Source organism: Muntiacus reevesi, chromosome 1 (genome assembly GCF_963930625.1).
Source record: "Muntiacus reevesi chromosome 1, mMunRee1.1, whole genome shotgun sequence".
In the NCBI taxonomy this organism is placed as follows: Eukaryota; Metazoa; Chordata; class Mammalia; order Artiodactyla; family Cervidae; genus Muntiacus; species Muntiacus reevesi.
Genome location: NC_089249.1, coordinates 108,209,121 through 108,281,209, shown reverse-complemented (window position 1 = coordinate 108,281,209; position 72,089 = coordinate 108,209,121). Strand labels below are relative to the sequence as shown.

Sequence of the window (72,089 nt, the reverse complement as noted above, 5' to 3'; positions counted from 1 at the left end):
ATGTGGGAAGATCCACAAGAGTAAATACAAAACTGTAAATGAGAGGTCACCAGCATAGGCAGAGAAACTTGAATTTATTAAAAAAAAAATTAAACTACAAGCCGTACATACAAGAACCAACTCATTGGAAAAGGCACCAATGCTGGGAAAGGAGAAGAGGGCAACAGAGGTTAAGATAGTTGCATGACATCATCAACTCCATGGGCATGAGTTTGAGCAAACTCCAGCAGATAGTGAAGGACAGGGAGGCTTGGCATTCTGCAGTTCATGGGGTCACAAAGAGTCAGACACAATCTAGGGACTGAAGAACAACAAGAAGTCACACATACGACAGTGCAAAATACTGACTCTCCATTCACATCTAGGGTTTTCTCCTGTTTCCCACAGAGAGTACATAGATCTAGGAGGAATAGAGAAAGGGAATTTAGCAGATAAGTAAGGTAAGCCTTATTAGCAAGCATTGCTTCCAGTTGACATCAAGGCCCAGTTGACAGCACACTCCAGAGTCTCTGCCTCTGGGTGACTTACCACACCGTTGTAGTTATCTGGCTAATTAAGATCTTTTTTGTAAAGTTCTTCTGTGTATTCTTTCCATCTCTTCTAGATCTCTTCAGTGTCTACTAGATCTCTACTGTTTCTGTCCTTTATTGTGCCCATTTTTGGATGAAATATTCCCTTGATATTTGCAGTTTTCCTAAAGAGATCTCTAGTCTTTCCCCTTCTGCTGTTTTCCTATTTTTACGCACTGCTCATTGAAGAAGGCCTTTTTGTGTCTCCTTGCTATTCTTTGGAACTCTACATTCAGTTGGATGTACCTTTGGAAGGACTGATGCTGAAACTGAAGCTCCAGTACTTTGGTCACCTAATGCATACAGCCAACTCATTGGGAAAGTCACTGATGCTGGGAAAGATTGAGGGCAAGAGAAAAAGGGGGCATTTGAGGATGAGATGGTTGGATGGTATCACCAATGCAATGGGCATGAACTTGGGAAACTCTGGAGATGGTGAGGGACAGGGAGGCCTGGAGTGCTATAGCCCATGAGGTTGCAAAGAGTCGGACATGACTCTGCAACTGAACAACACTAAAGTGAGCCTGGGCATGTCTTATCCAAAGTTCATGAATCTCATTTTATAGATATAGCTTGGTTTCAAGGATATTAGCGAGTTTGTCAGTTACTACACAGATGAATAAGCTGAAATTCAAACAGAGGCCATCAAAGCCCTAAAACTATTTCATTTTGTTTTTCTCTACATTACTCAGCTTTTCCTGACATAATCAGGGAAATGGCTAAGATTGTATGCAGGAAAGAGAATAGTATACAGCTACTAAGCTGTCCCATCTGGACCCTCATGATCTCTCTGAGTAGCCCAAAGGGCTCTCACATCTACATGGTAACATCAGTTTTCTCCTTAGGCCATTTTACCCCGTAACCCTCTCCTTCCAGCCAAGATTGACCAGGCCAGAAATGGCACAGGATGTATTTGGGACAATCAATGACCTTTCTATTTCATCTTTGACCCTACTTGATTTCCTCAGAGGTGATTGGCCCCTGAACCAAACTGAGTGAGAAAAAGAAAGTCAAAGTGACAGGGCTTTATTATATAACTATGAACAGTCAGCTCTATGTCTTAGTAAAAGCCTATCTGTAGATAGAAAATACAGACTAGAAAGAGATTCAGAAGCCCTGGAGTCACAGCTGTGTCCCTGACCTGGACACCACGAGACACTCTATAAGTGTTGTGAATCCCCTCTTTCTGCTTAAGCCAAGCTGGTGGATTTCAGTCAAATAAACATAATTCGACCCAAGATCTTAGTGGATATTATTGGTGAAGTGAGGATAGAATATTGAGAAAAGGAAATCAGCTGATAACCAAAGTGATTTAGAGAAATAGGACAAATGGTGAGATACTGAAAGAGTAACATGGCTTAAGAAGTTATGGTCCAAACACAAAATAAGCATCTTTTTCTACTGGACCTATCGCATGATGAAAGCTTTTCTGAGCAGGTAGAGTCATTAGAAAATGTGGTTCTAAACTATCAGTAGTAGATTATTTGTTGTTGTGCTCATAGAGGGTCTCCTCTGACTTGAGAGGCAGATGGAATAGAGGCTTACCACAGCAGCCAACAACATAAATGGTGAAGGGTAGCAGAATATGCCATCCCAAAATACACAATTTTGGACTAAGTATTATTTTCAGCTGAAGGTAATTTCACAGGGGGCAAGAAAACTCTCTGCCCTCCTCCTACTTGTCTAAAATCAGGATATAATTTTGTAGTTTTCTAATCACTCCTTTGAGATACTCTAAGTGCTCTCATGTGTATGAGCAATGCACATGTTAATAAACATCTGTTTCTTTTTCTCCTGTTGATCTGTTTTATTGTCAATCTAATTCAGAAGACCCCAGTCAGAGAACCTAAAATGGGTAGAGGCAAAGGATTTTGAACCATATAGACAAACTTTGAACCATGGTTGAGAAAAGTATTAAGTAGAATGGAGATGAGGTGAGGCAAGAAATGAATAGATGGATCACAGACTTAAATCTGAAAGCGGGAAGAGATGGGAACTTTTTACTTCATTTTGTTACTATAAACAATTCATGACTATTGGGGTGGATGGAGGATGGCAAGTTGTTGGCTGTTCATCTTTATGAAGTTACGTGCTTCACACTTGCCAATTTTTAATGGAATAATGGCATAAGAGCATGGAGGATATAGTCGCAGTATGAATGCTAAGTCACTTCAGTCATGTCCAGCTCTTTGCGAACCTATGAACTGTAGCCCACCAGGCTCCTCTGTCTGTGGGGATTCGCCAGGCAAGAATAGTGGAGTGTGTTACCACGTCCTTCTCCAGGGGATCTTTCTGACCCAGGGATCAAACCTGCATCTCTTATGTCTCCTGCTTTGGCAGGCAAGTTCTTTACCACTAGTGCCACCTGCGGCTTCCCTGGTGGCTCAGACGGTAAAGTCACAGCGCCTAGGTTTGAATTCCATGTCTGCTACATTTATCTTTGGAACTGTGAGCCAGTTACTACACCACTCAATACCTCAGTTCCTTATTTATAAAAGTGAGTGTACAACTTAATTTAGTTATCATTATGTCATATAACAAACCTCAAACTCATCAGTTTAAAACAAAGAGCATTTATTCTTGTTTCAGTTATATTGAGGCAGGGGGTAGATACTCCCCTTCCACCCCCACATAGGATGGATACTCCAAGACAAAAATAGCATGATAATGGAGGAAAGAACCTGGGCCCTGCCCAGACTGAAGATAAGAGACCACATATTTCTCATTCTCGAAATCAGGAGACCTCCCCAACTACACATGCATAGGCATACTCCTTGGAGGTCAAAAGGGAAGTGATACTAAGTTCCCATAGGCTTCTTCAGTAGAATGTATCTTGACCTGTATGTGGGTGCACATACAGGAGGATCCTCAGATATAACAAATATGGACTTTGAACCTGGCAAATCAAAATGATCTGCAAAAGAAACCTGGAAGAAATGCCCCATATAAGTGATTTAAACTGCCACAAGGATGTGACTCTGTCTCTGAGCCCACCCATGCGCCTATTCACATGTGTTGTATTTTTTTCCCTCCTAATAAATGCTTTACTTATTTCACTACTTTCTGTCTTTGGGAGAATTCTTTATCTGCAAAGCTGAAGAGCCAGGACCTCATCACTGACCAGGGGTCTAGCGGCTAGGATTCAGTGATGTTACCACCATGACCCAACCTCAGCCTCTCTCTGGAAACTGAAGCTCCACTTCAAGCTGTGTAGGCCGAGGCCACCTGAGACCAATATGATTCAATTGGATGGGGCTTTTACGGTCTCAAACCCAGTATTTCTTTTGATTTCAACTGGACCTGTTTGTGACTCGGGCATTTATGCTCTTGAACCAGTGTGCTATGTAGCTTCGCAAGTGTAAACTATATAGCCCGCAATCTTATTTTGATTCTCTCACATATTTTGGATGTGGTCTCTCCCCTTAAGGGCTTCCCAGGTGGCATAGTAGTAAAGAATCCATCTGCCAATGCAAGAGACTCAAGAGATACAGGTTCGATCCCTGGATCAGGAAGATCCCCTGGAGTAGGAAATTGCAACCCACTCCAGTATTCTTGCCTGGAAAATTCCATGGACAGAGGATCTTGGTGGGCTACAGTCCATGGGGTCACAAAGAATCATACATGATTGAGCAGACATGTACACACTCTTCCCTCAAGCAGGCTCACAGGCTCAGGCATGTGGTGGTGACAGGTTTCTAAATACAAAAGCACAGAAAAGTGCAAGGCCTTTGTGTCCTGGACTCAGAAATGCCACGGCATCACTCTTGTTGCATCCTATTAGCCAAAACAAGTCACAAGCTCAACTCAAAAAAGATCTCACTCTTAATGGAAGAATCTGCAATGTCATGTTACAAGGGGTGTGGTTACAGGGAAGGACTGTCTAGTGGGAGAGTATTTAATCTCTCACTTTGGGGATGGCAGTGTCTGCTACATAGTATTATTGTGAGGATTAAATGAGTTCAACACAGTGCTGGGTTGGTTGTCAGAGCTGCATTAAGTTTTCAATTTTATTATTATCCTAATGCCCCAAAGGAACCAAATAGAATAGCACATTATCCACCTTCTTAGCATGGAGAAACAATGTTAAAATCATGTTTTTTAAAATCAGATTTTAAAACTTAAGCCAAAGAATGGAGTGATTCTCATTCAATATTTAAAATTGTAGGAGAAGATGAGGTCTAATCTCCAGTTTTTTCTTTATGGTCTTTGTTTTAAAGGCCATATTTTGTCTGATATGAGTATCAGGACCCCCACTTTCTTGTTATTTCCATTTGCATGAAATATCTTTTTCCATCACACTGGTCAAAATAGCCATCATTTAAAAGTCTACAACTATCAAATGCTAGAGAGGGTGTGGACAAACAGAAACCGTCCTATACTGTTGATGGGAATGTAAATTGGTGCAGCTACAATGAAAACCAATAGTACAGAGGTTCCTCAAAAAACTAAAACTAAAGTTGTTATATGATCCAGCAATTCCACTCTTGAGTATGTATCTAGACAAAATCATAATTCAGAATGATATATGCAACCCTATGTTCACAACAGCATTATCCACAATATGGATAATGACATGGAAAAGACCAAGACATGGAAAAAAGCCAAGACATGGAAAAAACCTAAATGTCCATTGACACATGAATGGATAAAGAAAATGTGATCCATACATACAATGGAATATTACTTGGCCATAAAAAGGATGAAATAATGTCATTTGCAGCAACATGGTTAGACCCCAGAAATTGTCATACTGAAAGAAGTAAGTCAGAAAGAGAAAGACAAATATCGTTGTATCATTCATACATGTAATATAAAAAATGTACCTACCTATGAAATACTCACAGACATAGAGAACAAATTCAAGGTTACCAAGGGCAAGGGGCATGGAAGACGCACAGAATGGGAGTCTGGGATTTGCAAATGCAAGCTCTTATATATTGAAAGGATAAACAAAGTCCTACTGTATAGCACAGGGAACTATACTCAATATTCTGTGATAAATCTGAGGTCATGTATACACTGCTATATTCAAAATGAATAGCCTACAAGGATCTATTGTATAGCACATGGAGTTGTACTCAGTGTGATGTGCCAGCCTAGATGGGAGGGAGTTTTGAGGGAGAATGGATACATGTATGTGTATGACTGAGTTCCTTGGCTGTTCACCTGAAACTACCATATTATTAATCACTATACATCATACAAAAGAAAAAGGTTAAAGTTTGGGAAAAGGAGAAGAGTATAAAAAAATGTATATATAAATATAACTGAATCACTTTACTGTATAGCAGAAATTAACACAATATAAATAGACCATACTTGAATTAAATAGGTTTTCAAAAATCTCCGGTCTTACTTTTGCATTTGGCTTACAGTGACTTTTGTCAGGATATCACAAATGTCCAGACTTCTGTTTACTCAGTTGAAAAGGGAGGGCTTGGACTGAATGATTTTAAGTGTCTCCGAACTGTTAACTGTTGATAAATTCTAGTAAGAATTTTCTCCCCTGTTTTATTCCAGCAACTAATGAGAAAGTCTTCCTTTGGAATCAATGGCTTTTAACAAGAGAGAATGCCAGAGGGAAATGGATTGCTGAGGAAAACCAAGAATTTAAAGTGTATTGTCAAAAATAAATTGACCTAAAACAATTTTCTTGAAGTCAAATTGTTGGAAAGGATAAATTGGTCAAAAATATCATCTGATATAGATTTTTCATCTTAGTAATTTCAATGCAATTGAAGAAGTTTTGTGAGATTTCATGAGCCATTAAGCTTTTTTGTCATTTTTTTCAGAATTTTTTTGGGGAGGGACAAATTTTTCTTTTCTTCCTCATTCTTAATTTATATACAGGCAATTACATCTGTTCTGTTCATTTTTCCAAAAGGTAATTGTTCTAAAATCAATGTTTCAAATCATCAGTTAACATTATTTTGTACTTTTTTGAATCTTGGTGTAATTTTCACAACTTTTAGTCATACTTTTAATAAAAATTTTACTAGCTATGTAATTTTGCTCATTAAAATTGTTAGATTCATTTTTAGCCAGTGATGTTAATTTACTTAACCCTATTTTCTGTTCTGTTTTGGTTGAACATTTCTTGTGCATTTCAGCAAATTTTACAGAGAAGTGTTTTTACTATTCAGTTTTACTGTCAGAATTGAAGCTATAATGAAAAGCAGATACAGTCACAATGTGGCTTCTCACACTAAGCTTAGGTTTAAATTTGTCAACCTAACAATGTATGAAAAAATTCTTGATAGAAGATGACTCTGAACCACTGATATTTTCACTGAAGAAAGGGGTGATGAGAACTTTATGCCAGATTTTCTGACTCAACCAATCCTTACATTATTTTGATAATGGAAAGACTTGATCAAAATGAAAAATGCAGAATGTTCTGAGTAATCATAGTGATTAACAAACTTCAGTAATTTCCAATGACTGCATTCTTCACAACCACCTTTTATCACATCATGTTTTTAATTCTGCAGATTCCTTAGAATATACACTAATCATAAGACTAATTAAAACAGACATTAGTTTGTTTCTGGTGAGTTTGTATGAAACCATAAAAGTATTGCTAAATAAGCAAATGTGAAGCAATGAAAGCCTATCATAAATTGAAAATAAAAGTTCAAAGAACTGGAGAAAAACCACTAAAATTCTGAAAAATGAAAAAATAAAGCATTGATATTCTAAACACTTTCTCCAATGTTTCAACATTGATAATACATAAGCAAAAAATTACAAAAGAAGAGTCATGTTTAATTATTTTTACCAGGTTGGTTTTAGGCAAACTGTTTTCAACCAAATAGACTGCAAGCAAATAGAAGTGGTGATATACAGCAAGACACTGTAAGTCCGGCTAGTGCCAGTACACACGCTACTTTCAGCAAGACAGAATTAGATCTGCATGTTTTGACACAGTCTCTCCCCAGTGCCTCAAATTCTTCTCCTCTGGGTCATAGCCTTTCTCTACTGTTGCGATTTCCCTGCATCTTTCTGATCCTGGGATTCTGATCCCTCACTTCTGCCTTAATTTATATCTACTGAGAGCTAGTTCTCAGCTTTCTGCTTTCATCCTTTTGTATGCTAACTCCTTTTCCTTTTTGAGGGACTAAAATGGGTTAAGATGCTCAGCAAGACTTCTTCTCTTGGTTATTGCTAATAGTCACCCTCTCTCTACATGAGACTGTCGTCTCAAGGGTTTCCTTAGTTCTCTCTTGCTCCTGTAATCAAACAAGGACATAGGGTTCAGTTCAGTTCAGTCACTCAGTTGTGTCTGACTCTTTGCGACCCCATGGACTGCAGCACACCAGGCTTCCCTGCCAATCACCAACTCCTGGGGCTTACTCAAACTCAAGTCCATTGAGTCTGTGATGCCATCCAGCCGTCTCATCCTCCATTGTGCCCATCTCCTCCTGCCCTCAATCTTTCCCAGCATTAGGGTCTTTTCCAATGAGTCAGTTCTTCACTTCAAGTGGCCAAAGCATTGGAGTTTCAGCTTCAGCATCAGTCCTTCCAGTGAATATTCAGGACTTATTTCCTTTAGAATTGATTGGTTTGATCTCCTTGCAGTCCAAGGAACTCTCAAGAGTGCTCCAACACCACAGTTTAAAAGCATCAATTCTGCCATGCTCATCTTTCTTTTTTATTTTCATTTATTTTTATTAGTTGGAAGCTAATTACTTGACAATATTGTAGTGGTTTTTGCCATACATTGACATGACTCAGCCATGAATTTACATGTGTTCCCATCCTGAACCCCACCCCCACCCCCGTCCCCATCTCATCCCTCTGGGTCATCCCAGTGCACCAGCCCAGAGCACTTGTCTCATGCATCCAACCTGGACTGGTGATCTGTTTCACACTTGATAATATACACGTTTCGATACTGTTCTCTCAGATCATCCCACCCTTGCCTTCTCCCATAGAGTCCAAAAGTCTGTTCTATACATCTGTGTCTCTTTTTCGGTCTTGCATATAGGGTTATCATTACCATCTTTCTAAATTCCATATATATGCGTTAGTATACTGTATTGGTGCTTATCTTTCTGGCTTACTTCACTCTGTATAATGGGCTCCAGTTTCATCCATCTCATTAGAACTGATTCAAATGTATTCTTTTTAACAGCTGAGTAATATTCCATTGTGTATATGTACCACAGCTTCCTTATCCATTCGTCTGCTGATGGGCATCTAGGTTGTTTCCATGTCCTGGCTATTATAAACAGTGCTGTGATGAACATTGGGGTACACATGTCTCTTTCAGATCTGGATTCCTCAGTGTGTATGCCCAGGAGTGAGATTGCTGAGTCATATGGCAGTTCTATTTCCAGTTTTTTAAGGAATCTCCACACTGTTCTCCATAGTTGCTGTACTAGTTTGCATTCCCACCAACAGTGTAAGAGGGTTCCCTTTTCTCCACACCCTCTCCAGCATTTATTGCTTGTAGACTTTTGGATAGCAGCCATCCTGACTGGCGTGTAATGGTACCTCATTGTGGTTTTGATTTGCATTTCTCTGATAATAAGTGATGTTGAGCATCTTTTCATGTGTTTGTTAGCCATCTGTATGTCTTTGGTCATCTTTCTGTATAGCCCAACTCTTGCATCCATACATGACTACTGGAAAAACCACAGCTTTGACTAGATGGACCTTTTGTCAGCAAAGTAACTTCTCTGCTTTTTAATATGCTGTCTAGCTCTTCTTCCAAGGAGCAAGTGTCTTTGCCTCCAAGCTATGTTCCCAGCATCTTGTGGGGCTGACATTCTTACACTTTCCCCACAGGGCAAGCCAACCAGCAGGCACATCTATATTAGATGAAACATCTTTCATGATCATACCTTATTGGGCCATGAGTAAGCTCTTGAAAAAACTGAATCAGATTGTTAGAATTTTAAAGACTATCGTAGTCTTTTTAAATGGCTAAAATATGTACTATAAAGTCAGATGCTAAGGAGAAGAGGGCATTTTACATTATGCCAACCGGTAAATCAGAGAAAGCCAGGGTTTTTTATTTATTTATTTTTTTACCACAGAAAGATATCAGATTCCTTATTAAGCTGTGTCCTTTCACCAAGAATTAGTGGAGAATAGTTTGACATTTATTGTTACCCACCAGAGGCCGATTCTCATCCAATTGTATGTGGTATGTGTCCATAACTTAGCAACATTTTCTGGCTTAATAAATCTATGCACAGGTTTGTTACCAGAGAAATTTAATTACCTACAATCATTTATCTCCTCTTTTTAATTGTGACAAAATTCACAGGATAGAAAATTTATCATCTTAACCATTTTGAGTGTACAATTCAGTAGTGTTAAGTACATTCACATTGTTATGGAGCCAATCTCCAGAACTCTTTTCATGTTGCAAAATGGAAACTTCATACGCATTAAACAGTGACTCCCTATCCTTCCCATCCACCAATCCTGGCAACACCATTTTACTTTCTGCCTCTATGAATTTGACTGCTCTAGGTAATTTATATAAGTGGGAGCATTCAGTCTTTATTTGTGACTGGCTTATTTCACTTAGTATAATGTTTTTAAGGTTCATCCATGTTGTACTATGTCAGAATCCCCTTCCATTTTAAGGCTGAATAATATTTCATTGTTTGTTTATACTGATATTATACCACATTTTGTTTATCCTTTTATCTGTCAATAGACACTGAGGTTTCTTCTGGCTATTGTGAATAATGCTACTATGAACTTGGTGTACAAATAGAAAGTAAGTTTTTAAGTAGAGAGAATAAAAAATGCACAAAAAAACTAGAAACAATAGACAAAGAGAGGTTTCTTATACCTTTTCTGTTTCTGGTTCTCATTATCTGTTGAGATCCACATGCATTTCTGTCTTTGGTTATATGAATTACCGCTGTATCCTTACACAGTAAATTTTCCTTTTTAGTTTAAGATGGCTCAGGTTACTTTCTGTTATTGACAGCCAAAAGGTCTTGACTAATATATGAAGACAAGTTCAAGTCATAAAAAAATATCCATTTATTCCATAAATAAGAAACAGGAGAAAATTTCAGGTTCAACAAAGGAATTAAAAACTCCAAGTATCAGTGTGAGTCAAAACATCTGAGAACTTCCAGACCTTTAGCAAACAACTGAGAAATAGACGAAAAGTTTCTAGATGAAACCTAGGATGGAAGGTCAATGAAATTTTAGATTTGATTATTAGTTTTTGTTGTGTCTTTGTTTTAATGTTTTTGCTGTCTCTCTACAGGGCCTGAATGGTCCAAAATGGATGGAATTTTCTGTGAATAGTTTGTCCTTCATGAGCTTCACAGATGAATTAGCCATCAAGGGAAAAATAGATAATGTTATCACTTTATTAAGTTCAAAATATCTCTCCCAAATATTTATTGTATGCCTCAACATTTTTCAGCCTTTTAGTTTCATGCATTTTGAAACTGCTTCTATAAAAGTTAAGATAATAATACATACTGCTAGTGTACATGGCGTCCAATGAGAAGAGAGGCTCTCATCTCACATCTCATAGAAACAGCTGAAACAAAACAAACAGTTCTAACATAGACCCTCCCTTAGTCCTGCCTTGCGGTTTTGATAGCTGCATTAGCTTGGAAATTTCATTGAGCCCAAAAAATGCTGAGTGATGTTCTTTTCCCAAAAAATGGTGGTGAATTTTCTTCTTCAAAAGAAAATTAATTTCTATATTTATTTGTCACAGTTTTCTACCCATTTTCTTCAAAGTAGTTTCAGTATGCAGACCTTGACTCCCAGCCCCCATGAAATTCTTTGTGTTTCTCTCTTCCTTTCCCATCATTCTTCTCATTAATTTTCTCAGGTGACCTGCTTCTTTTTCTCATCGTACTTTGGACATGTATTTTCTTTAGCCTTTCTTTCTTCTCCTTCTCTTTTTAATACTGTCTGGATAGTTTCCTTTTAAAAACTTGATTTCTAAGAGACAGTGCTAACAAAAGTATATATGATGAAGAGGGAAAAGAGATAATTATACATTTCTAAGGGCTCACACTGATATTCTCCCTCTGTGCTGAGGCATAGCAGTCTGAATTTATGCCATGTCTAGAATTTTGTATTGAGAAAGTATAAAGACCCATAGAATATCTTCCTACAAGCCTCCCTGAGAAATCTACACATCAGCATAATTGAGCAGCCAATTCATACATTAGAAGAGAAATTAGCATTTAAGTAATTTAAACAACTAGGAGGACTAGACCCTTGCCAACTTTCGTCAGTTGGACTTTGTCTGACTAAATTTTTATATTAAATCAATGTTGGAAAATATAAGAGTCAAATCTTCTGTTAATTCCCCAAAATACCTACTAAAGAATTATTAAGTTTAAATCTACCTTTGGCTTTATACAGTTTACTTTATTCAACAATAAAATGTTCTCCTTAGTTATATGTGTGTGTGTGTGTGTGTGTGTATTCAAGCTCTCTGAAGACCAGAAAAAAAAAAAAAAAGAAAGTTGTGTAGATTTAAAAAAACAGCAGCCTAAACAAAAGCAAAATAAACAAATGGGACCACATCAAACTAAAAAGTTTCAGCTGAGCAAAGGAAGCCATTAACAAAATGAAAAGGCAATCTACCCAATAGAGTAAAACATTTGCAAACTATGTATTCAACAAAGTGTTAACATTAAAAATATACAAAAAACTCATGCAAATTAATAACACAAAGACAACCCATTTCAAAACGGGCAAAGGACCAAGAGAGGCATTTTTCTAAAGAAGGTATAATAAATGACCAACAAATACCTGCAAAGGTGTTCAACATCACTAACCATCAAGGAAATGCAAATTAAAGTAACAATGACATACCACCTCATACCTGCTAGGAGGTCTGTTACGAAAAGACGAAAGATGACACATGCTGTCAAGGATGTGGAGAAGAGAGCTCTTATACCCTATTGGTACAGCCATTATGTAAAATAATGAGGTTAAATAATGTGGTTCCTCAAGAACTTAAAAACAGTACTGTCATATGATCCAGCAACCCTGCATTTGGGTGTATTTCCAAAGGAAACAAAATATTATCTCAAAGAAATAGCAGTAGTTCCATTATCACTGTAACATTACTTGCAATAGCCAAAATATAGAAACAATCTAAGTGTCCATCTGCCCACAAATAGAAAAAGAAAATGTGATACATATATCAAAACTTCAAGCCCACACAATGGAATACTGCTGCTGCTGTTGCTGCTAAGTCGCTTCAGTCGTGTCCAACTCTGTGCGACCCCATAGACGGCAACCCACCAGGCTCCCCCGTCCCTGGGATTCTCCAGGCAAGAACACTGGAGTGGGTTGCCAGCTCCTTCTCCAATGCATGAAAGTGAAAAGTGCAAGTGAAGTCGCTCAGTCGTGTCCGACTCTTCACAACCCCATGGACTGTAGCCCACCAGGCTCCTCCGTCCACGGGATTTCCCAGACAAGAGTACTGGAGTGGGTTGCCATTGCCTTCTCTAAATGGAATACGAGTCACCTTTAAAAAAGGAAATCTTGTCATTGGACAACTTGAAAGAAGCCGGAGGACATTATGTTAAGTGAAATAAGTCAGATAAAGAAAGATAAATACTGCATGGTTTCACTTATATGTGTAATTAAAAAAAAAAAAAAAAAAAAGTCAAACTCATAGAAACAGAGAATAGAAGAGTAGTTGCCAGAGGCTGGGAAACAGAGGTGGGCGGAAGTGAGGAGAGGTTGATAAAAGGGTACAAAATTTCAGTTATATGATGAGCAAGTTCTAAGGATCTAATGTATAACATGGTAACTATAGTTGAAAATAGCATATTATATAATTAAAATTTGCTGAGAGTAGAACGTAAATGTTCTCACCAAAAAGAAAGAGATATCTGCCTAACAAAAGCAATTTTAATGACTTACAGAAAATATTCCAGTCAATTCTGTGTTTACAGGCAGCTTTCAAGTTGAGCGGTCATTTAATGACAAAAGCATTTGGAAAAAATAAAATAAAGCAAATACCTCTGTAATATAATTGCAGTTATTTTCTAGGGTTTCATTTGTTTCTTTTTAAACAACAGATTGAGATTTGTGAGTAGTACTTTACAGTTTGAAAATCAAGAAGCAAAATTTAATCAGTAAGAAAATTGAAAAATATTTCTTGTGCACCTTCATTAATGATTAGGCATAAGACTATCCTTATAGAGCATAAAGAAGCATATTTCCTGTGACTGATATACTTTATTCTCCTAGAGATCTCCTCTGACTGGATTGTGTGTATATCTAAGGGTACCTGGTTGTGTGTTGGGTGCATGATGCCATTTCTATGCAGTACATCTTCCTGAAGTAACAATTTTATCTGATACTTTGGAGGAAGAGTAAGCTGAGTAATTAAATAGTAAGTAATTGGAAACTTTATATTAAAGCACATATAGAAAAATTATAGTGCAAAATGCTCCCAAAATTTCATGAAAAAGTTTGAGGCTTCAAATACACTTCATCCATGGTTGATGGTGTAATCTATTTCCCCAAAGAGCAGAAGGAAAAAGGAAGCTACTTGAATGGTTTACATCATGTTTACTCTCCTTAGAGCTGCTTTGGGAGAAATGTTTATAGTACCATTTCTCTAGAAGATTCTTTATTTCTCCCATACTTCTGTATCCTGCTTTTTACATAATCTGATTATTGGCAGAGCAGAAAGACGATGGCCAAGTAAGGCTGTTTTCCATGGTTTAAGAACAAGTGCAGTAGCCCATTCTAAATTTTGGCAAGCCCCTTTAGTTCTTTTTGGATAGTTTCTGAGGCTGAAGGCTGGTGAAAATACTTCCAGCTCCATCTCCATCCTGTTGAGTTGGTCCTGAATCCCAACCGTTGTTCCCTAGGGCTGTGGGTAACGCCAGACAATCAGTTCAGCCTGCACCATTAACCTCCGGGGATTAGTAGCTCTCTGTACAACTGAATGTTCCCAGATTAGTCCCTGCGGTGAGCCACCCGCCAGGACTGAGCTCATGACAGGCAAGCTAAGAAGCTAGTAAAAGATTTAAAGCTCAAACTTGGGCTGAGCAATCAGGATCTTTTTCTCCCACAATTTATAGCTACTGTGTCATGACCTAATTTTTCATTCTTGTTTTTTCCTTTAAATCTTATGGCCTGATTTACCTGATAGAATTATTTTTTCACAAAAAATTAATGGAAGTAATTTCAATTTATCCATCATACAATTGGAAAGCATACTGCAATCCAACATATTTTTTCCACTTTCATTAAGTTCCCATTGTGAACACTTGATATGTATTAAAATAGGAATTCCTGTCCTCATGCTTGTAGGGACTAGCCTTTTTTGTATATGATAGAGACACTCTACCATTAATAGGAAAGCCTGCAGGAAGCTCCAGCTCTATGCAGAATTTACCCAAAGAGTACAGATCATAAAACCCAGATTTGACTTGCCGTATTTAGTGTATTGATGTATACAGAGTGGCATAAGGTTATTGCTTTGCATGTTTCAAAGGGGATACATGTTTTGTTATTAAAGAAGTTACACTAAGGAACATATGCATTCTGCTTCTACCTGAAACAACCAAAAATAAACAGGCAAATTATATGATAAAACAGTTTTCAGGACTCTGGATACCAGCCAAGAAAGGGCAGCAAATCCTGAGATGAGAAGCAAGGAAGGTGTTTGATTTCCCCAGCTTACTGTCTGAAGCACTGTAAGTTTACAGCACACAGAAAGAAATCTCAAGAAAAGCCCTTCAACTCTCCAAGTTGGGGAGGTAAACCTGAAAATTTGAGGAGAACAACATGGCTAGATTTTGCCAGATAGAATCCTGGAGAAGACAGCTACACAGAGAGAAAATTTCAGAGACTTCAGAGGGTCCTTCTCAGATATTGAGCAGAGTACTTACTGATCACGTGTGAGAGAAAAACCCCCAAAGCTGGATAGAACCTTCTCAGAGGGATACAGGGACCCATGCTCATGTTCACACTAGAACAGGAATAGTACGTGTTGCCATAACCTAGAGAAGAAAACCTCACAATTCATGGCATGCCGGCAGACTGCTCAGAAGGGTCTTGCCTCAGCAGTAGGAAATAATTAGCCCTAGACTAAAAACTGCTCTATGCCTACATCCAGGGGGTTATAAATCTTTTTAAAAATCTTAAAAATAAAACCTAATGGATCAAGCTATCTTTTAGTAACCAAACTTATTTAAGAATAAAGCTCACTTATAAATACTTCTAGGAATACAAAAGTATTCAGCAGTAAACAAAATAATAGTCACATTATCTTGCATCCAATCAAAGATTATTAGACAAGAGGAAGAACAATAAAATCCATACTGAGGACAAAAATCAATCAAAACCAATCTATAGTCAATAGATAATAGGATTAGCAAGCAATGACATTAAAATAGTAATTAAAACTACATTCCAGACATTTATAAGTATACAAATTTGACTTCTAAAGATAAAAACTATAACATTTGATTTGAACAATGCTCTGGATGAAATTAATTTCAGATTAGAGATTGCAGAAGAAAATATTCATGAACTTGAAGATATAGCAATAGAAACCAAGAAAAATATGACAGTATCAGTGATTGGTGCAATAACTTCTAGAATGTTATCGGGCCTCCCAGAATACAATAAAATATTTGAAGAAATAATAGAATTTTTTAAAAGTAATTTTTTAAAAAGCCTATAAACCTTTAGATTCAAGAAACTGTATCTATGTACCCCAATAATAAGACATTTGAAGAAAACCATTTAAAACTTATTCATAGCAATAGCACAATAGCACAGTGAAAGTCATTCAGTCGTGTCTGTAGAAATTTCCAGGCCAGAACACTGGAGTGGGTAGCTGTTCCCTTCTCCAGGGGATCTTCCCAACCCAGGGATAGAACCCAGGTCTCCGGAATTGCAGGCGGATTCTTTTACCAGCTGAGCCACTAGGGAAGCCCAAGAATATTGGAGTGGGTAGCCTATCCCTTCTCCAGCGTATCTTCCAGACCCAAGAATCGAACTGGAGTCTCCTGAATTGCAAGCGGGTTCTTTGCCAAATGAGCTATCATAATAAAATTATTCATAATAAAATTATATAAGAAACTTGATAAAGAAAAATATCTTAATAGTAACTAGTAAAAACACATATATTACATTCTGAGAGAGTTAAGGATAATGGCAGTTTTCTCAACAGAAATAATGCAAAAAAGAGAGTATAACATCATTAAAATATTCATAGAAAAAAGAAACCTGTCAACCAAGAATTCTCTGCTTAGGAAGAAAATAATTGTCAAAAACAAACACGAAATAGAGGTCTTTTTAGTCATACAAAAGATTTATCACTATTAAGGTAATACCAAAAGAAATGTTAAAGAAAGTATTTTAGGAAGAAAAATAATAACATCAGCTCAAAATATTGATTTATACAAAAGAATGAGGAACACCAGAAATAATAACTACATGGATAAATGTACAAGTTTGTTTCTTAATATTTAAATTTCTTTTAAAGATAAATATGAAAGCAAAAATAACAACATTGCTTTGAAAGTTTATAACAAGTATTAATAAACTACTTTATTAACATAACTAATTAGTGTCAGCATAAAACACCATGCATAGGGGAACAATAGCACAGGGTAAATAAAAGTATGCTGTTATAAATTCTTAGGCATGAAGTGGTATAATCTCACTTGAAGGTATATTAAAGATATGTGATATAGAGTTATGACTATAAGCCAACATAGGAGATAAAATAAAATAAGGATATTCGTTTCTAAAAGGAAGCTGAAAATGAAAAAATAAAGATCAGAGGGAACAAATAGAAATGAAATAGCACACAATAAATTTAAACCTAGCCATATCAATAACCACATTACATTAGTCAAGTTAAAAGGCAGACATTGTCAAATTAGGGGAAAAAAATGAAGAGAAGGGAGTACTTCCTCCAGAAAATACTATGTTGGAAATACTCTGTTCCAACACAGTATTGGAAAATACTGAGATTTACATATAAGCTACTAGAACTAATAAGTGAATTTGATGATTTTGGAGTCTACAATATTAAAATAAAATATCATTTATAGCTATCAGACATCAAAAACAAAATATTATTTATCAATAAAACATTATAAACATACTAAGGGATAAATCTGACAACAAAATATGCAACATTTAACAGTGAAAACTACAAAACTTTGCCAAAATAAATTAAAAATCTAAATAAATGCTTATGGATCAGAAGGTTCAGTATTAGCATGATACTGTGCCTGTGTGCTAAGTCGCTTCAGTCATATTCAACTCTGTGCAACCCTATGGACTGTAGCCCATCAGGTTGCTCTGTCCATGAGATTCTCTCAGTAAGAATACTGGAGTGGGTTGCTATGCCCTCCGTTAGGGGATCTTCCCAACCCAGGGATCGAGCCCCGCATCTTTTATGTCTCCTGCTTGGCAGGCAGGTTTTATACAACTAATGCCACCTGGGAAGCCCTAGCATGATATCAAGTCCCTCCAAAATGATCTCAAAATTCAAAGTATCCTTTGCACTGTAGAAGGATTTTTTTTTTGTAGAATTTGAGAAACTGATTCTATAAATCATATTAAAATGTAAATGAGTTATGATAGCTAAAACATCTTTGAAAAAGAACTACATTAGAGAGTTAACACTATCTGATTTCAAGACTTATAAAGTGCTATAGCAATGAGAACAGTATGGTATCAGTGGCACAAGAAACAAATATATGAAACACAATTGAGAACACAGAAATAGACCCATACAGAGATGAACAGCTTATTTCTGACAAAAATATTTAACACAACAGAAATTCAGTGGAAAGGGGATACTGTTTCCCACAAATGGTGTTGTCATTACTGGTTATCCACACTAAATAAATAAATAAGGGCTTCATGGAGAAAGTACTCCTTTTTAGTTAAACTTCATTCACTCAGCCTATTACTGAGGAGTATTGCAAGATTATACCATGATTGCAAGGTTATACCATGATTCGTTTGTCCATCCATTTTCTGATGGACATTAGGCTTCTTTATTCCTGTACAAGTCATTGTAATTGCGGGGAGCCGGCCTGACTGCTCAGGCCCCTTCTCGGCCCTGAGAGAGATCAAAAGGGTCTCTCTCTGTCCCGCCACCCCTGATTTATTAAAGTGCAAATTGGCCTTTCTCACCTCCCTCAAGGAAATTGCTGCAGCCACCATTTGCCCATTCTCCTGACTCTGACAAGATTATCAAGCTCCTCTGAGTCTTTAACTGATTGTAAGACGCCAGTGCCATTCTCTGCTAGTCTCAAAGAGTTGAGATAAAATTCATGAGCTAAAACTAGTGTCTGCAGTTCTGCACGTATGCATGTCTTTGATCTAAAATTTGGTGAGTCCTGTGAGCATATATATGTATGTTACCCCTCAATAAAGTTGTCGGAATCAGTCACGAGCTGACTCCGTCCCTCTCAACCCCATCTTTCCTAGTCTTTCATTTCTCAGGTGCTCTGGTGATTGCGTCCTCGACCTGTTCCTTAGCCGGCTGGCCCGGCATGTAATGACATATACCTTCTTTTCTCTTGGATGACTACCCTGGAGTAGAACAGCTGGGAGGTAAGGAATGGGGAGGGATAAATTGGGAGATTGGGGTTGACATATGCACACGACTATAAATAAAGTAGATAATTAAAGAGGACCTACCGACCAGCACAGGGAGCTCTACTAAATACCCTATAATGATCTATGTAGGAAAAGAATCTAAAAAAGAGTGGAGGCACTTGCCTGGTGGGCCCATGGTTAAGAATCTGCTTTCTAATACATGGGACATGAGTTCGATTCCCGGTCCAGAAACTAAGACCCCACATGCCTCAGGGCAATTAAACCCATGCGCGACAATGACTGAGCCCATGTGCCTGAGAACCTGTGCTCCATACCAAGACAAGCCACCACATGGAGAAGCCTGTGCACCTCAACCTGAGAGTAGCCTCTGCTGGTGGCAACCAGAGAAAAGCAGCAGCTGTGAAGAGCCTGATGTTTATCTGACTAGCTGTTGGTTCCAGAGGCTTTGAATTCCTCTATTATCCTTGTTTTTCTCTCCTTTGTTGACCTTGGAATTCACCAAGAACTTCTTCTCAGAGAGAGTCTGTGTCTTATAGCCCTATCATCTCTAAGCCATTGTTACACTGCGGCCTTATTTTGACTGGTGGGAAGGTGTAGGAGAAGGGAAGCATTCTGTAATTTTGTGATAAATTCTCAGTTTGCTATGTCCTTGGTTGTGATACAGTTGTTTCTTAGACATTTTTCCCTTCTTAAATTAGACAAGAGGGCTAGAGGGGGCTGGAATGAAAAAAAAAATGGGCTTCCTTCCAGTGAGATGAGGCTCTGGTGAAGTCTTTCCTTTGAAGAATAACTCTTTGTCATGGAGAACATATTATACAAGTGTTACTCAAACCTGCCAAGTCACAAGGAGATCTTCAGATCTTCAGTGTGAGAACTTTATAGGGTCTCAGGAAGTAAAACCCATGAAAAAAAAACGTGGGGCTCTCCAAAGACAGTGATCCCCGGGTATTTATTATTTTCCTACTTGTCCACATTTAACCTCCAACAGTTTGTTAAAATGTTGTTTCAGTGGCTTCTGCTCCGAGTAGAGAAATCTCAGCTCTAATTCTCTAATTTTACCTATCTTACCAGGTTTCAAGGTTGTAATTTTCCCTGAGACCTCATATCTTTGATGTATCAATAAAAGTCATTAATTTTTAGTTTGTTCAACCTCTTCTTTTAAGAATGGGAGTGACTACTTCTAACCTCTTTACATATTTGAATAGATTCTAGAAGTTTATACAGGGTAATATTTTTCAAAGCAGTGTTCTAGAAGAAATAAGAAAATAAATCCTTTTACTTAGTGGGCATTGTGTCATGTCCATTATATATGGTCTCATTTAAAGGATACAACAATTCTGCAAGATAGCTGTCAGAAGATCTAGTTTCCAACACTGTACGCTTTTTACTAATTCACATAGCCTCGTGTTTCAGAAACCTCAGTCTTTCACATCTAAATGGGAAAAAAATGAGGAAAATATTTTATTCAGCAGAAAAAATTTTGTTCAGCAGGATTAAACTGTATTAATTACTGACACACTCTTTGACAAGCAGACTTCATGCTGAGAAAAGGCCTTGAGGCTTCAATCAAACCCTCTTTTTTCTTCTATTTTGTCTTTAAATGAATTACATCTTATGCTTACACCTTTAGAATAAGAATAGGATATTTTCTTAAAAAGTGAAATGGCAGTTTATTTTCCAAAAAGGTCAATGCTGAGCTACCGGCAAAACTTGCTATTTTAGAAATAAATTTCAAATAGAGACACTTGATAGGACAATTTCTGGGTCAGAGGGAACTTTAATGACACATGAGAACTGTAAAAAAAATATTGCAACATATGGCACTGTATTTTCTTCAGGAAAGTAAGCCTCCTGGGACCCAATTCTTTGATGCTAATCGCCGCAGTAATTAGAGATGATGTTGGTTGGCGTTCTTGACTGCTCTCCACGTTGAGTGCAAATACACAACCAGAGTAGCTCCCTTCTCCCACCCAGCCAGGGGCCTGACAAGTTCACCTCTAAGACTGGTTTCACTGTTGCTGACTCCGGAGATGTGTCACACACATTTTTAACATGAAATCTGAGAACTGTTTATTTGAAGGCACGTGAAAGCTTCTCTTTAATTGTTCTTGCTGCTGCTGCTAAGTCGCTTCAGTCGTGTCCAACTCTGTGCGACCCAATAGACGGCAGCCCACCAGGCTCCTCCGTCCCTGGGATTCTCCAGGCAAGAACACTGGAGTGGGTTGCCATTTCCTTCTCCAATGCGTGAAAGTGAAAAGGGAAAGTGAAGTCGCTCAGTTATCTCCGACTCTTCGCGACCCCGTAGACTGCAGCCCACCAGGCTCCTCCGTCCATGGGATTTTCCAGGCGAAGAGTACTGCAGTGGGTTGCCATTGCCTTCTTACTTAGCCTTTAAATAATAGTTCTGAGGTCTGAGGGAAAGCAAAAAAATAGAGGTTGTCCTAAAGCAAGGGCTTCCTAAGTGGTGCAGTGATAAAGAACTCATCTGCCAATGCAGGATACACAGGAGATGTGGGTTCGATCGCTGAGTTGGGAAGATACACTGGAGAAGAAAATGGCAAACCACTCTGGTATTCTTGCCTGGAAAGTTCCATGGACAGAGGAGCCTGGTAGGCTAAAGTCCGTGGGGCCACAAAAAGTCAGACATGAGTGAGCACATACTCACGCACCCTAAAGCAAATGTGAGCATGTACAATTAGGTTTACCAAGTAAGCATCTAAGTAAGACAATGAACATAGAGCCCCATCAAATTTTTTACTGTCAAATTTATGTAAATTGCATCACAAATTTAAGACACAATGTGAAATAAACCTGCATTATGTCCAGGCTATTCATGAGTGCAACAGAAAGATTTTAATCAAGAGAATGTGGACAGTGTGGATGGCATAATTTTGTTTTTTAAATGCAGAGGCTAGTCTAAGGACACTGACAGAACAACATGTGGAGATCAATCAGGAATAAGGAAAGAATCAGGGGCAATTTCTCCAATGTTTCTAACAGAGGATGCGAGCAGGGAGAGGAAGTGACATTAGATGACAAAGTTTTCTATTTTTAATTAGAGGTTTATTTGTAGTAATTTCTTTTAGAGGCCTGTACTCTTCTTACCACTGCCATTATTGGTCTGGGAGAAAGTTAATGTTGCTCTGAGTTTTACATGGAAATTTGATCCTCAGAAAGTCTCCATGCTTAATGCAACTCAGCCCAGCAAGTCATGGGGAAGTTCACCAGGAGGGCAGCAGAGAAGATTCAGGGGCCACTCTGGCCAATGGGTTGAGCAGTCTCCTAGGAATAGGACCAAGAACACAAACAAAACACAGCCCTGTTGGATTGATTGGTTGGGAAAAGCTGCCGGGTGGGCAGACTGAATACTACTGAGAAGGACAAAGCCTTATGGAAAAGGTGTACATCAAAACTTTGAAAGCTTGCCTGTTTTTTGTTTTTTGTTGTTGTTTTTTTCCCTTTGAAGAAGTCAATCTTCTAACATTTAGAGAGGTTGAAATTTTAACCTGGTTAAACACACTGTGGCTCTTTTCTTTCTTTACTGTAATTAGGCATTTATAACTAGCATCAAAACAAAAGAAGTTCATGACAGGTTTTCTGAAATAACTCTTATTATGGATTTTTTCAGAAGACTGATTATATTGAAGCCAAAAATGTACTCAAGTTGAGTTTTGACTATGTGCACTAACACAGAGGAGAAAGGGCCAAATAATGTAAACCATAGAAATGCCTTCTATGATGTTTCTCCAGAATATGTACTTTCATAATGTTGCATCATCTCCCTCTTAAAATTCCTTTAATTCTTCCATCACCTGTAAGGTCAAGTCTAAATCCCTAGCATGCCCTTTCTGATGTGCTTCCACAAGTCTCTGTCCTCCAGTCATACTAAATTATTTGCCATTCCTTTTACCTCTGTAGCTTTCATATCTATGAGCTAAAGTATGACTAAAATTCCCCACTCTCTTCTTCCACTTGGCCAATTTTACTCTCTCATCCATAATAACCAGTTTCTCCACAGTAAATATTTTTTCTCCCTCTGGTTGAATTCACTGGAGATATGAATCAGTTATACTCTGCATTCTTTGAGAGGTTGATCCTCATCTTTGTCTCAGGACTCTTGGCACCTCATGCAGATGTAAGTGTGAGTTACTTGAGGCCAGGAACCAGTCAGAATTCCTAGGGATCCCAAAGAGCAGCATAATGAATGGTAAATGAGCAAGGAACTGAGTTAGAAAGAGAAAAGGTGGATCAGAAGGTTGCAAGAAGAAATATACTCTGAGATTTATCTTTTACAAGAGATAATCCACTCAATATAGATCTCCCCAGAATGAATTTATAACTCAGATTTAATATTTGTATTTTCAAAAAAAAAATTTGTATTTTCACCTCCCTCTGCCCCAGGTTCATAGAGACCAGAGAAGACATTTATTTGACAGTTATCCTTCTCAAACAGGAGACCTGGATTTGATCCCTGGGTTGGGAAGATCCCCTGGAAGAGGGCATAGCAACCCACTCCACTCTTTCCTGGAGAATCCCACGGACAGAAGAGCTTGGTGGGCTGCGGTTCATGGGGTCGCAAAGAGTCGGACAAGACTGAGCGACTAGGCACAGCACAGCACTTCCCAAACAGAGTTCAATTTTTCAACACACTTGACAAGTGACTTCCAGGGAGGACAATTCACTGCCTCACAGAGAAAATCATTCCTTTCTTAAATGCGTATAGTTTTTAGAAAGCTTTTCTTTGTTCCAAGTATCAAACCAAAATCTTTGTCTATATTAATCTAGCTCTTCTCCCCCAATCTGGGAGTCAGAACTTACTTTGACAGTCATAAATAGTAAAGTGAGCATAATTTCAGAAAAAAATCATCAAGCATTTTAAATATCAAAATCTGAGATCTGAGGGAAGTTACCTGTGTTTTCTGAGACTCAGTTTTTTTGCTTGTTTGTTTTAATAAATATGTTAGCAAAACCATTATAGCCTCAATCTCACAGGGTAATACTGAAATGAAGCAATGAAATGTAATGCAGCTAAAAAGAGTTATTATGACATTGTTGTTATTATTGTTTAAATATTCCTATTACACTCCCTTCTCTCTCTCCTGATTCTTTCACCTGTTAATCATTTAATGTTTTCTCCAGCATCCTGACTTCTGTCTTGCTGATGCAGTCCAGATTGTCAAAGTCCCTTGGTACTGGTGTCCAGAACAGTACACATTGTAACAAACGAGGAATCACCATTCCATAGTGAGACACTCCTAGTGAGACACCAGTTGCTATTCCATTAGAGCAAAAATATTTGTGTTAGTTTTCCCTTTGCAGCTCCATAACACTTTTGATTTATGTTGAGTTTGCATACATGTGTGCAAAGTTGCTTCAGTCATGTCCGACTCTTTGCATCCCCACGGGCCGTAGCCCACCTGGCTCCTCTGTCCATGGAATTATCCAGGCAAGAATACTGGAGTGAGTTGCCACACCCTCCTCCAGGGGATCTTCCTTACCCAGGGATCAAACCCATGTCTCCTGTGGCTCCTTCATTGCAGGGTGATTCTTTACCACTGAGCCACCAGGAAAGCCTATATTGTGTTTACAGTTAACTAAATCTCCTCGGTTATTTGTGAGTGAAGTACTCTAATCCATATCTCTACTACTCTAATCTTACACAATCATTCATTTTGAACAAATGTGTCAAATTTAAATCTTAGTCTAATTACATTTCTTTCCGTTTGTTAACCTTCACAAAGTACAACAGAACATTAGCAATCATTTCATGCTTTGTGTGAGAATATAAAATATAAAATAAAGACAATAAAATTTTGACCTGGGTTGTAGAAAAGATTCAACAGAACATATATAAAATTGCAAACGTATTACCTAGAACATAGGGAGTGCTCAATAAAATATGCTTTCACTTTACATGGTATTAAAATTTGATAATCAACAACTTATGTATTCTAGGATACTGTCCAGGTAGATTACTTCTCAGTAATAAAAATAAAGCAGAAATCAGTCAACTATTAATATTGTTCAGGAATGGCTTTATAATCAGCTATGAATCCATTTAGTTATGCTATTATATATACTTCCTGATTACCTTATATTGGTATTAAAATGGGCTGAAACATTAAGGTATATTTTATAAGGTCTCTTACTTTGATTGCTCTGTGTGTGTATGTGTGTATGTATGCTCACCAAATGATTGTGGCTACAAGCATAGGATGAGTGCATTCCTGGAAAGAATTAGTTTTCAATAGGTTTCTCTCCTCTCTGCAGGGCCCTGTTTTCTCAAGGTGTTTAACCTGTACTACTTTTCCATAAGGTACTGCCTAGAGCTACATATTCTAAGTCTGCTAAAACATTAGTAAAAGATTCAAGTTGTATTCTCCTGTAAATATTTTCATTCTAATAAAAAACAATTAAATCTTTCATAATGAAGAATGACCATATCTGATAAGATTCCAAGTGGCTTAAATTTGGTGAATTCTTCCTAGCCATATCCAAAATATCACCATGGATTTAGCAGTCCATTAACAAAGTAGATATAATAGACTGTCTACCATGTTAATTCACACATTTGACAAATGTTTACTTGGGACATTCTTGGTGATCCAGTAGTTAAGACGAGTTCAATCCCTGCTCAGGGAATTAAGATCCTGCATGCCACCCTTTGTGATCAAAGAAATAAACAAACACCAATTGTTTATTTATAACACATTCCATGTGCCAAACACTAAAGACAAATGATGACCAAAACAGATATGGTCCCTCCCTTCGTGCTACTCCCAGCCTATTGAGAAAGTTAGGCAATAAACGAATTAGCCCAACATTGGTGATGACCATACCTTGTAGGACATTTTAAGATATTAATTTAGTTCTCTTTTAGTTCTTTTTTTTTTTAGTCCCCTTTTTTGCTTATCAGTGTTCAGAGCAAATTAATGATAGGAACAAAAAGCTAGAACTAAGCTAATATGCTGTTCTCTTTCTAGGTTTTGATTCCAAATGCCAAAAGTAATTGAGGAAATTATGCTAGGTATTCTCGCAGGGAATTGGAAAGGACGTTTCTCTGGGAAAAGAAGGAGAGAAAGTCTATGAGAAGAAAAGCAGTAGCAGAAGTTAGGAGGAGAGAAGACTAGAGGCTCCAGGAGGAGTAAAGATGGGAACCTCCTCCTGGCAGCACCGTGGGAAGAAAGCTGGTCCTCAAAGAGGAGAGACCACTGAGTCATCACACCTGAGGAATGGATCTGGGGGAGTCTTGAGCCACAGTGACAGTACCTTCTTCAGAGTATCCTGGATCTTTTCATTAACCTGAGGGGGAAAGTCCCCAACATTGACTTGAGTTTTAATCTACTTTATCCTAGGAAGACAAAACATTGAATTTAAAGTGCATACCGCAGGTATAGTTGAGTTCTTTTAACAAAATTAATAATTATTTAATACTATGAATAAAATAGATAAGGTAGGCTAGCTGACCTAATGTATGTAAAATGTCTAAAATTATACCAGTATATGATAAATTCTCAATAAATGTACTAATTAATATTAAAAATGGCACAAGGAGAGATTTAGTTAAATTTTATACAATATTGTGGCTATATGAGAGATGACTATCAGAATTTTGAAGAGCCCTAAATATTGAAGCTGAAACTCCAATACTTTGGCCACCTAATGCAAACTGACTCATTGGAAAAGACCCTGATGCTGGGGAAGATTGAAGGCAGGAGAAGAAGGGGATGACAGAGAATAAGATGGTTGGATGGCATCACTGACTCAATGGACATGAGTTTGAATAAACTCCAGGAGTTGGTGATGGACAGGGAGGCCTGGCATTGCTGCAGTCCACGGGGTCGTAGAGTCAGACACGATTGAGCGACTGAACTGAACTGACTGAAATGCAAAAACAATTTTAGACCAAAAATTTGCCTGCCATCATACTCCATTCACAAATTTTTACAAAGAAAATATCAGTGGATAAAGGGCTACAGATGTAGTCCTGCACATTTATGTGATTATTCTATTCCAAGGTTCTAATGGGGTTGAATGCAAAAGTGAATCAAAAATATTGGAAATAGCAGCCCAACTCCCCAGTTCAAATACTGATAGAATTTTTTTTTTAAGGTTTAGGAAATCAGGCACTTAACTATTAGTGTGAGAACTCAATTTTTAATTAAAACAGCCGAGACACAGTCCAATTCAACCCTATCTGAATGATCAGCCCCTCATTCTAACCCTGAAACTCTGAAAGTGCTTTGCATATCTGGAAAATGAAGAACAACACAAAGGCAATAATTTTATTTAGAATCCACTTTTATACACAATGAATGAATTAATGCAAAATTATGATGAAAATAAGTGGAAAATATAATTCATAGTCAAGAGTACACAGAGTGCTACAGAAACAAACCCAGACATATCCAAGTCATGGGAACTGATAGAAAATAATTTTAACCAAATTAAGCATATTAAATGCTTTGCAAGAAAGGATTGATAGAATGGATAAGACGATGAAATCATTCAGGAGAGAAATATAAAGTAAAAAAAAATAAAAAAAATATAAGTGTTAGAATTGAAAATTCATTGGATGGGGTCGACAGAAGTTCAGACACTGTAGATAAAAGAATTAATGAACTTGAAGTATTGCTGAGAAGAACTCAGAATTAATTTTGCAATATTCCTGCCAAAAATTCACAACTTGAATCTAATTATTAGACAATTTCAAATTAACCAATATTCTACCAATTTTTTTAAAGGTCTGTTCTCTTCAAAAACATAAGATTATGAAAGACAAAGAAAAACTGAGCACTATTCCAGATTTTTAAAAAACAGAACAAAAAATAATACATGCAGTGGACTCTGGATCAGAAAAATGTTTTTCTTTTTCTATAAAATGTGCTTGCAATATTTGAATAATAACACTGTACATACTATTGTTAACTTCTTGTTTCTGATAGTTGTACTATAGTTATATAAGACAATGTCCTTGTTTTGAGAAAATGCACACTGAATTATTTGTGCATAAGTTTCCTCTCAAATGGTAAACTTTTAATACATTTGCTACACCAAAATCTAGAGTCAAAATTGCTATGTACATGCTCGTGCATGCTGAGTAGCTTCAGTTGTGTCTGACTGTTTGTAACCCCATGGACTGTAGCCCACCAGGCTTCTCTGTCCAAGGGGTTCTCCTGGCAAAAATACTGGAGTGAGTTGCCATGCCCTCCTCCAGGGTATCTTCCTGACCCAAGGATTGAACCGGCATCTCCTATGTTGCCAGCATTTCAGGCAGATTCTTTACAGCTGAGCCACCTGGGAAGACCTAAAAATTGCTATATTTCTGAATGATACAGCTATTTCAGAATTTTTAACTCCAGTAATTCCAATTCCATCCTTTTGTTCATTGCTAGTCATTATTCCACAAAGTAGAGGCTAACATTGCTATTTATACAGCCATAGTTTTTTAGAATTCCTGTTTGTCTGTTTTTAATTTACTCACCATTATTTCTCACATTCTACATCATGTTTCTTGGATTTTTTTTTTAATCAACTTCCATCTTGAGAGCTTCCTTTAATTAATATTTGGCAAATTCTTGTCTGAAAATATCTTCATGTCAACCACATTCTGGAATAATAATTTTGCAGGGTTCAGAATTTTGCATTGACAGTAATTGTCTCTTCAATGTTATTCCCCTTTCTTATGGCTTTTATGATAACTGTTGGAAAGTTTTCTTAGCATTAATTTTTCTTCCTTGTTGGATTATTTCTATTTTTTCCAATGGCTAATTTTAAGATTTTTTCATTGTCTTTGATCTTCTATAGTTTTATTCTAATGTATTTAAATGTGAATTTCTTTAGATTTCATTTTTGTTTCTTGTAGCTGATCATTCTTATATTTGATCAATTTGGAATGAGCCTCTATATATTTGATTATTAATTATCTTGCCACTTTTTTTCTCTATTCTTTTCTTTTAGAAGTCTGAATAGATGCATCTCAAAATGATTATTCTTATCTCCATAATACATCATTTTCATATTTTGCACCTCTATTTCTGTACTTGACATTTTTCTGGATCAATCTACATTTAAATAATTTGTTTTTCAACTATTTCTAATTGCTGTCAAAACCACCAATATCATTTTCAGTTTCTATCATAAATATGTGTGTGTGTGTGTGTGTGTGTGTGTGTATTGTTTCTAAGAGTTCCATTTGGTACTTTTCCTGAAAGTACTGTCTAGGCATTTTTATGGTCTTTTTAATCTTTACCAATATCTGGGACCCATATTTTATCTCATGGATAAGTCTTTAATATAATCACTTTATATTCTCTAATTATTCCAAAATCTGAACTTTGAGGTAGGGATTAATTCTCTTTTATGTGATTTTTCTTGAACTCTTTTTTCTTACCTGGTTACCCCATGTGATGTTAATGTTGGTTTGTGTAAACAACCTATTGATATAACTATCCAGAGAAATGTGAATTGAGGTGAAAACCAGAGAGCTACAATCAAAGGTTCAATCAGAGAGGATATGTGTTTATTTCTTCCAGGCACTATAGGCATGACAAACCTAAGACCAGCTTAAAATTATTTTTCCACTTAAGATTTCTTATATCACCCAAGCAGGGCAAATTCAAATGTCATGCTTGCATAAGGATAGGACTCTAGATATACATTCTCCATTTGATGGTAAAGGAAAATTTGTAGTCTTCACTCTCACCAAAGCTTTTGGCATCCAAAGGCTATGATTTCAAGAGTTCCAACAACATATGTAAGTGGGTCCAAGGCCTTGTCTCCTTCTCAAATGGCCATTATATTTTTTTATACCTCAAAATGCTTGTCAAAGTAGGCCTACAATCAGATTATACTCATTACACTGGTAGTCATTTCCCTCTTCAGAATTTGCCTGCTTTCCTTTTTTTGCAAACTCATCTAGAGTATTTGACTTTTCAGTCTAGCATTTTTAGCTGCCTAGTTGCTTCAGTCATGTCCGACTCTTTGCAACCCTATGAACCATAGCCTACCAGGCTCCTCTGTCCATGGAATTCTCCAGGCAAGAATGCTGGAGTGGGTTGCCATGCCCTCCTCCAGGGGATCTTCCTGGCCAAGGGATTGAACCCATGTCTCCTGCATATCCTACATTGCAGGCTGATTCTTTATTGCTGAGCCACCAGGGAAGCCCAGCATTTTTAGCTATTGGAAGTAAAACATTTAAAAAATATCTAGACCACTGTTTTAAAAGAAGCATGACAGAACTGTTTTAATTTCAGTTATATTCACAGTAGGTGTAGAGAAGTTACTCTGTTTAACTAGTTCACAGTTGTCTCGATCAGTTCAGGATGCAATAACAAATTAACACAGACTAGAGGGCTTAAACAATAAATATTTTATTTCTCAAGGTTTTGGAGGCTGGACGTTTGAGATCAGGGTGCCAGTATGGTTAGTTTCTTGATGAGGACCCTCTTCCTGGCTATGGCTTCATATGGTGGAGAGATCATGTCTCTTCTTATAAGGGCAGTAACACCACTCATAAGGGTTCCAACCTCAAAATGTTATTATATTACAAAGGTTTTACTTCTAAATACCATTAGGGTAGAGATTAGGAGTCCAACATATGAATTTGGGGAGGGAACACAAGCATTCAGTCCATAGCAATGATCCAATACCATGATTTTCCAGCAAAAGACGCTCTTTAGAGTTCCTTATTTATTTATTCTTTTTTCATTTGTTTGTTTAATTTATTTATCTGCTTTCAGTCTCATTCTGCACTCCAATTTTTGTTTCTCCTAATGGTCATACTTTCTAAAATGTTAAAGTATTTTTCTCATCTTTAGGTGCCCTTGTAAAACATGCAATATTATTTTATATGCATTTATTTTTAATTGACATTAATGTTTTAATTTAAAACATTAAATGTAAAACATTTAATTTAAAACATTAATTTAAAACATTTAAATGTAAAACATTTAAATGACATCAACACTGACTTGATTTTTCACTCTGTCAACTGGAGCTGTTTTTATGGTCTATCATGCTGACATACTTCTATATGTCTGTCTCCAATTGCTGAATATTTTTTATAATGCACATCCACTATTTTTTTTTTTTTTAATTTATTTATTTTTCAGTGGGTTTTGTCATACATTGATATGAATCAGCCATTAGTTACACGTATTCCCCATCCCGGTCCACCCTCCCACCTCCCTCTCCACCCGATTCCTCTGGGTTGCACATCCACTGTTAAGAGCAGTTACCTAGATTGTCTCCAACTTCCTGTTACCACAAGTAATACTGTAGTAAATACTTGTATGGTCAGGCCACCCAAGATGGCTGCTCCCTTGCTCACTCTATATCACCTACACATCCAGACCCTGCTTCAGCTATACCCTGTTGGTATGACTGACCTTTGTTCTTAGTCATAAAGCCTAGTCAGTAAATGCCTATATATTTGCCCCTGATCCCAGCTAGTGATTGTTCCAATCCTTAGATGAGAACTATCTCTACAATGGTAGTTTATCAAAAGAGAAGTGAGGGGTGTGCTCTTTTGCGGGTTTCCCTGGTAACCAACGAGCCAACCCCAGTCAATTCCCTCTATAACGTAATCTCCTTCTGGCTTTGGTAGCAAAGACAACTGCCTGCTGTCTGCCACCCACAACAGGCTGTCACTCCAGGACCTTGCTTCAGACCTGTAAGCTCTCCCATCCATTAAACTATTGTCTCTGTCAGTGACACTGGACCCTTTCTATGATCTTGTGGCTGAGTAAGTACAGGTATTGTAAGCCTGAGGTTGCAGCCCAACAATACTCTAGTGTTCTTTAATGGACAAGTGATTATCTCCCTGAAACTTATACCTAGGAGGAAATTGCTGCACGCCACTGTCTTTATATTTCCCATGCACTAATTATGACAAACTGCTCTTTGGAATGCTTGCACCAGCCTTCACTTCCACAATGTGTATCAGTACACATCCAAAAGATTTGAAGGAAGCATCTTGTCTTACTCATCCTTCTCTTATAATTTGTTCAGCACTTGTCATATCAGTTCAGTTCAGTACAGTCGCTCAGTCGTGTCCGACTCTTTGAGACTCTATGAATATAGTCCTGGCTCAATACATTTATAAACTTCAGTCAGAAAACGCAGTCCATAGAAATAAGAAAAAAGTTGCTTCTAATACCAAAGAAGCACTCTTCACAAAATAAGAATGCACATTACTAAAGTCACTTTTCCTTTTAAGCTTAATAACTTCATTTTCGTTCACATTCAAATGTAGAAAAATTACTATCACTATTGTTTTCTTTCCTCTATTGAATTTCTCTGGGTGAATTATTGACATAACAAAAATCTATTTCATATTATATCGTGTTAAAAAATAGTTTAAAGTCAATGACTCAACTCAGTTTTCAAATTACCTTTGCCTCCTACTTATCTTTATGCTTCATTATGATGACTTGGTTCTTCAAAGAACTTTGTTTTCTTTACTAGAACCAGGTATATTGAAGATGAAATTGTGTTGTTATGTAAGAAGAAACCTCTTAAATTCAACCTGTTAACAATGTAACCTCTAGTCTTGACAGCAGCTTTCGATATATTGTACTTTGGAAAATTTACAGTTTCTACTAAGAAAGCTAATCTTTTTTTTTCCTCTCCCTCTAAATTGGTACCTGTCCCAGAACTAAGGCAATAAACATAAGCATTATTTTTCCAAAGGCCTTGTTGCTATTTCAAATTGATGTTTAATAAGATATTCTGTATCAAATACCTTATTTTATGAACTTTGAGACCATAATACTTCCAAACAATAATATGGGACTTTGAAATAGATGGGATAATTTGTAGAAACATTAGTTTGCCATTCACTTCTATTTCCTTTAAGATATATGCTTTTTCTTTGTTTATAGATGACTTTTTCTGCATAATTGCCATAGTCATCTTCAGTTTTACAATCTTTGTCACAAAGTAAATGCATTAAGATACATTGTGCTTTTATCTCTGTGATATTTCAAGTTTTTCATAAACATGAAATAATCTATACCCCTTATGACACAGTATTAACAACAGTTTGTTCTCATTCAAATTAGTTGATTCTCTGCTGAAAAAATAATATTTTTATTGATAATGACCTTATCCTCAGGTTCATAGTAATAGATAATCATTTAAATAAAGTCAAAAGGTCAAACATGTTGCTTAAAATTATTAAATTGTTTTTTCCAATAGAAGAAGGGATCCATCCCTACCTTGTTGATACTGTTTTAAGAATATCAGAACACAAAATGATATCACTGAAAAAGATTTGATAACCCAACTAAATTATAGTGTCAGTTGCTGGACTAAATGAAAAATAAAAATTATTTAAATATGACAGAACTTTATTTCCGCCTCATGTAACAAATGATATTGAAGAATCCCAGGGTTGATGTGAAGGCTCAGCAGTGTCAAGGACCAGACTTTTTCTATCTTGTTGCTCTGCCATCCTAACATCTTGATTTCACCCATGTGATTCAGAAGTAATCACCACCATAGTCACCTTCCAGTTGGAAGAAGAGGGAAGGAGAAAGAAGGAGACAAGAGGCATGTGTCTTCTTTTGAAGGTCATGAATCAGAGATGGAAAGTATCATTTCTAATGAAATCCCTTTGATCAAAGTTTCACGTGGGCCTATATAATTCCAAAAAAGAATTGAAAATATAATCTTAATTCTAGGTGACTCTCTACCCAGCTAAAATTCAGGAGCCCTATTAAAATAGAAAAGGAGAAGAATTGATATTGAAAAATAAGTGGCCATATGCCCCATACATTATAGTTTAATTTCAATTTATTTTCCCCATCCAGAATGGGTGCCACTTAAAAATGTATGAAAATAATCCTAACATTTTATTCACAGATAAGGAGGTGGCAAGCCTGAATAAGCAGTAAGATTTTCATTTCTGTGAATATTTTATTTGCCAGCCACAAAACCCCCAGACTTCCAGAGTAATAGTAAACAGAGACACAAGGGTCATATAAGTGGAGGAATGATTCAAATGGATTCAAAACTCTTCACGTTTATCTTCCAATGTTATTTTTACATTGTATCAAAGGGAGTCTCTATATTTAAAATATAATTGCTGTGCAGTTCCTTATTTGTGAGTTAGCTCCTACTTTGGGCCTTAAAAGGAAGTCTAGGTGTTTCTAGACAAGTTTTGAGCAGGAGCAAAACTCTGGCAGGATGCATCTGGCAGGATGAGAGAGGTGAGCGATATTTTAACTGTATGGCATAATGTAGTCATAGAATGGATAGTTAAAATTCTCCCCACATTTTTTGATAGCTACTGCTGTTAGTGCTCATCAAGATTCCTTCTAGGGCCCTAAGAAGTTCATACACTAAGTGCTGCAGGCATTGGGAGCTGAAACTCACATCTGCACCATTTCCAGGAGATAACCTTTAGCTGACAGCAGCTGCCTTGCTTAGATAAGCCTACATTTTACCCTGATCCATAGTCAACAACCAGCAGGGTATCATTTAAAAGCTCACACCATTGCCTCCAGTTGAATCTAACTCCCCAGCACTTCCAGTAAGATCACATTGCCTGTAGACTCTCTCCTAGAGCCACACTTTTGTTTTCCTTCTTCCCTTCCCTTATCTTCTCTCCTTCAATAAACCCCTGAGGCTCTTTCTGAAGAAATCACACTAAGATGTTTTTCCTTAAGTAGACTTAGTTTTTGTTAACATGAAGAGTAATGAGATGGGCAGATATCACATTCAGTCCATGTCATCATCAACTATCAATTTCATTCAGTCAGTTCAGTTCAGTTCAGTCATTCAATTGTGTCTGACTCTTTGCGACCCCATGAATCACAGCACGCCAGGCCTCCCTGTCCATCACCAACTCCTGGAGTTTACTTAAACTCATGTCCATCGAGTCGGTGATGCCATCCAGCCATCTCATCTTCTGTCTTCCCCTTCTCCTCTTGTCCACAATCCCTCTCAGCATCAGGGTCTTTTCCAATGAGTCAACTCTCCACATGAGTTGGCCAAAGTATTGGAGTTTCAGCTTCAGCATCAGTCCTGCCAATGAACACCCAGGACTGATCTCCTTTGGGATGGACTGGTTGGATCTCCTTGCAGTCCAAGGGACTCTCAAGAGTCTTCTCCAACACCACAGTTCAAAAGCACCAATTTTTTGGCGCTCAGCTTCCTTCACAGTCCAACTCACACATCCATACGTGACCACTGGAAAAACCATAGCCTTGACTAGATGGACCTTTGTTGGCAAAGTAATGTCTCTGCTTTTTAATATGCTGTCTAGGTTGGTCATAACTTTCCTTCCAAGGAGTAAGTGTCTTTTAATTTCTAGGATGAAATTACCATCTTCAGTGATTTTGGAGCCCAAAAAATAAAGTCTGATACTGCTTACACTGTTTCCCCATTTATTTGCCATGAACTGATGGGACCAGATACCATGATCTTAGTTTTCTGAATGTTGAGATATAAGCCAACTTTCTCACTATCCTCTTTCACTTTCATCAAGAGTCTTTTAAGTTCCTCTTCACTTTCTGCCATAAGAGAGGTGTCATCTGCATATCTAAGGTTATTGGTATTTCTCCCAATAATCTTGATTCCAGCTTGTGCTTCTTCCAGCCCAGCATTTCTCATGATGTACTCTGCATATAAGTTAAATAAGCAGGGTGACAATATACAGCTTTGACAAACTCCTTTTCTTATTTGGAACCAGTTTGTTGTTCCATGTCCAGTTCTAACTGTTGCTTCCTGACCTTCATACAGGTTTCTCAAGAGGCAGGTCAGGTGGTCTGGTATTCCCATCTCTTTCAGAATTTTCCACAGTTTATTGTAATCCAAACTGTCAACAACTTGGTTGAAGTCAATAAAGCAGAAATAGATTTTTGTATAACTTTTTTGCTTTCTTGATGATCCAGCGGATGTTGGTAATTTGATCCCTGGTTCCTCTGACTTTTCTAAAACCAGCTTGAACATCTGGAAGTTCACGGTTCACATATTGCTGAAGCATGGCTTGGAGAATTTTGAGCATTACTTTACTAGCATGTGACATGAGTGCAATTGTGCAGTAGTTTGAGCATTCTTCGGGATTGGAATGAAAACTGACCTTTTCCAGTCTTGTGACCACCGTTGAGTTTTCCAAATTTTCTAGCATATTGAGTGCAACACTTTCACAGCATCATCTTTCAGGATTTGAAATAGCTCAACTCGAATTCCATCACCTCCACTAGCTTTGTTCATAGTGATGCTTTCTAAGGCCCACCTGACTTCACATTCCAGGGTGTCTGGCTCTAGGTGAATGATCACACCATTGTGATTATCTGGGTCATGAAGATCTTTTTTGTATAGTTCTTCTGTGTATTCTTGCCACCTCTTCTTAATATCTTCTGCTTCTGTTAGGTCCATACCATTTCTGTCCTCTATCGAACCTATCTTTACGTGAAATATTCCCTTGATATCTCTAATTTTCTTGAAGAGATCTCTAGTCTTTCCCACTCTGTTGTTTCCCTCTATTTCTTTGCATTGATCACCGAGGAAGGCTTTCTTATCTCTCCTGTCTATTCTTTGGAACTCTGCATTCAAATGGGAATATCTTTCCCTTTCTCCTTTCCTTTTCGCTTCTCCTCTTTTCACAGCTATTTGTAAGGCCTCCTCAGACAACCACTCTGCCTTTTTGTACTTCTTTTCCATGGGGACAGTCTTGATCCCTGTCTCCTGTACAATGTCACAAACCTCCGTCCATAGTTCATCAGGTACTCTATCTATCAGATCTAGTCCCTTAAATCTATTTCTCACTTCCACTGTATAGTCATAAGGGATTTGATTTAGGTCATACCTGCATAGTCTAGTGGTTTTCCCTACTTTTTTCAATTTAAGTCTGAATTTGGCAATAAGGAATTCATGATCTGAGCCACAGTCAGCTCCCGGTCTTGTTTTTGCTGACTGTGTAGAGCTTCTCCATCTTTGGCTGCAAAGAATATAATCAGTCTGATTTTGGTGTTGACCATCTGGTGATGTCCATGTGTAGAGTCCTCTCTTGTGTTGTTGGAAGAGGGTGTTTGCTATGACCTGTGCATTCTCTTCTCAAAACTCTACTAGCCTTTGCCCTGCTTCATTCCGTACTCCAAGGCCAAATTTGCCTGTTACTCTGGGTGCTTCTTGACTTGCTACTTTTGCATTCCAGTCCCCTACAATGAAAATGACATCTTTTTTGGGTGTTAGTTCTAGAGGGTCTTATAGATCTCCATAGAACCTTTCAGCTTCAGCTTCTTCAGCATTACTGGTTGGGGCATAGCCTTGGATTACCATGATATTGAATAGTTTGCCTTGGAAATGAACAGAGATCATTCTGTCATTTTTGAGATTGCATCCAAGTACTGCATTTCAGACTCTTTTGTTGACCTTGATGGCTACCTCATTTCTTCGAAGGGATTCCTGCCCACAGTAGTAGATATAATGGTCATCTGAGTTAAATTCACCCATTCCAGTCCATTTTAATTCACTGATTCCTAGAATATCAATATTCATTCTTGCCAACTCCTGTTTGACAACTTCCAATTTGCCTTGATTCATGGACCTAACATTCCATTTTCCTATGCAATATTGCTGTTTACAGCATCAGACCTTGTTTCTATCACTGGTCACATCCACAACTGGGTATTGTTTTTGCTTTGGCTCCATCCCTTCATTCTTTCTGGAATTATTTCTCCACTGATCTCCAGTGGCATATTGGGCACCTACTGACCTGGGGAGTTCCTCTTTCAGTGTCCTATCATTTTGCCTTTTCGTGCTGTTCATGGGGTTCTCAAGGCAAGAATACTGAAGTGGTTTCCCATCCCCTTCTCCAGTGAACCACATTCTGTCAGACCTCTCCACCATGACCCATCCATCTTGGGTGGCCCCACACAGCATGGCTTTGTTTCATTGAGCTAGACAAGACTGTGATCCATGTGATCAGATTGCCTAGTTTTCTGTGATTATGGCTTCAGTGTGCCTCCCCTTTGATTAAGAACATCCAAATATTTTCACTAATGATTCAGTTAAGCAGAAAATACTACATGTGGACTTCAGGGTACAAACTAATATTGTATGTTTAATCTATTCAATACTAAATATTTGAGTCATAAAAGATAAAGAGTTATAGGCCTAATGCTAGTCAATAAAGAACATTATTGTACAACACGTGTAAAAACATATATAGTAACATTCTACCATAATGTAATGAGAAAAAATACTAATTGCATAAAATGAAGTCTTGTTATTATGAGCTAATGAAATAGTCTAAGTAAGCCTACTGAAAAGAACAGGAGTCAATCTCCAATTATGCTACCATATACCCAAATATACAGTATCACAAGGCTATTATTACATGATGTCCTTTATATGATTACTTGAACATTCTTAAGATCTACAAAATGTATTTTATCCTGGGACATCTCAATCTGACTCTGCCTTGCATCTAATTCAGTGTTAACAGTTTATGGGAAAAAGTATTTTTCAAAATTACGTGAGATGTAAAAAGTCCCCAAAGCTTAATTACATGGCCCCAAATCTCAGGATACTTCTAAGTACATTTACATTTATAAAATATTATTTCACACTTTTTAGTAGGCATTTTTATTTTTAACCTAATCGGTTTCACTTAAAACTGTCATATTGATTGAACCTGCTAATTCTTGAGATTTGCAGGTCAAAGTTAACCACAAGAATTTAAAATGATTCTGGTTCCTACTACTGTTTCCAGGAAAAGGGACTACTTCTAGATTAACATTCCTGATATCTTCCCTCATTTTCTTACTCATTCTTTCTGATGGAGAGAAACTGAAATAACTGATTGAGGTGTCCACGTTTAATGAACGAGTGGAGACAATCTATTAAAAATGACTAAGGAATCATTTTCTTTTCTTCCATCTCCAACCCTGACCAATGTAACTCAGCAATCAAAATAAGTGTGTCAGTTCTTCCAACCCAAACTTCAGTTCAGGTCAGTAGCTCAGTCGTGGCCAACTCTTTGCAACCCCATGAACCACAGCATGTCAGGCATTCCTGTCCATCAGCAACTCCTGGAGTTTACCCAAACTCGTGTCCATTGAGTCTCCTCCTGCCCTCAATCTTTGCCAGCATCAGGATGTTTTCAAAGGAGTCAGCTCTTCTCGTCAGGTAGCCAAAGTATTGGAGTTTCAGCTTCAGCATCAGTCCTTCCAATGAACACCCAGGATTGGTCTCCTTTAGGATGGGCTGGTTGGATCTCCTTGCAGTCCAAGGGACTCTCAAGAGTCTTCTCCAACACCACAGTTCAAAAGCACCAATTTTTTGGCGCTCAACTTTCTTCACAGTCCAACTCTCACATCCATACATGACCACTGGAAAAACCATAGCCTTGACTAGATGGACTTTTGTTGGCAAAATAATGTCTCTGCTTTTTAATATGCTGTCTAGGTTAGTCATAACTTTCCTTCCAGGGAGTAAGTGTCTTTTAATTTCATGGCTGCAATCAGCATCTGCAGTGATCTTGGAGTAAAAAAAAAAAAATAGTCTGCCACTGTTTCCCCATCTATTTGCCATGAAGTGATGGGACCAAATGCCATGATCTTAGTTTTCTGAATGTTGAGCTTTAAGCCAACTTTTTCACTCTCCTCTTTCACATTCATCAAGAGACTCTTTTGTTCCTCTTCACTTTCTGCCATAAGAGAGGTGTCATCTACGTTTCTGAGGTTATTTTTAGACAATTGTCTAGACTGGCAGTAGGTGAATGTGCCAGCAAGCCCATTTACCTAAAATTAGGTCATTACTTTTAATCAAATGTTTACCAATAATTAAGGTGCAATATTTACCTACTTTTTGGGTGTCTGTCTCCCTCTCTCTCTCTCTCTCTCTTTTTTTTTTTTATAACAAAACTAGAACAGAAAAGAGAAGATGGTTATTCACTGACCATGTAAAACCCAGTCCATTCTTATTCATCAAAATCTATTTGTCCCTGCTGATATGGTGACTTATTTCCATGAAATAGTCTGATAACCCCACAAACTGTGTAACTGTACTCAGCTCAGGGCATTTCAGCACAAGCAAATGTACTCTCTGTATTTGCAATTAAGCCAACAGACATACCCATTTGAAAGCTAATGTAAACTTTTACCCTTGAAGAAATCATTAATATTCTTTATTCATATTTTTTAAGTTGGTTTATTTTTCAAAGTTGGGTTATCAGAAATCTATACTTAAGAAAAAAAAAAACTTTGCGTGAACAAATAGCACAATATAAACAAAAAATATTTATAACAAAACCGTGAACTATCATCTTTTTTTCTCCTATATTTCATATGATCACCTGATCATTGTTAAAGTGTTTCTTTAACATTTTTTAAAAAGTCATTTTGTTGTATGTAGCACATTTATTCAACCTTAACAAGAGAAAAAGAAACAAAAAGAGCACATTTTGTGTTTCTCATATGTTATAAACTGCTGAAATGGGGAAAAGATTTCACCTCTCTTAAAATCATCTTTTCTTCTCACTACACACTGGGAAATTTCATGCATTAATACTTCATGACTTTGTATTCCATCTCTATATTTTTGACTGTCATTTTTTTGTGTGTCCAACATTAGAATATTTACTCATTTGCTCAGTCCTATAATACATAAAAAATAATTTTGGAATTGCTTTATCCATATCACTACCAAAACAAACTTTATAAGAAAAGTTTATAATTTTTTTCAGTTCTCTTTATTCTTAGAATGCATCTCTCTGAGGATACAGAATATAGCATTTCAAAGTTACATGGATTAATTTCAATGTGATATTCTCTCAACGAGGTCTGACATTAAATTTCTTTGGTTTTGCTTTTCTTCAGTAAGAGGCTCCTTTTTGTCTCCATCTTTGTTGATTTATTTAAATTTTTTTTTTTTTTTTTTTTTTTTGCAAAACACATGGCTCAAAATCAAAACTTCTAAATAAATACACAGAAAAATCATAGTCACATCTGTATTCCCACCTAATTCACGTGATAATCAACTTCACTACTTTCTCTAGTAAAGGTTCATTTGTTTTAGCAAAATTAATCAAATATATATGTAGTATAAATTCTTGTTATTTCTTAGAGGAAAGACAGCATGTTAAATGTATACATTTGCACTGAGCTTTTTCCATACAATATCCTAGAAATTGCTCTATGTTACCTTAAAGATATCTATCTCTATTGTTGCTTGTATTTATTTGCTCTTTAGCAGCTACATAATACTTCGGAGTGTGAATGTATCTGAGCATATTAAACTTTCTACATGATATTTAAGTTGTTTTTCAGTTTTTTCCTAGCTCCACAGTGAATAATCTTGTGCGTATGTTTACTTGTATTTTTTACAGGTTGCATCTTCACTCTAACTTCCTGTAGGTGGGATTGCTGGGTCTTTGTAAATGAAACAAAACTGTAATTGTATAGCACAGGGAATTATAGTCATTACTTGTCATTACTAATATTGGTGATTTGTTTCTATTGGATTTCATTTTGGTTAGTCTTACTAAGTATTTACTAGTTTTCGTCTTTTAGAAACGTAGTTTTGATTTTACTGATTTTACCTATTGTGTGTTTTCATTAAATTCTGTTCTTTATTATTTCCCCTCACTGTACTTTATTTAGGTTTAAACTGCTGCTCTTTTGCTAACTTCTTCAGATTGATACATATAGATCATTTATTTTCAGGCTTTTCCTTCACATATGTACTTTGAGGGCTATTTTTTTTTCTCTGAAGATGTATTCAGTCTCATACCACAAATGTTATTTATTCTCTTTTCATTATACTTAAACTCAAAACATTTTCTATTAACAATATTTTACTAATAATTTTTCTTTTATGTATGGATTATTTCATTTTCAAACTTTAGGAGATTTTCTACTTACTTTCTTATTTACTGATTTCAAACTCAAATCTATTATAGTCAGAACATATTCTGTATTATTTCAGTTTTATGAAGTATGCTGAGACTCGCTTTTTGTATGTGTAGTCCACTAGTCCACCATGTGAAAATTTGGGGAAATATTCCAAGTACACTCATGTATATTGATTACTTGGGTGCAGTGCTCTATATTGTCAGTTAGGGTTAAGTTGATTAACCTTTGTTTTCAATTATTCTCTACTTTTACTGATTTTTTTCTGCTTTATCTATAGCTTTCTGGAAATTTTGCATTAAAAATCTTTCCCTATGATCATGAATTTATATATTTATTAATTCTTTCAGTGTTTATAGACTATGTAATTAGGTGCATATAAATTTAAAATTGTTATATATTCCTGATGAATTGACCCTTTTATCATTATTAAATTGTCCCTCTTTACCTCCAGTAATGCTTCCTGTCTTAAAATCTATTATATCTAATATGAGCATAGTTACATAAAATTTATGTTAGTTGCTGTTTGAATGTTACACCTTTTTTCTTTTACTTAAATTTCCACTTTTATGTGGGTCTTTATATTTAAGATTTAAGTTTTTATCTCTTGTCTGCAGCATATAATTGTCTTGTCTGGTAATCTTTGACTATTAGTTATAGAGTTTAATAATATTATTATGAATTTAATCAAGTATTGATACATTTGGATTTACTACTATCTTAATATTTTATTCTATTTATCCCACTTCTTTTAATTTTCCTTTTCTCTCCCTTTCTAACTTCTTTTGGGTTTATCAAGTATCTTTCATTGTATTTTTGTCCTCTATTACCTTTTAAGTTATACATTCACTAACTTTTAAAATTTTATTTTATTATACTTGTATTTTCGGTGGTTCTTCTAAGAATCCTTCAATTCCTAAATCTTATATATATATATATGTGTGTGTGTGTGTGTATATATATATATACATATATATATTTTTATAAATTAGCATTCCTAGACAGTGCAAGGATATTAAAACACTTTAACTTCAATTACCCCTTTCTACCTGTGTGCTAGTCTTGTCATGTATTTTGATCAGATACCACAGTGCATTATTATTGATCTTTATAGTCACTATTTATTTGAATATATTCACAGCTTCACCATTTACGTTGTTAGTCTTACCCTCTCTGCTTTCATTTTCCCTATGAGGTGATGCTCCTTCTGTTTAAACAAATATTTCCTTTTAGGAGTTTTTGCTGGCATCAAATATTTCCTGTCTTGTTTTCTGTTTATAAGGAAATTTCTTTTGTCTTCATTTTTGACAGATATTTCCACTAAGAGGAGAATTTTAAGATAACCATTTTTTTTTTTTTTTTTTTACCATTTATGGTTTTCATATAGGTCTCTTCTGGCTTCCACTTTTTTGCACAAGAAATAAGTTAAGAGTTGTAAACTGTTACTTTAATTTTGTCTTTTTTTTCCTCCAAGATTTTTCCCTTTGTCATTACTTTATATTACTTTTACTAAAATGTTCCTGAGTGTCATTTTCTTTGTCTCCATCCTGTTTAGTCTTCTAGGGTTTCTAGAATCTGTAGCTTAATATCTTTCATCAATTTTGAATAATTTGGGGCCTTTATTCAGGTCTTTCTTACTGTCTTAAAAGTCTATTCATCACATATATAAATTATTTATGTATTAGATGCCTCTTATGCTCTTTTCTGTACTCTTAGTCCTTTTGAATATTTTTTTACTGATTTATCTATCTTATTCACTAATCTTTCTTGTAACTCTATGATAGCCTGTTAGCAAGGAAGCTGATCTCCTTAATGCAGTCAGGGATTAAGCTACTTGTAACTGGTTTTAGGCTTGGTCTTCTAATTTGCTATTATTCCCAGTGTATACTTCTCCAGAAGGCTTAACTAAATACCTAGAAGATTTGATGTAGTCAAATCTTGCTAGACTTTGAACTCAGTTTTTAATCTCCAAACGGCACTGTAATTCTCTGCCTCTTTGCAACTGTCTGCTTTTAGATTCTGAGCCTTTCCACCCACACTGCATATGCACTAACAAATGACTCAAAGAGAAAAGCTGCCAAGAATAACACACTTAACTAGTTTTCCTCCTCTCTGGAATCCAGGGTCTCCAAGTTTTTGTTGCCTTGATTGCTTTCTGGTGTGTTCCAACAATTTTAAAATCAAATCCAGCTTTATTTTTGCTCTCAGTGGGAGGGTGGTCTGCTACAAACCAGTTCTTCCTAGCTGGAGTATGAAATTTTAGATATTTTTATAAATCTATGTTAATGATAACTCCTCCATGAAACTTTTTTCTTATCATCTTATCAGAAATAATTTCTTCCTCCAGTAAATTCCTGTGAATATAGAGATTAATAGAATAGAATCTGGAGCCATTTGACTCAACCATGACTTTGGACAAGTTATGTAATTTTCTTTTTCCTCAGTTTCTCTTTAATAAGATGGAAATAAAATGTGCACTTATGGCATAGTGTTGTTAGAAAGATTAAATAAGATGATATATGTAAATCACATAGCAAGCATTATGTAAGTGTTAAATATTCTTAGTAATATTATTAGTAATATGATATCACCTTTCATTAAATATTATCTTATTTGAGCATATATTAATACAGACCTAACAATTGTACATTCTCTGAGAGGAAGTGTCTTCTTCATCTTTATTTCCAGGCCTTGAGTGCTGCCACACGTCTATTCATTGCTTTAATAAATGTATATAAAATTAACTATATATACTCAGATTGGTTAATTTAATGAAATGAAATGACAATTTGTTTTGAAAGACCCATGGAGAGGGAAAGAAGTTTATTTTTTGCAAATAAGAACTGGATCTGTAGATTTCCCATATCCATTTTAACACTATTTAGCTCCTTAAAAGAAGAAATTGAGTTTTTGTGATGTCTTTTATTTCAGCACTTAGCTCAGTTCTTGGTTAATGATAGATGCTCAACTAGTGTTTGTTGAGTGACTGAAGAAACGCTCATTCTGTCTTATTTATTACTATGTACTAATGATCTAAAGTGGTTTTATTGAAAGTTCTTATTTATCTAGATTTCAACTTATCAAATCTTCACCAAAATTAAAAAAAGCTGCAATTTTTCTTTGAAGAGTCAATTTTATTTCTCCTTTAGTGAGCTGTATTCCACTGACTATTTTAAAAGCTTCTTTTAAATAATTTGCATCAGGTAGTTGTCCTTCTATTATGCTAAACTCTTATCACACAAGTGTGGCCCAGATGTCCATAGACCAAATAACTTAAACATCTTCTCACATGCTACAGAAGACAAAAAGAAATTTTCTATATTTTTTAAGCCAAGATTGCCCTTTTAAATTTTTGATCCTTATCTTTTTTTTTTTTTCATAGCATTAGCCAAAGTCTCATGGATCTTATTTTCTATATGTTGCCCTTCAGAGATGTCCTTTGATGACAACAAGAAACTGTTCAAAGATTTGATCTGGACAACAGAGAACCACAGAGCTATGTTACTTCTTTTTTCTTTGCCTTGACCTTACCTGGAAGAAAGCACTCCTTTAGGCTCAAACTCTTGAAAATGATTGAAGTGTCTCTTAGGAGGTACTTAGGTCATAGAAGAAAAAAAAAATCATTTAAGTTCCATTCAAGGTACAGTCTCCCTTTACTGTATAGATTAAATTGGAAGGTACTATTGGGAAGGGAAAGAGGATCATGAGTATTTAAGGTTTATCATAAATGAGAAGTCTGTGAACAAAGACTGCCCATGAGACTGAGGTCTGTGTCACATTACTTCTTAAAATCAAATCTGCAAAAAAAGGAGTACTCATAATACAATCACACCAAAGAACAAAAATTCAGTACATGCCTCATTATCACTCTGAGAAACGCCAGTACCAATGGTCTTTCTTTAAGCACTTGACCACCTTTTGACATTTTTCCTTTAAGTCACATCGTCTTTGGCAGCTCACACAGCAACAAAAAAATTATGTTTCTTGTCGATTATAAGCCCTTTAATGTTTTCTTTCTCACAGATTTTTGAAATGGGAAAAATACATGAGAAAGACATTTCTTTAGCTGAAGAGAGAAAGGAAATGTTTGCCATAAAATGACTCACTGCCAAAGTTACTATTTTACTAGACAAGAGAACCAGCGGTCTTGGAATAAGTGTTTACAATAACAATGTTAAGTATCCATTTATCTATTTGACCACGTTAATTAAAAATGCTATGTACCAGACACTGCAAAATGGCAAGTGAATTTATACTTGCAATGATGCCGATTTGATCCAAGTTTTCTACACTCAGGATTGTAAAACAATGCTATTGGGTGAGATTATATAAACTCTATACTATAGCTTTAAAGGTAAATAAAACAACTCCACTCCAAATTATTTCTCACTCCAACTGCTTTTACTATCTTATACTCCATATCGTAGAGTCCGCTGGTAAATAAATAACGTGCAATCCATTGTCCTTATTGTCATTGAAAACATAGTATTCATTCAGTGATTCTTTTATTCAACAAACATTCTGATTCTATTTTATGCAAGAACAAACTATCCATACCCCAGTTCACCGTACTCCATATTGTTGAGATTTTGGGGTCTAAGACAGGAATCAGTACTTTTATCTGCAAAAGACCAGGAAATAAATATCTTGCAACCTGTAAAAAGGAATGAATTTGAATCAGTTGAGATGAGGTAGATGAATCTAGAGAAAGTTATACAGAATGACGTAAGTCAGAAAAAGGAAAACAAATATCATATGTTGATGCATATACATGGATTGTAGAAAAATGGTACTGATGAACCTATTTACAGGAATAGAGATGCTGACGTAAAGCATGGTCTTGTGGACATAATGGGGGAAGGAGAGGGTAGGAGGAATCAAGAGAATAGCACTGACACGTGTATACTACCATGTGTCAAACTATTAATCAGAAGCTGCTCTACAACACAGGGAGCCCAGTCTAATGACACCCCTCTGATACCCAGAGGTGTGGAGTGGGGCATGGGAGGGAGGCCCAAGAGGGAGTGGATATGTAGATACATATGGCTGATGCATGTTATTATACAACAGAAACCAACATAACATTGTAAAGCAATCATCTTCCAATCAAAAAAAGAAAGAAGAAGAAAAAAATAAATAAGTATTTATTTTCTATGTGCAAATCACAGAGCACTCTCCTGGAGATGCTGCTGTTGCTTTTTTTTCTTATTCTCCTCTTTCTCTGTTCCTGCCTCTTCCTTCTCCTCTTCAACCACTTAAAAAGGTAAAAATCATTTTTTAGCTTATGGACTGTGCAAAATACAGGCCTTGGGCTGGATTTGGCCAGCAAACCATCGTTTGCCAGCCCTTGGCCTTAGGGCACGTCTTTATCAAAATATGTTGAGTTTAAAACTCACTCTCATCCTCTTTAGAGTTTCCTTGTCACCAAACAGGAATATTGAGTTTCATGATTCTCTTCCCATCATTCAATTTCTGCTTCAGTTTCCAGAGGGTAACTGATTAAACTAGGGAACACACACATTTTATTTAGGAACCACTTTTGCTATGAAACATAATGGTTATAACTCAACCCAGACTGAAGACCCCTTCAGTATTGAATATTGGATATTCTGCTATACAGAATAATTTTTCTCTCAATGATTTAAAATCTCTTGAACAAAACCTAAGATTTTTATTTCCCTCTCAGATACGAAAATCCAACCAGATGATCTTTCATATAAAAGGAACAATGTGTTTTAAAATTTGATTCTTAAAGAATAAACATACTGCTCTTTTAAATTTTAATACCTAACCTCTAGAATCTGTCCTCAAGGATTCCAAAATAGTTTTGCCAAGGCTTAGAAAATAGAAATGGTCATGCACAGACACACACACAGAGATCTGGAAAACACACTGACAGATCAACAACACATGTGACAATGAAGAAAGTAGATTGAATTTTGTATTATGGTTCTTGGAATCAACATCACTTGCTTATTCTCCTACCTAATATGTGTATTAAAGGGCTGTTGTTGTTCAGTTGGTTAAGTTATGTCCAACTGTTTGTGACCCCATGGACTGTTACCCGCCAGGCTCCTCTGTCCATTGCCTGGGATTCTCCAGGCAAGAATACTGGAGCGGGCTGCCATTTCCTATTCCAGGGGCTCTTCCTGACCCAGAGATCAAATCAGCATCTCCTGTGTCTCTTGCATTGGCAGGCGGATTCTTTACACTGAGCCACCTGGGACGTGGTAGATATAGATATAGATGATATAGATGTAGATATAGAAATAGGTTATATGTAAAGATATAGTAAACACCCCAAATAATGATGGTTTAAACAAGTTAGGTATTTGTCACTTAAAAGTCTTGATGTAATTACTTCATGGCTTGTATGGCAGCTCCATAGTCATCTGGGACCCAGGCAGTATCTGTCCTGCTTTTTTTTTATCCCCAGGATGAGTCCCTCAACCTCATGGTCCAAGATATGGCTTCAGCTCACAAAGGGCAGAGGAAGGACCATACCTCTTTCATTAAAAAGAAATTCCAGAAGCAGCACATCACCTTAGCTAGAACTTAATCTCAAATTACAGCAGGCTGCAGGGTTAAGAAACACACTCTTCCAAGAGACAGGAAAATCATGTGTTCAAGAGAACAGATAGTGAGAAGCAAACAACTCTTTCCCTATAGTGATCAGAATGTTTTGAGATCATTCATTGACATTGAAAACGAATAGAATTATCTATAAAGGAGAAAGCCATACAGGTACTTCTGACACAATAAGTAGAACAAATTAGCATACCATTTAAAGTTACTTGGAAATATTAAGTGAAGGCTTAAGAAACTTGCTTAGAAGACATTAGATGACAAAATCAATATAATACATTTTTATATTAGCACTACTTGTGATATTTCTAACTAGCAACAAGAATGAGAGGGAACATTTGTAGTTTGGAGTGTCCCTTATCCAACTTCTTTTCGTTTGGTTAGCTCTGTGCCCAGTTTTCTTCAGAAGATTCACCTCAAATATCAATAGATACTCTGCTCCACTGAGGGTCTTTAGAACTAAGGTAAACCGATAAGGTTCTCTTTGGATACACTGAAACCAAATCAAAATGACACCAAGTTGCAGTGATTCAACTCTGTGCCTTTCTGATGAACTGTCAAACACATAACATCCTCAATTCCCATTCTATTTGAAATATACATCTATATACACATTTATTTATTTCATTGAAACAGCCCAAATTATTCCAATGAATTCTCTTTCGGTTTGTTTTAGGAAGCATCATATCTTGCAACTTATGAACAATGACAAAAATCTGGCGATATCTGAATAATAAATTGTGTACCGGGGTAAATATAAGATATGTACATGTACACACATACACATACACACTAATAGGACTCATGAAAAAGAGAACAGAATTTTACTATATTGCTTTCTCTTTTGCGTATACTTGGTTTGTTATATCTTTTTTGCATGTATATGCTGAAGGGTGAAATATCCTACTTTAATTGTTTGAGAAACAATGGGAGGAAGTGATAGCTGGGAGAGAAAGCACATGATTTGGTAGATGGGGAAAGGTAAAATGAAACATTTTTAGAACAGATGGAGTATCTACCCAGCAGCCTAATGATCTTAAGAAAGTGATTTTTCTGGGTTATACAGAAGTCTAATATTTTTAAAGCCCTTGTTCCTAAGGATAAAATCATGCAATACAAATGAAAGCACAATGTGTGGATTAAATGCCTCTGGTTATATGAATACTGAGGGCTTTTTTTTTTTTATGTATGTGTGTGTCTTTATTATTGCTCTTCTATTGTCATTTCAAAAAATGAATTCTAAGACAGCCCTTCTAAAAGGTACTTTAGGTTTAATGGCTACAGCATTTCTGAAAGTGTTCAGAGGGTCAAATTGATTCAATTATTTTCATTTGGATAAAAGGAACAAACATTTTTAAGAGTCTACTATGTTGGTTCTTAACCCCATTTGAATATTAGATTCATGAGAGAGCTCTTTAAAATGCAGATTTCCAGAACATTTAAAGTCCTCCTCCGCATCACTGTGATTTTGATACATCTAGTAAGTGCTAAGGATTGTACCTTATGTTCTTTATATATAAGATCATACAGGGTAGTGGAACAATTAAGAGGTCAGGCTCTGGACCCAGATTTCATTCAAATCCTGCTTGAGCACAAATTGGCTAGATAACTTTGGGCAATTTACTTAACCTCATTGTATTTTGTGTTCCTCTGCTATGAAATGAGGACGGTGTTAGTGCTCGCTTCATTCTATTGTAATTTCTGGGTGGTTAGTATTCATTATTGTGGATTGCATAATAACTGATTTTAAATCCTTATAAAAATCCATTGAAGTTACTATTATTTTCATTTTAAATATAGGGAAACTTAGAGATGAAAAATGATTTTCGCAAGGTCATCTAAGCTAAGACATGGTACATTAGCAATGATGGAGATTATATGAAAAACAATTACTGGAGTGAGTTCTGGTCATGGTGACTTCAGACTTGTTACGGAGTGCCTAAGTAGAGAAGGAATGTCAATTGTGTCATGTGGCTCTGTGTCTCAGCAGAGTGATCCTGGCATTGGAATGTACATCTGGGGTCTTTGACATGTAAATTGTGACTGAATACCTGTGATTGAATATGGGAGTAACAGTGAGCTCATGCAGGAATCACATACAGAAGACAGCAGAAGGCCGCAGGCATGGGTCTTGAGAATGCCAACATCTCACAGCACACATAGTCAAAGTGGAGACTGAAAGAAGGCTAAAAAGCCAGAGGCAATAGTAAGCACTGAGAAAGCATTAACATAGAAAATTAGAGTGAGGAATTTTACTAGGGAATGTTACTTAAAAGTGTTAAATACACCCAAAGGTTTGAGGAAAAAGTTGTCACATGGTTTGAGAAAATTAAAGGTGATCTGGGTCCAAAGGCACAACAGTTAACTAGACTAAATATGTGAGCAGAGCAAGTATGAACATCACTTCAAGAAGTTTGGTGCTAAAGGGAAAGAAAGAGGATTATAGATAGGAAAAGATAATGGTAGGGATTAAAAAAAAATAATGGAAAATGTAGGTAATGGATTTGTGGCTCAGTAACAATTTTCTCTGACCACTTTTTTTAACTGAACCACTTCTGAATGAGTATATCATATGTGTGCCTTTTCAGGCATGGATGTAAATCAGAAGTGTAAACATTTTGAAGACTTTGCACAGTGCGCTTATGAAACTTAACCCCCTTGCGTAGTAAAATGAAGCGCTACAAGTCAATATTGAGTAGAAAGATTCTTAAGATGTGACAAACGTTACCAAGTAAAAAGAAGGAGTTTATATTTTATTTTCAAGTTAATTACATACAGGAGAAAATTGTAGTTTTTGTTTTTATTTAATTCCCAATAGTTTAGGATCCAACAAATTTTGGCAAAATATTGCTATCATACTACAATGGTTTCAAGTTCATATTCTTCATGTTATTGGAGATGGTTTTAAAATTCAATAATTTTATATTCATATGACAAACACTCAAAATTTCTGAATAGAGAATTAAAGACATTTTCTAAAATGAATGCATGGACATGAAAGCAAAAGGAACTTGTGTTTGAAAGAAAATTGTGAAGTTTTTCAGATCATTCACCATACCACAAAGAGACATGAAGGTTCAAGTGTCCTTACTTTTACAGTATCAAAGTATCACATGTAAGCAATTTACTTTACACTTTTCCCTTTTTATTTTAGAAGTATATCTATATGACACGTGCCTTAGTGGAAATATAACTCAACATAGAGTTACACTGATGATGAATTACTTCATTTATTTTATGATGTATTAGAATCATTCTTTCTTTCAGTTCTGTGAACAACAATCTTACTCCAAAGGTGGTGACACTAGATTTGCTGTTGATTTTGAGCTGTTTCTTCAAGTGGACATTTTAACAGGTAGCCAGTTATATTGCTCACTCAATGGACTGCAGTGGAAAACATAACACCCAAAGGCAAAGTAATGAAAATAATATGCGAGTCAAGTTTGTGTGTTAGTCACACAATCATGGCCAAATCTCTATGACCCCATGGACTGTAGCCTGCCAGACTCCTCTCCCCATTGTATTCTCCAGGCAAGAATACTGGAGTAGTTTACCTTTCCTACTCCAGGGGATCTTCCCCACCCAGGCCTATTACTAAATGTTGGGAGACAGTGGGGCAGTGGGATGTGGGGTGAGGCCTCTGGAACAATGTCACAGAGCAGAAACTGATCACCTCCCAAAATGAGATTACACTGAAGTTACAAATAGGAAAATAAAGCCATCTACCAAAATGGATGAAACCACATTTTAAAGAATATGAATAGGAATATTTACATAGGAATATTTGAATGATTGGATCAAGTAAATATTTGTCAGTGGTCTCTTACTCAAGGACAAAGGTTGTGACTCAGTACTTGATAAAAGAAATACAAAAGTAAGCTTTTGGCATCTTTTTGTTGAGTTGTATACTTGGTGTGCATATCCTCTGAGGGCAGGAACTGACATATTTTTGTATTCCCTGCTCAGAAAGTCCCTTGTGAGTATTGCATGCTAAATACACATTTGGCATTTGGGGGAAATGTGGGTATTATAAGCATACGAACTTGAGTGCCTACCCTGACCTCACTCAGCACTAGACATATCCATATTTGCAAGTTCCTTAAGCATTCTGAGGTTGATTTCCTTCATTTCTGAATAATAATATATAGGTTGAAGGTTTGTTGCAAGGAGTAAATAATGTAACAATTGTGCAATAATGCTCTAGTGTCTCTTAATACAATGTTTAAGATTGATGATATTGAATAAATAATAGTTATATTCTTTTATTCCCTTTATGATTCCTGTTTAAACTTAATTCTTGATTTCCTGTGAAAACTCAGTGACTTGCATTAACATCCCTGATTTTGGCCCAGGACAGTCCTCCATTACTGATTCTTGGTTTCTGATGCTAGGCCTCACATACTTGCTCTATAGCCGTGATCCTCTCCCTTCCCCACCCCACCCCAGACTTCCTCATTTCCAGGACATATACTCTAGAAGTTCTTCTACCACTCTGTCTATCCTTATTTGCTCCAAGTTCCTCTCCATTTTTGACCCAACCATCTGGGTATTGACGCTAATGACAGGTCTTGGCTTTTAACTTCCCTTTTCTCACATTGTAAGCAAGACACACTAAGGTGTCTTTATGGCCTGCTCTGGGAATGTCTTCCTTCATCAACTCCATTCCACATTCAAAACTGTCTTGAAAGTGCAGTTCAAACCTTACCTCTTCTAGGAAGGCTACTCTCATCTTAGAAACAAAGAACAACTCAATCCTAAATTGACATCTGGAAAGTGATCCATTCCCAAGTCTTAGATGTGTCATTTTTACTGATGTGTTTGTTGCCTTGCTCTAGGTAAGCAGCATCACCCAGGGAGGACCTCTGCAGACTTTGAAGCTTGGATGATTAGAGATTAAATCCAGAATCATTAATCCTGTGTAACACTGGGCTAGCTAGTTCACTTCCTTGTGACTTAATTTCCTTGTAACTGAAATGGAAAGAACTCTTACCTTACAGTGTCTCCCTGAGGATTAGAGATGATACAGATGAAACATTTAGAGTTCCTGAGATAAAATAAGTCCCTATTCAATGATTATTGTTGTTAATGGATTTGTGTGTGTGTGTTTTTATTGCTTCTCATATTACCTTGCATTTGTCCATAATGTTTAATCAATGTTGAATTTGTTATAATTTCTCAGAGTGAGACTTCTATTTGTATCCTTTTTGTAAATCCAACTCTTGTCTTCCCTGATTAAATACCTAATATATTGTTGTTATGCATATATTAGGCCTGAATAATTTCAAAATGGATAGGTGAAGGATCCAGTTTATATCTATGAATGAAATCACTGTTTTTATTGTCATGTCTAAGTACTAACAATTTGAGTTCATAAAATATAGAACTACTAAAATTAAGGTGTTGAATCTTGAGAGAATAAGAAGATAGCCTTTGGAATTAAGATTTGTTTATATCTAATATTATTTTATTTTGACATTGTCTGCATTTATTTTACTAATATTTTATTTGTTGATATTTTATACTACTTCATAAAACTTTAAGCAACCAATTTTTAAAATGTATGAGTAGCATTATATGTATGAGACTATATGTATGACTATATATGTATATAGTATAATATATGTATACACATATATACATATATATTTACAACATTGACATTTAAAATAACTTATTTGGATTTATTTATTTGTTCATTTGAATCCAGCTTCATCCAAACACCTGATAAAAATTCCAAAGGACATTACCACATACATGTATCTTGGAGATAAATAGAAATATCAAAGGTGTGGTAATTACCCTCATATACTCTAATTCATGTACTGAGTTTATAGTAAGGAAAATTATACATTTCCTAACACAGAAAGTAGAGCTAGTGAGTTTTCTACATAGTATGTATATACATAGTATATATATTAATGGCAAGTATATCTTAGCTTTTGTGTATCATCCATAGCTCTTGGGTGGGTTGTTAGTAAATAATTATATGCCTCTTATCTATTTTTCCTAGATCAATATCTCCTATGTCACACTTTGACCTCCTAAAGGTAATAGCATTGAACCTATATGACAGGTAATAATGGAATACTGTTTTTATTGTAGTTAAAAGAAAAAGAGAGAAAAAGAAATACTAAAGGGATTAATACAAAGTGCAACTTCTTATTAAGTGACTCAAAATCACTTGATATGTACAGTATATTGTGTGTAAGGTATGTGTGTACTCAGTCGTGTCTGATTCTTTGAGACCCCATAGACTGTCGCCTGCCAGGCTCTTGTGCCCATGAGATTTCCCAGGCAAGAATACTAGAGTGGGTTGCCATTCTCTTCTCCAGGGATTGAACCCATGTCTCTTATGTCTCTTGCATTGGCAAGCGGGTTCTTTACCGATAGCACCACCTGGGAAGCCCTAATAGACTATAGTATAGTGTAAACACGGGGCTTCCTAGGTGGCGATAGTGGTAAAGAACCCACTTGCCAATGCAGGAGACGTAAGAGACGTGGGTCAATCCCTGGAAAGCTCCCCTGGAGAAGGGGATGGCAACCTTGTCCAGTGCTCTTGCCTGGGAAATCCCATGGAGAGAGGAGCCTGGTAGGTTACAGCCCATAGCGTTGCAAAGAGTCAGACACGGCTGAAGCAACCTGGCATGTACCCATGCATAGTCTATTAAGCATATGATAGCATTTGTCTAAAAAAAAAAAATTATATATATATAAACCTTAATTTAAAAATGACTCATTGCTAAAACATGAAAACCATCATGAGCCTTCAGCAAGTTGAAAATATTTTTGCTGGTGGAGGATGTGCAATATTGTGAGAATTACCAAAATGTGACAGAGACATGAAGCGAGCAAATACTTTTGGAAAAACTACACCCATAGACTTGCTAGACACAGGGTTGTCACAGACTGTTAATATCTAAAAACTGTAATACAGTGAAACAAGGTGTGTCTGTATTCATTCAATAGAATAGTACACAGCAATGAGATGAACAAATTGTAAGTACCGGGATAAATTTACAAACATAAAATTGAACAACAGACGCCAAGAACATATTCCATATGATTTCACTTGTGTAAAATTCAGAAGACACTTAAAACTATAGTGTTTAGGAATACAAGTTTAAGGAAGAAATTTACCATACAAGGCAGTGATAATGATTACCTTTTCGGGATAGTAATTAAAAGGTAGTACTGTTACCAAATTTGCAAAAATAAAAGTATCACATGGAAATACTGTAAACAATTGTATGCCAACAAATTAGATAGTTTAGAGGAAATGACCAAATTCCTAGAAATACAAGTTACCAAAACTGACTCAAGAAAAAAAATAGAAAATTTGAGTAGACCTATAACAAAAAGAATGAAATAGTAATTTAAAGACTTCCCACAAAGCAAAGCTCAGAATTAGACAACTTGACAGGTGAATTTTATCAAAGACTTAAATAGGAATTAATAGCAACCCTTCACAAACTTTTCCAAAAAATAAAGGGAGAAGGAACTCATTCTATTGGGTCAGTGTTACCCAGATACCAAAATCAGTCAAAGATATCAAAAGAAAAGAAAAATCCCATGTCCCATGTACTTCTCTGATCCACATCAGAAGTACAGCCAACGGGTCACACAACTAGAATCTAGAGCACAAAGTGCAGAAGTCAGAGCATACTTTCTGGCTCTGCCCTGCCCCCACAGACCTCCCCTCTTCCTTCTACAGTCTAGGGGCTGAGAACCCTTGCACCCTGTACTCTCTACAGCCTTGGAGAACCTCTACTACCTTGGGAACCTGTATAAGAAAGCCATATTGAGCAATAACATGCAGAACTGGGAGAGGCAGAGGGCAAATAAAGACACCTACCAAGCTCACTAGGTTGACAGAAACAAGGGCCAGGTGGTAGAAACCAGAGGAGGCTTTTGTGGTTGCAGAGTTTCACTGACGGGTTTATCTGGAGCAGGAAAGACCACAGTGGGTATGGTTTTGGAGGAGTACTTAGCTTGCCAGGATATCATGCTACACTTTGGATGGTGACAACATTCATCAAGGTCTCAATAAAAACCTTGGCTTTAGTCTTGAACAGAGATGAGAATGTTTGATTATTTGCAGAAGTTACTAAGCTATTTACAGGTGCTGGCTTAGTATGCATCACATGTTTTATATTACCTTATACTCGAGATCTTGGGCTCCAAAATCACTGCAGATTGTGACTGCAGTCACGAAATTAAAAGACACTTGCTCCTTGGAAGGAAAGCTATGACAAACCTAGACAGCATATTAAAAAGTAGAGACATCAGTTTGCCAACAAAGATCTGTATATTCAAAGCTATAGTTTTTCCAGTAGCCATGCACCAATATGACAGTTGGACCATACAGAAGGATGAGAGCTGAAGAATTGATGCTTTTCAATTGTAGTGCTAGAGAAGACTCTAGAGTCCCTTGGACAAGAAGAAGATCAAGTAAGCCAATCCTAAAGGAAATCAACCCTGAACATTCACTAGAAGGACTGATGCTGAAGCTGAAGCTCTATACTTGGACCACCTGATGCCAAGAGCTGACTCACTGGAAAAGACCCTGATGCTGGGAAAGATTGAAGGCAAAAGGAGAAGGGGGTGGCAGTGGATTAGATGGTTATATAGCATTGCCAACTCAATGAACATGGATTTGGGTGGACTTCAGAAGATAGTGAGACAAGGGAACCTGGTGAACTACAGTCCATAAGATAGCAAAGAGTCAAACACAACTTACCAACTGAACAACAACAGCAACAATACTCAAGATCACCATACTGCAAGGCAAATTCCTGAGGGTGTGTTTGCCTTTTTTTTTCCCTGAAGTATTTGTTGATGCTTCCCTGTATGTTTATGAACAGAGTTATTAAAGGACTCTAACAAAAAAGCACAGGCTAGAGAATTAAAGATTTCATTGGAATCAGTCCTGAATATAAAAAATCAAAGGCCCCCGGACTGATACTAAAAATAGACGTGATAGAAATGATTGTGTGCAGTAAGAGTTATGGAACTTCTCTGGGAACAGGGTGTTGTACCTGTGACATCCTATGTGTGCCAGAAAATAAACTTCATTTGGCAAAAACATATGGACAAAAATTACAGTTTTAAAAATTAATAAAGTGGCTATGCAGTGGCTACAGGTTTTGGCAGAAGGTTGGCCCGGCCCATTGAATGGTTTTATGAGAGAGAAGCAGAACTTGCAATGCTTTCATTTTGATTGTCTTCTGGATGGGGGTGTCATTTTAATTTGTCAGTGCCTGTAGTTCTGACAGTTACTCAAGAAGATAAATGCTGGACATCTGGACAGCATTTCCTCTGATATAGAAGGGTCACTGTTTGGCTCTTCTTTACAACACTGAGCTTTTTTTTTTTTTAACACAGGAAGAAAGAGCACTGTGTTAGACAGGAAGGAACAGCATTCAGGACCACCCTACATCAAGATTGCTTTAGAGAAAAGAGATTGGCTGATAGGAGACCTTCAAGTCTTTGACCAAATTTATTGGAATGAATGATCTTGATCAGTATTCCACTCTTACTGAGCTAAAGCAGATGTTTAAAGACATGAATGCTGATGCTGTCTTTGTATTTAATTACAAAACCTAGTGTACAAGGGACATGCTCTTTTAATGCGGGGTACTCTAAAGCAACTTCTGGAGAGGGCCTAGATTCCCTGTCTTTCTCCTTCACCCTGTTGGTGGCTGGACAAAAGATAATAATGTTCCTGTGATGTGGCACATGAAGCAGCAAGCTGTACTGCTGGAGGAAGAAGTCATGAATCCTGAAACAACAGTGGGGGCCACCTTCTATCAAGCATGCTGGACCAAATGTGGTCCAATAGCATTGCAGAACACTGATGGTTTCAAGAGTCAATGTTTATCCTGTTGAATGAGACTGCGGGCATATCTCATCCAGAAAACAGGAAAGGGTCTTTAAGAGCCAACTCACTGTAGCAATTGCAGCAAGAAAAAGAAATGCAAGAAGGCAAAATGGTTGTCTGAGGAGGCCTTACAAGTAGCTGAGAAAAGAAGAGAAGCTAAAGGCAAAGGAGAAAGGGAAAGATAAACCCAACTGAATGCAAAGTTCCAAAGAATGGCAAGGAGAGATAAGAAAGCCTTCCTAAGTAAACAATGCAAAGAAATAGAAGGAAACAATAGAATGGGAAAGACTAGAGATCTCTTCAAGAAAATTATAGATACCAAGGAAATATTTCATGCAAAGATGGGCACAATAATGGACAGAAATAGCAAGGACCTAACAAGCAAAAGAGAGTGAGAAAAGGTGGCAAGAATACACAGACAAACTATACAAAAAAGGTCTTAATGACCCAGATAACATGGTCACTCACCTAGAGCCAGACATGCTGGAGTGTGAAGCTAAGTGGGCCTTCAGAAGCATTACTCAAATAAAACTACTAGTGGAGGTGATGGAATTCCAGCTGAGCTATTTCAAATTCTAAAAGATGATGCTGTGAAAGTGCTGCACTCAATATGCCAGCAAATTTGGAAAACTCAGCAGTGGCCACAGGACTGGGAAAGATCAGTTTTCACCCCAATCCTAAAGAAGGGCAATGCCAAAGAATGTTCAAACTGCTGCACAGTTGCACTAATTTCGCAAGCTAGCAAAGCAATACTCAAAATCCCTCAAGGTAAGCTTCAACAGTACATGAACCGAAAATTTCCAAATGACAGATTGGATTTAGAAAAGACAGAGGTACCAAAGATCAAATTGTCAGCTTCCTCTGTATCATGGAAAAAGCAAGGGAATTCCAAAAAAACATTTACTCTGCTTCATTGACTACACTAAAGACTATGTGTGGATCACAACAGACTGGAAATTTGAACAACAGAATGGGTCAAAACTGGGCAAGGAGTACATCAAGGCTATATATTGTCACCCTGCTTATTTAACTTCTATGCAGGGTACATCATGAAAACTGCTGAGCTGGATGAAGCTCAAACTGGAATCAAGATTGACAGGAGAAGTATCAATAAATTCAGATATTCAGATGCAGATGCCACCACCCTAATGGCAGAAAGTGAAGAGGAACCAAAGAGCCTCTATATGAAGGAAAAAGGAAAGTGAGAAAGCTGGCTTAAAATTCAAACTAAGATCATGGTATCTTGTTCCATCTCTTCATGGCAAAGAGATGGGAGAAAATGGAAACAGTGACACACTTTGTGTTCTTGGGCTCCAAAATCACTGGACCACAGCCACAAAATTAAAAGATGCTTGCTCTTTGGAAGAAAAGCTATGACAAACTTATACAGCATATTAAAAAGCAGAGACATCACTTTGCCAACAAAGGTCTGTATAGTCAAAGTTATGGTTTTTCCAGTAGCTATGTATGGATGCGAGAGTTGGACCATAAAGAAGGCTAAGGACCGAAGAACTGATGCTTTTGAGCTGTGGTGCTGGAGAAGACTCTTGAGAGTCCCTTGGACTGCAAAGAGATCAGACCAGGCAATCCTAAATGAAGTCAATCCTGAATATTCATTGGAAGGACTGATGCTGAAGCTGAAGCTCCTATACTTTGGCAACCTGATGAGAAGAGCTGACTCACTGGAAAAGACCCTGATGTTGGGAAAGACTGAGGGCAAGAGAAGGGGACAACTGAGGATGAGATGTTTGGATAGCAACATCAACTCAATGGACATGAGTTTGAGCAAACTCCAGCAGATAGTAAAGGCCAGGGGAGCCTGGCATGTTGCAGTTCATGGAATTGCAGAGTTGAATATGACTGAGCAACTGAAGAACAACAACAATGTGGAAAATGGATTGGAAAGTACAAAGACAGGAAATTAGAATGGAAAGGAAGCAATTGCAACAGATAAGGCTCAAGATGATAAGTGTTGAACTGAAGTACTGGTAGTAGTGACATAGAAACAAATTAATTTGACCATCATTTTGGAGGCAGGAATCATAGGACTTTATAATGTATTGAATGTCGGTTACTTAAAGATAAGGGAAAGGTGAGAAAAATGACTTTAAGTTTTCTGCTCAGTAAACAAGATGGACAGTGGATTCAACAACAAGAAAGAGAACACTGGAGAAGAAGTTGTTTGTAGAGGAGGGTTTGGAGAAGGACGGATCACAGTATACAACTAAATCTATTGAATTTAAGTACCAAAGACGAAATAGACCTGTCAGGGGACATGAGAGGAGTTTATGTGCAAGCAAGAAACAGAGACGGACAGAAACTGGAGGTCCTATTGAGTAAGGTAAAAAGGTTTTTTTTTGTTTGTTTGTTTTTTCTAGTAGTTTGGTTCCATTTCTACAGATCTGTCTGATAATTCTCATTCTGCAATTGTATCTTTCTGTTCCTTGAAACCAAAAAATGTTTGAATAATAGTCAAGATAGTTTCCCCTCTTCAGTCTCTCAGGTCAAAATATCTATGCAGTATTTGTGGTAGAAAAGTTTCAGTAACAGGTGAAAAGAAAATAAAAGCCTCCAAACTCAAAATTATTTAAACAACAAAGAGTATTACTGACTTAAGAAACTGAAAATTGAGAATAAGTCTCGATCTGACACTTCAAATGAACTCTCCAAGGACCTTCTTTCTCGTATCCTCTCTACTCTGGTCCTCTGATGGCTGCATCCCCGTTCTGCCCTGGTAGCCCTCTGGGAGTTCGAGGTTCTTCTGATAGTTTCAGCAGAATGTTTCCAGCAGTTCTAGATGTCATATCTTCATCCTTAGGGGAGCAAGAATCCTCTTACAGTAGCTGTTGTACATCAGTTTCCTTTCACTGACCTCAACACTTATTGGATTCCCTTGTGGCTAGGTGATAAAGAACCTGCCTGACAATGTCAGAGATGTGGGTTCAATCCCTGCGTCAAGAAGATCTTCTGGAGAAGGAAATGGCAACCAACTCCAGTATTCTTGCTTGGGCTTTAGTCATTGGGGTCACAAAATAGTCAAACATAACTTAACGACTAAACAACAACAACTACTCCAATCACTGTGACAAGATTAACAAATATTCTGTATTTTGTAATGGGATTACATCCCATGCATCATACATTGACAATATCAAAGTTGAAATGCATTTAATACACCTAGTGTAAGAAATATCATAGCTTAGCTTAGCATACTTTAAACAAGGTTAGAAATCATATATAAAAAACGAATGAACAGAAACTTCAATTCGATAGAGTTGGGAGACCAGAAGAGAGATCTCTTGACTTAAGATCCTAGCCAGGTACAAAAAGTAGACTTCTCCTATTTCCTGGAAAGGACTCAGCCACTAAAAAAATCAAAGACTCTTTGTTTACTATAGCCCTCCCAACTTCCTCTTTTGAAATTGTAAAGATAGTGTCTCACAGTTCCTCCATACATTTTAAACTGTTGCTATCATCATATTTAGATCTGTAATCTACACAAAATTAATTATGGTCTTTTGTTAGAGACCTTTTTTTTTTTTTTGCTATATTAATAATAAAATGTTTGAATACTATTTAATCAATAGCCTATCTTCCACTGGTAGGCGTTGGTTCCTCTGCCATATATAAGCTTTACATTCAAACACTGATCTATTTCAAGTCTCTGTTCAATTCCATTGGTGCATATATCTTTCCCAGAACAATGCATACTGCCATTATTTTTTATAGCTTTATAGCTTATACCAAGTATTTTTATATGGAAGGAGATCTCCTTGTATTATACTTCTTCTAAATTATTGTGGATATTTTCATTTTTGGGATTTTCATATACATGTTTATAGTCATCTTGTCAAGTTTTGTGTAGGTTAAAAAAACAAGATTTTGATTGGAATTTTTTATTTCACTGGCTCAGATATCCAGTTTTGGTAGGGGTGGAGAGGGTGAGGCTTAGATAATAACTATTGTTTCATTTTCTTTGATCACTGAAGATTATTCAGGATTTTATTCTTCTGAATCACTATTGGTTAGTTACATTTCTCTAGAAAATTGAACACTTTTTCTTAAGTTTTCAAACTTAATGACATAAGATCTTTTAAAAAATATCTTCTCTTTCTGTTTACATGGTTATGAGTTTTTCTCTGCTCATGTGTTTCTTTGATGGATTCGCTTTCTTTTTTTCTTGCTCAATCTTGCCAGAAGGTGTCTATTTTATTAGATTTTTTCAAAAAATGAGTGTTTGGCTCTGTGGATCCTCTCTATTTTATCTTTTTTTCTATTCAATTAATTTCTCCTCTTATTATTTCATTCTTCCAACTTCCTTTCATTTTATTCTACTGTTCTTTTTCTAACTGCTTTGAGTTGAATACTTAAGTCATCAATTTTCAAACTTTATAAGTAATAAGAATGTTGAAGGCAGGAGGAGAAAGGGGTAGCAAATCATGAGATCATTGAATGGCATCACTGACTCAACGGATAAGAGTCTGAGCAAATTCCAGGGGATGGTAAAGGACAGGGAAACCTGGCGTACTTTAGTTCATGGGGTCACAAAGAGTTGGACACAACTTACAACTGAACAACAACAACAAATAAGAGTGTTAAAATTATTTTAAGTAATGCTTTTCCTACATCTCCTAACTTTTAGATATTTTCATCAATTTTTAATTCTAAATATTTTCTAATGTTCATCATGATTCCTGTTTAGAACCAAAAATTATTTGAAGTGTCTTTTATTATAATTTTCAAGTTCAGTTCAGTTCAGTCACTCAATCGTGTCTGATTCTTTGTGACCCCATGAACCACAGCACGCCAGGCCTCCCTGTCCATCATCATTTCCCGGAATCCACCCAAACCCATGACCATTGAGTCGGTGATGGCATCCAACCATCTATCTCATCCTCTGTCATCCCCTTCTCCTCCTGCCCTCAATCTTTCCAAGCATCAGAGTCTTTTCAAATGAGTCAGCTCTTCACATCGGGTGGCCAAAGTACTGGAGTTTCAGCTTCAACATCAGTCCTTCCAATGAACACCCAGGACTAATCTCCTTTAGGATGGACTGGTTGGGTCTCTTTGCAGTCCAAGGGACTCTCAAGAGTCTTCTCCAACACCACAGTTCAAAAGCATCAATTCTTTGGCCCTCAGCTTTCTTTATAGTCCAACTCTCACATCCATACATGACCACTGGAAAAACCCTAGCCTTGACTAGATGGACCTTTGTTGACAAAGTAATGTCTCTGCTTTTTAATATGCTGTCTAGGTTGGTCATAACTTTCCTTCCAAGGAGTAAGCGTCTTTTAATTTCATGGCTGCAATCACCATCTGCAGTGATTTTGGAGCCCAGAAAAATAAAGTCAGCCACTGTTTCCAATGTTTCCTCATCTATTTGCCATGAAGTGATGGGACCGGATGCTATGATGCTAGTTTTCTGAATGTTGAGCTTTAAGCCAACATTCTCACTCTCCTCTTTCACTTTCATCAAGAGGCTCTTTAGTTCTTCTTCACTTTCTGCCATAAGGGTGGTGTCATCTCATATCTGAGGTTATTGATATTTCTCCCAGCAATCTTCATTCCAGCTTGTGCTTCATCCAGCCCAGCATTTCTCATGATGTACTCTGCATATAAGTTAAATAAGCAGGGGGACAATATACAGTCTTGACCTACTCCTTTTCTTATTTGGAACCAGTCTGTTGTTCCATACCCAGTTCTAATTGTTGCTTCCTGACCTGCATACAGGTTTCTCAAGAGGCGGGTCAGGTGGTCAGTAACTCCTATCTGTTTCAGAATTTTCCACAGTTTATTGTGATCCACACAGTCAAAGGATTTGGCATAGTCAATAAAGCAGAAATAGGCATTTTTCTGGAACTCTCCTGCTTTTTTGATGATCCAGCGGATGTTGGCAATTTGATCTCTGGTTCCTCTGCCTTTTCTAAAACCAGCTTGAACATCTGGAAGTTCACAGTTCACGTATTGCTGAAGCCTGCCTTGGAGAATTTTAAGCATTACTTTACTTGTGTGTGAGATGAGTGCAATTGTGTGGTAGTTTGAGCATTCTTTGGGATTACCTTTCTTAGGGATTGGAATGAAACTGGACATTTTCCAGTCCTGTGGCCACTGCTGAGTTTTCGAAATTTGCTGGCATGTTGAGTGCAGCACTTTCACAGCATCATCTTTCAGGATTTGAAAGAGCTCAACTGGAATTCCATCACATCCACTAGCTTTGTTTGCAGTGATGCTTCCTAAGGCCCACTTGACTTCACATTCCAGGATGTCTGACTCCTGGTTGAGTGATCACACCATAGTGATTATCTGTGTAGTGAAGATCTTTTCTGTATAGTTCTTCTGTGTATTCTTGCCACCTCTTCTTAGGTCTTAGGTCCATACCGTTTCTGTCCTTTATTGAGCCCATCTTTGCATGAAATGTTCCCTTGCTATCTCTAATTTTCTTGAAGAGATCTCTAATCTTTCCCATTCTATTGTTTTCCTCTATTTCTTTGCACTGATCGCTGAGGAAGGCTTTCTTATCTCTTTTTGCTATTCTTTGGAACTCTGCATTCAAATGGGTATATCTTTCCTTTTCTCCTTTGCTTTTCACTTCCCTTCTTTTCACTGCTATTTGTAAGGCCTCCTCAGACAGCCATTTTGCTTTTTTGCATTTCTTTTTCTTGAGGATGGTCTTGATTCCTGTCTCTTGTACAATGCCACGAACCTCCGTCCAAATTAGCATTCTAATGGTTTTTAAAGTAAATACATTTTATACAGAAAAGATCACCTGTTTGACAATAATTCTTTGATTTTTTTTTCAAGAACCTGCTTAATTATGTAGAATGCAGAAATTTCTTATTAATGTCCTGTGCATAGTTTTGAAAAATGTACACTCTCTAATTGTGGCATATAGGGCTGCTACTCAGTCAAAGCTTGTATTGCTCACCAAACAACAGGTCAATAAATGGAAAGATGAGTTGTTGGGTCAAGAAATTACAACCTTATTCAGAAACCCAGCAAACCAAGAAGATGGTAGACTGGTATCCCAAAGAGCCATCTTGCTGAAGTTTGTATGCTAGTTTCTTTCATAAAACAAAGAGTGGGGAGATGGGGATGTAACGTAAAAAAGGCAATAAGTCATTGCAAACATTTCTTGATTTTACCCAGACACTGGAAGAGATATGTAATTGCTTCTTTCCTACAGTCATTTATATGCGGGCCTGGTCAGGATGTTTCTTGTGAGATGAACAGAGGTATTTTAGTTCAGGTATGGGAGGCAGGGTTCCTAGAGATGGGCTTGTATGTATACTTTGTATAAGCCACATCCCTTTAGTGATTAATTTGTAGTAAAGCAATAGAATACAAAAGTTAAGGTAAAAGAAATAAATTTAATATGGAGTCAGATTTGTCCCTCCCTTTTACAGAGCTGTAGATATTCTCATTACGTCAGACTTGCTGATTTTGTTGTTCAAATCCTCAATGTTTCTGTCTGCTGTCTCTATCAAACATTATGAAAGAGTTTAAAACTTCCTATTATGAATGTTCATGTATGAATTGCTCTTTAAAATTCTGTCAGTTTTGCTATATATGCATTAAAATATATATAAATATTACAGAATTGGGTGCTTATAAATTTAGATTTTTCTCTATCTTTCTGTAAGAATCTTACCTATTATTAAACATTAACATTCTTTATCTCCCAAACATATTTTTACTTTGAATTCAATTTTGTCTAATAAAGAGTGAGAGAGGTGGATATATTTACATATCTGTGCCAAATTACTTTGTCCAGTATTTGCCTAATATTTATCCTTTAATTTTTCATTATTATATATCTAAAATGTTTAAGTTTGTGTTTTGAAAAAAGTATATATAGAGAGAGATTTTGTTATTTATCCTAATTTGAAAACATTCTTATTTTGACTTGCATGTTTACTCTACTGACATTTATTGTGATCACTAGTATATTTTGAATTAGTTCTTCTACTTTGTATTTATTCTGCTTTTCTTTGCTTCATTTTATTTTTTACCATTCCTGCTTGCTTTTGAATCCATCAGGAATTTTTACATACTATTTTCTTCCACCAAAGGCGAGCAAGTTGTAAGCATTTAGGTAAGATAAAACTATCTTTTTTAACTAGTCCTCATGTATAATATTAGTGGCTTTATACAACACTGTTTAGGGCTTCCCTGGTGGCTCAGAGGTTAAAGTGTCTGCCTGCAATGAGGGAGACCTGGGTTCAATCCCTGGGTCAGGAAGATCCCCTGGAGAAGGACTTGGCAACCCACTCCAGTATTCTTGCCTGGAGAATCCATGGACGGAGGAGCCTGGTGGGCTACAGTCCATGAGGTTGCAAAGAGTTGGACACGACTGAGCGACTTCACTTTCACTTTCACAACACTGCTTATGGGCTTCCCAGGTGATGCTAGTGGTAAAGAATCTGCCCACAGGAAATATAAGAGATGCAGATTCAATCCCTGGGTGGAGAAGATTCCCTGGAAGAGCATATGGCAATCCACTCCATTATTCTTGCCTGGAGAATCACATGGACAGAGGAGCATGGAGGGTTACAGTCCACAGGGTCTCAAAGATTCAGGCATGACTAACGCGAATTAATATGCACGCATGCAAAACTTACCAGGAGCTGGAGCCAGCAATTGGTAGGAACAATGGATCAGTTGCTGAAGGCTGAGTGTGGACTAGCTTCAGGCTTAAAACTCCGAAAGGGCCCACCATAGGGAGGCCCCTGCACTTTCATGAGTTCCAGTTCCAAGAGCTCATATCTGAGGAAAAATTCCCTCTTGTTCTAGAAAGAAAAAGAGAAAAGTAGCAATGTTGAAATACACTCAGAGCCTTCTGTTCTGCATAACAAAACTCTGCCCTCAAGGGAAACTACCATACCAGGAATAAACAGGGATCTATTTTCGAGGAAGACATAATAATCAGTCATGTGGGTGTGCATGTATTGTGAAGATGTGCACCTACTAATATGTGTGTGTACGTATGTTTATATGCATGTATGTGTACATAATGCATCAATATTTATCAATCTTGACATATGTAACATACTATTGCAAGATGTTAGTAGTAAAGGAAACTGGAATGAAAGTGGGGAAGAGTAGTGTACATGGGACCTGTGTACTCTCTGCTCAATTTTTCTGTAAACCTAAAAGTGTTATAAATATAAATCTATTTTAAACAAGGAAGAAAAAAAATGGGGCTTGCCTGACTGCTCAGTGGTAAAGAATTCATCTGCCAATGCAAAAGACATGGGTCCAGTCCCTGATTCAGGAAGATCGCACATGCCATGTAGCAACTAGGCCTGTGCTCATGCTCACTACGGTACTGAGCCCATACTCTGGGCCCAGGAGCAAACAGCTGAGCCCACGTGCCGCAACTACTGAAGCCCGAGCACCCTATAGCCCACGTGCCACAAAAGAAGCCACTGCGATGGGAGGCCAAGAACCACAACTAGAGAGTAGTCCCTACTCACACGACTAGAAAAAAGCCTGAGTGTTAACGAAGACTCAGCACAGCCAAAAATAGATGAATAAATAAATAAAATTATCTTTTAAACTGTTTTAAAAAAGTTCTTAGCTCTCAGAACTTACAAAATCAGGCTACAGGCTGTATTTAGACGGCAGGCCTTCATTTCTTAATCTTTGAGGTTTAAAAACCTTCATTCTGGGGTCTATTTCCATCTTCTTAGAGTCTTTTAGAAATGTCTTGGGTAAAGTACACCAACTCTGTTGGTAATAAACTCATTTTTTTCATCTGAAAACATCCTGATTTTTTTTTTTTAATAATGGTTCAGCTGATAATTCAATTTTAGGCCACCAGCAAGTTCTCCAAGCATTTCAAAAACAGTATACTTCTGTCTTTTTTGGCCCTTGAGAAATCTACTCTAGTGTTTTCCTCTCTCTGACTGCCTGTAATTGGTGCTACTGGTAAAGAACCCACCTGCCAATGCAGGAGACATAAAAGGCGTGAGATCTATCCTTGGGTGGAGAAGATCTCCTGGAAGAGGACATGGCAACCCACTCTAGTATTCTTGCCTGGAAAATTCCACTGACAGAGAAGCCTGGCAGGCTACATTCCATGGACTTTGGGATACAGTGCTCTTTTATCTCTTTAACTGGTGACTCTATTCTCCAACCTAGGACCTCCAGTCTGAACTTTGGAACCACCCCAGTCCTGCTGTAGCTCATCCTAGGTCCTATGTCCCAGGTCAAGAAACCAGGCTCCTTTCTTGCTCCCATGTCTTAACCTCCATCTTAGCCTCTTCTTCAAGGAAACTGGTTTCTATTATCATCCCTTCAGATCAATTTCCTGCCTTAATAACCAGGACTCCACCTGAGCTCCTTCATGTCGGGGCTGTTTTCCTCTTGCTGGGTCCCATGAGGATTCCTACAGTATAATCATTAAGAGTTCTAGGTTCTGAAGCTTGAACACCTTGTTTCAGTCTCAGTCTGGCCAAATACTGGAATTAGGTTAAAAAAAGTAACTTCTTTGTCTCCGTCCATAAAAGAGCAACGGTGATAGAGGCTACAGTAGAATGCTAATGTGATAATGAATGTCCATGTTCTATAACACCTGGAAGACAGTAAACTCATTTCATTACTGATGATATTATTATTATTTAGCGTCTCTTGCAGAAATTTGATTTCTTCTGCTGCATCCCCTAAGTCAGGGTAACTTTCAGTCCAGTCATTGTCTAATGCCTGATTCAAGACACTCCAACGCTATCCTCCCCTTGCCTTCATCTGGCATCAGTAGGTACTCCCTGACTTAGATAGCTCTTTCATTTATTTGCTCTATATTTATTGAGTGCCTAATATATGCTGGGTCTTCCTTGGTGGCTCAGACGGTAAAGAATCTGCCTGCAATGCAAGAGATCCAGATTTGATCCCTGGGTCAGGAAGATCCCCTGGAGAAGGAAATGGCAACCCACTCCAGTGTTCTTGCCTGGAGAATTTCATGGACAGAGGAACCTAGCTAGGACCTTTGCTGAAGCTGGGAACACACCGAGAAGCAGAAACTGTCATAGCCTGGAATGTTACGCCCCACATTTCACTGTATGTTCTGCAAAAAGACAGAAATATGTGAATTTTAAAAATGTCCTCCAGCTACTGCTGAGTCGTGCTTGCTAACTTCATCCCTCATCACACACACACACACACACACACACACTTATACACACATCTTGTTCTAGCTGAACATTTGTGTCCATTTTCTGTGCTAACTTAGCTCCCAAATGCTGGTTTAGCTGTACTGAATAAGTCTTTCTTTACCATCCTCACCAGACTCTTTTAAGATCTTCTAAGATTCTAGGCATATAATGTACATAATACAAACATATTGAAATATGCTCACTTCACAATAAATGTGTGATATAGTAACTCCAGGTAAGCTGGGCTGAGCTGAAGTTAGAACCAAAATTATTTTTTCATGTCTCAAACTATACAATAGTTCTTGCATTTCTATACACCCAAGACCCTGAGCCTACATGCCATAATCTTTGCCCATTCACTTCACCATCCTCTCATTTCACCTCTGTTCTGACCTGGTTCTCTGGATAACAGAGGAAAGAAGAATCAAGTGGATAAGGTTTTCATTTGGAAACTAGGAAGATGCACATTTTGCCTCCTTTGCAATTTTGTCCAAGACCCTGATAGCAATTGATATATAAAATGCCTGTGAGACTCTCCATGTATATTTAGAAGGGAGAAAACTGTGTTCCCTTTAATAACTTCAACATATTAGGTGCAATTTGGGGCATTTATATAGTGCTTGATATTGACAAAGCATCTTAAAATTCTTTCATTCAACCCCCCTAATCTTATAAACTAAAATAATTATAATCCCATATCATAAATGGCAAATTAAAAATCAGAGAAAGAATATAACACACCCAGAATAACACAGACAGTAAGGGGCAGAGGCAAGACCTGGATGCACACATGATGTCTTGATATCTTAATTTTTTTTCTTCCAGGTTTATTGAGGTATAATTGACATATACCATTGTACTATCTGATCTCCAAGGAAAGCCTGTGGCTGAGATGGTAAAGAATCTTCCTGCAGTGTGGGAGACCTGGGTTCAATCTCTGGGTCAGGAAGATCCCCTGGAGAAGGGCATGCCAACCAATTCCAGTATTCTTATCTGGAGAATCCCATGAACAGAGGAGCCTGGTGGGCTACAGTCCACAGGGTCACAAAACAGTCAAACGTGACTTAGCACACAATAATTGTGGAGGTTAAAGGTGTGCAGCATAATGATTTGATTCACATACATCATGAAATGTCTACCACAATAAGATTAGTGAATATTCGTCATCTCATACAGATACCAAATTAAAGAAACAGAAGAAAATTCCTTGTGATAACACTGAGGATTTACTCTCTTAACAACTTTCATATGTACCATACAGCAGGGTTAATTTTATTTATCATGTACATTACATCCCTAGTACTTATTTATCTTATAACTGGAAGTTTGTACCTTTTGACTCCTTCATCCAAATCTCCCTCCCACCCACACTCCCCCGCCCCTAAGTACAAAGCTGATCTCTTTTCCTGTGAGATTGCTTTTGAAGTATAACTGACCTACAAAACTATGTTAGTTCCTGCTACACAACATAGTAATTCAATATATTTATACACTTCAAGGTCTTCCCTGGTGGCTCAGATGGTGAAGAATCCATCTGCAATGCAGGAAACCTGGGTTCGATCCCTGGGTTGGGAAGATCCCCTGGCAGAGGGCATGGCATCCCACTCCAATATTCTTGCCTGGAGAATCCCCATGGACAGAGGAGCCTGGCGGGCTACAATCCACAGGGTTGCAAAGAGTTGGACACGACTGAACGAAGCAATTCAAAATGATTACCATGGTAAGTCTAATAAGATATGTCACCAGTTACTGACTGTATTCCCTACATTGTACATTTCATACCCACAGCATTTATTTTGCAACTGAAAGTTGTTACCTCTTAATCCCACTCATCTATTTCTCACCTCCACCCATCCCCTCCCTTCTGGCAACCACCTGTTTATTCTCTGTATCCATAACTGCTTCGGTTTTGTTATGTTTGTTCTTATTTTTTTTGGTTTGTTTTTTTAGATTCCTTACATAAGCAAATTTTTGTCTTTCTGTATATAAAAGACATACATTATTTGTTTTTCTCTAATTTATTTCACTTAGCATAAAATCCTCTGAGTCTATCCAGGTTCTTTATTCTACAACCAGATGCCTGTATAATGCAAAGTTTCCCAGATGGAAGAGGTCAGCTCTCTCAATGAGCCCAGGAACATATGTATATATTCTCTCAGAGTGCCATTTCTTTTTAGAGCTTTTCAAATATAGCCCTAAAATATGAGCGTCTGCTGATTCTAAGCCTTGAGTGGATGGAACTGCACACACATATGACTATTTAGTGCCAGGACATTCTTTTACTGTTGCTCCCCTGTCTTTAGCAACAATCCAAGAACAAGGACCTCTAATCCCATTTCAAATTTTCACTGCATCAGGGTCAGCCTCTCTCTCTCTCTTTTATTTTTTTTAACCAAAGTCATAAATGCATTCTGCACAGTCTTAAACCAAATAATATCTTCCCATACAGACTGGGTCTGACTTCACCATTATTGCT

General features: G+C 37.0%; 1 pseudogene; it reads left to right on the top strand.

The window, feature by feature from the left end:
- The first annotated feature begins 19,414 nt into the window (after positions 1–19,414).
- On the top strand, positions 19,415–58,475 carry LOC136146111 (bifunctional 3'-phosphoadenosine 5'-phosphosulfate synthase 1 pseudogene; annotated as a pseudogene).
- The last annotated feature ends 13,614 nt before the right edge of the window (positions 58,476–72,089 follow it).